The 64042-nt window shown below is 41.2% G+C and overlaps 1 protein-coding gene across 2 annotated transcripts; it reads left to right on the top strand.

The window, feature by feature from the left end:
• Window positions 1–32260: 32260 nt before the first annotated feature.
• On the top strand, window positions 32261–63141 carry LOC135505548 (snRNA-activating protein complex subunit 1-like). Of its 2 annotated transcripts, XM_064924615.1 has the most exons (11): window positions 32261–32461; window positions 32536–32674; window positions 40378–40537; window positions 41253–41393; window positions 44603–44707; window positions 48046–48189; window positions 48369–48425; window positions 48716–48778; window positions 49652–49793; window positions 61261–61320; window positions 62902–63141. In XM_064924615.1, the coding sequence occupies exons 1-11, from the start codon at window positions 32452–32454 to the stop codon at window positions 62937–62939; spliced, it is 1059 nt and encodes a 352-aa protein (XP_064780687.1). In that variant the 5' UTR covers window positions 32261–32451; the 3' UTR covers window positions 62940–63141. The 2 variants fall into 2 exon arrangements, with proteins under 2 accessions (XP_064780687.1, XP_064780688.1); XM_064924616.1 differs by lacking the exon at window positions 32536–32674.
• Window positions 63142–64042: the final 901 nt, after the last annotated feature.

Raw genomic sequence — 64042 nt, 5'->3', positions numbered from 1 at the left:
GAAGCTGTCATATCAATGTTTTATCCTATGTACCAACTAGCACAATGATGGTGCCACATTCCCAAGGTTTCTATCTAGTGCGTAGCAAAGGGATTGTTGTTATGACTGCAATTAGGCCTACCTCATTTAGAACATGGCCAGCTGCATATTGGCCTATACATGCCTCTGAGCAATAACTCATTGAATGTAATGTATTTATTAATATAATTTATGTATCCTGCATTCGCACTCATAGTAGACTGTCCATGCACTCAGTTATACAAAATATATACATTTATTTTTTAAAGCACAACTAATGCAAAGAAAGAAATTGATTAGGCTATTTTCTTTGTTATTATTGTTGTCTTAAATAAAACTGTCTTGATTGGTACGCATCTACTGCAGCATTGTTCAGGGTTAGATTCACCAAAATACACCAAAATTAGTATGATTTTTTTTTACACTTCTCTAGGCTGTTGTCGGTCAACCCAAACAGTTTTTATACTGTATGTGCACTCTGCAACATTTTATCATTGTGAATAATAATAATACGAGATGTATTTTTCCCTTCTTGTTTGGAGTGGTTGAAAAAAACACAGGCTCCACAGTAGTAGGCCTACTACACAAATAACAGAGGACAGGATGACATGAGATATAACAGCCACGTCTCTGAGTAGGACTAGTGATCTGCGATCACTTATGCCTTTCAGATCACCTCTCCTACTCTTTATAAGGGATCTGTTATTAATTTTTTATAAGAAATGCAGAAAACAGATTAATATTCTTTCCTTATCATAATCCAAAATAAAATGTGTTCTTCCTGACCAGCCACTAGCACATAAGTAAGCATTTCTTTTTTATTTACAATCTCAAGTTATTTTATTCTTTTACTTGAAGTGCTTTTTTTTTTTTTTTTACATCATAGACCTTTAGGAGTATTATTTTAAATTTATGTAATAATATAATATTTGGGTTTAGTATATCATATATAATGTACTTCAGACATCTGTTTTTCATAAGAATTTGCTTAAATGCAGTTTCTACCTGATTTCATTCTCCTCCAATCAAATCTCTGTTAGCAATACTTCCAGTTTGGTTGTGTTTGATAGAGCAATTAGGAACAGTGATTAGATTGGATGCGTTTTGGTTAAATAGTTTTTGTTGAATAATGCTTTACCTAGGAAAAGCAGTAGTTTTTTGGAAATTCTAAAACGCTAGTCAGAGGTTGCTGAAACAAACTAAATACCCAACTATGTATTTAAATCTGTCTGGGTCAATAAACAACAGCCTAAAAGTAAGTGAACAAACCCATTAATGGTTCTGTGTCATGAACTCTTTTTAGCACTAAAGGAAATAGGCACTGTCTTTTCATTGAACATGCATAACATTTGTAAGATGAAGGAATACATGTATTTGAAAAGACTTCCCCCTGCCATCTATACAGACTGTGTTGTCTATAGCTTTATATGTAAGATGGTGATGTTTTCAGAAAGCTCATTCCAAGATCTTAAAAGTTAGTTTGAAGGATTTATTTGAACTTGTATATCCAAATATCAGAAATGTAGACAAATGTGATGTCATTTTTAGATGTTTGCTATGATTGAAATAAAGTTATTTACTGAACATTCTGAGATCAAATATAGCGCTGGTCGTGTCCATGTTGTCTTTGTTGTAAAATATATATTTCCAATTTACACAGATTAGGGGAGGTTACAATTTTTTTTCAAGAAACTGAATATTCCTATAAGCTTGGTCAGGTACGGTAATTCATCTGTGGATGGCGTATCATGTCACCCTGGCACTGTGAGGCTTAGCCGAGGGAAGTAGGGGTGCTGCAGCATCCCCTGATAAGCACTACCAACCCAAAACATCTTCCCGCGGCCATGCTGTGAGGATCTGGCTAACCATCCTAACTGAGCTGCAGGAGAAAATAGAAACTGCTCAGGGATGTCAGCGTGGCTGTGTTTTGCATGCATTTTAACAGGCAGCCCTATTCAGAAATGTTTTCCACTAATGGGTCTTTTGACCAAACACATCAGCTCTTTTCACATCAAGTCTTTTTCAGACCTGGTCAGATGGTTCAAAAGACCAATTCATGAAAGAAATATCAGAATTGGGTTGCTTGTCTAAGGCAGCCCAATTTTTTCAATTATTAATTGGTGTTTTGACCAATCAGATAAGCTCTAAAAAAAAATATCTGACTTGGTTGCTGCAGCACCCTCAGCAACCATATGTAACAGTATAACTTTAGACCGTCCCCTCACCCATACCCGGGCGCAAACCAGGGACCCTCTGCACACATCAACAACAGTCACCCACAAAGCATCGTTACCCATCGCTCCACAAAAGCTGCGGCCCTTGCAGAGCAAGGGGAACCACTACTTCAAGGTCTCAGAGCAAGTGACGTCACAGATTGGAAACGCTATTTAGTGCGCACCACCGCTAACTAGCTAGCCGTTTCACATCCGTTACACCTACTTCCCACGGCTATGGTGGTAGAAAAAGGCTGCATCAAGTTCACAGTATCTCTCATAAGTGTTCAATTGGGTTGAGATCTGGTGACTGAGATGGCCATGTAATATGGCTTACATAAACAATTCAGTGACCACTCGTTCCCTGTGGATGGGGGCATTGTCATCATATGGGGGCATAGCTATGGTAACCAAAATAATTGCCTGCCCAGCATTTTTATACATGACCCAAAGCATGATTGGATGTTAATTGCTTAATTAACTCAGGAACCACGCCTGTGTGGAAGCACCTGCTTACAATATACTTCATCCCTCATTTACTCGTGTTTCCATTCTTTTGGCAGTTACCCGTAGCTCAGTATTTGAGCAATTTTTTTATTTAGTCGGTTTTGCTCATCTTTATTAAGGGTGTCAATAATGTTGAAACCCACTGTAAATCTTAAATGATAGTGTTTTCATGAATTTGATTATATAATCTTGAAGCCCATTCGAAAGACCTGGGAGATGACCCCGGAAGTATGACGTAGTATTATGTCACTTACACATCATGTGTGAGTTGAACAGGCTGAGCTGCAAAATACATTTTACAAGGAACGCTCACACGAGAAACCTCGGCAGTGATGTCATTTTGTGGGGTGTAATGACGCAGCTTTCCAAAAATATTATTATTCGACAGAGGGGTTTCTGAACTATCTAGAAATGTCAGGCTTTTGTATTATGACTTGTAAAAGTGGGATAGAAAACTGCAGAAAGAATATTGGTTCCATCAATGTAATTGTCTGCATAATTTCCAATCCCCCATATATTTTGGGGGTAAATACACTGCTCAAAAAAATAAAGGGAACACTAAAATAACACATCCTAGATCTGAATGAATGAAATATTCTTATTAAATACTTTTTTCTTTACATAGTTGAATGTGCTGACAACAAAATCACACAAAAATTATCAATGGAAGTCAAATGTATCAACCCATGGAGGTCTGGATTTGGAGTCCCACTCAAAATTAAAGTGGAAAACCACACTACAGGCTGATCCAACTTTGATGGAATGTCCTTAAAACAAGTCAAAATGAGGCTCAGTAGTGTGTGTGGCCTCCACGTGCCCGTATGACTTCCCTACAACGCCTGGGCATGCTCCTGGTGAGGTGGCGGATGGTCTCCTGAGGGATCTCCTCCCAGACCTGGACTAAAGCATCCGCCAACTCCTGGACAGTCTGCTTTCATCTGTGAAGAACACAGGGTGCCAGTGGCGAATTTGCCAATCTTGGTGTTCTCTGGCAAATGCTAAATGTCCTGCACGGTGTTGGGCTGTAAGCACAACCCCCACCTGTGGACGTCGGGCCCTCATACCACCCTCATGGAGTCTGTTTCTGACCGTTTGAGCAGACACATGCACATTTGTGGCCTGCTGGAGGTCATTTTGCAGGGCTCTGGCAGTGCTCCTCCTGCTCCTCCTTGCACAAAGGCGGAGGTAGCGGTCCTACTGCTGGGGTGTTGCCCTCCTACGGCCTCCTCCACGTCTCCTGATGTACTGGCCTGTCTAATGGTAGCGCCTCCATGGTCTTGACACTACGCTGACAGACACAGCAAACCTTCTTGCCACAGCTCGCATTGATGTCCCATTCTGGATGAGCTGCACAACCTGAATTGTAGACTCCGTCTCATGCTACCACTAGAGTGAAAGCACTGCCAGCATTCAAAAGTGACCAAAACATCAGCCAGGAAGCATAGGAACTGAGAAGTGGTCTGTGGTCACCACCTGCAGAACCACTCCTTTATTGGGGGTGTCTTGTTAATTGCCTATAATTTCCACCTGTTGTCTATTCCATTTGCACAACAGCATGTGACATTTATTGTCAATCAGTGTTGATTCCTAAGTGGACAGTTTGATTTCACAGAAGTGTGATTGACTTGGAGTTACATTGTGTTGTTTAAGTGTTCCCTTTTAATTTATTGACCAAGTATATATATCCATACACACATGCATACATATACACATATATACATACACATACCTATATAGACATACATACTTTTTAAAAATATACCTTTATTATTATTCCCCCCCAAATCCTACCACCAATCCCCCAAATGGAGTAAACTAATAAACACTTTGGCTTTTACCTTCAATTTATACATCTTATACACAATTTACATTCACAGACTATTTTACAATAGTTCTCTGTTTGTTTTTAGTCCTTCCTCTATTTCTGATGTCCATCTAGTTTGATTTCGATTTGTAACTGTGCTATTTCACAAAAGTTCTGAACATGCAGTGGGGCAAAAAAGTATTTAGTCAGCCACCAATTGTGCAAGTTCTCCCACTTAAAAAGATGAGGCCTGTAATTTTAATCATAGGTACACCTCAACTATGACAGACAAAATGAGAAAGAAAAAACAAACAGAAAATCACATTGTAGGATTTTTTTATGAATTTATTTGCAAATTATGGTGGAAAATAAGTATTTGGTCAATAACAAAAGTTTATCTCAATACTTTGTTATATACCCTTTGTTGGCAATGACAGAGGTCAAACGTTTTCTGTAAGTCTTCACAAGATTTCCACACACTGTTGCTGGTATTTTGGCCCATTCCGCCATGCAGAACTCCTCTAGAGCAGTGATGTTTTGGGGCTGTTGCTGGGCAACACGGACTTTCAACTCCCTCCAAAGATTTTCAATGGGGTTGAGATCTGGAGACTGGCTAGGCCACTCCAGGACCTTGAAATGATTCTTACGAAGCCATTCCTTCATTGCCAGGGCGGTGTGTTTGGGATCATTGTCATGCTGAAAGACCCAGCCACGTTTCATCTTCAATGCCCTTGCTGATGGAAGGAGGTTTTCACTCAAAATCTCACGATACATGGCCCCATTCATTCTTTCCTTTAAACGGATCAGTCGCCCTGGTCCCTTTGCAGAAAACAGCCCCAAAGCATGATGTTTCCACCCCCATGCTTCACAGTAGGTATGGTGTTCTTTGGAGGCAACTCAGCATTATTTGTCCTCCAAACACAAGGTTTCATCTGACCATATGACATTCTCCCAATCTTCTTCTGGATCATCCAAATGCTCTCTAGCAAACTTCAGACGTGCCTGGACATGTACTGGCTTAAGCAGGGGGACACGTCTGGCACTGCAGGATTTGAGTCCCTGGCGGCGTAGTGTGTTACTGATGGTAGGCTTTGTCACTTTGGTCCCAGCTCTCTGCAGGTCATTCATTCACTAGGTCCCCCCGTGTGGTTTTGGGATTTTTGCTCACTGTTCTTGTGATCATTTTGACCCCACGGGGTGAGATCTTGCGTGGAGCCCCAGATCGAGGGAGATTATTATCAGTGGTCTTGTATGTCTTCTATTTCCTAATAATTGCTCCCACAGTTGATTTCTTCAAACCAAGCTGCTTACCTATTGCAGATTCAGTCTTCCCAGCCTGGTGCAGGTCTACAATTTTTTTTCTGGTCTCCTTTGACAGCTCTTTGGTCTTGGCCATAGTGGAGTTTGGAGTGTGACTGTTTGAGGTTGTGGACAGGTGTCTTTTATACTGATAACAAGTTCAAACAGGTGCCATTAAAATAGGTAACGAGTGGAGGACAGAGGAGCCTCTTAAAGAAGAAGTTACAGGTCTGTGAGAGCCAGAAATCTTGCTTGTTTGTAGGTGACCAAATACTTATTTTCCACCATAATTTGCAAATAAATTCATTAAAAATCCTACAATGTGATTTTCTGGATTTTTTTCTCATTTTGTCTGTCATAGTTGATGTGTACCTATGATGAAAATTACAGGCCTCTCATCTTTTTAAGTGGGAGACCTTGCACAATTGGTGGCTGACTAAATACTTTTTTGCCCCACTGTATATACATTTTACAGACCCCGTATGTTCTACATGTTTTATCTTGCTATTAGTCCCACCCTTCAGCTCCATTCAACCTCTCCCATCTATCTCTCAACATCATCCATTTTGGATTTTTATTTGCCATGTATTTTTCAACTGTGCTGTGATGCTTCACAAACGACTTGAACCTTTCTATTCTCATAGCTTCTACAGATTGTAAATTAAAAATAAACATTTTTGCTAAAATAATAATTATATTATTGATTGATTGACTATGGCTTTTCAAATCACCCATTATTGCTGTCTGCAGCGTTAGTTCTAGGCAAATGTTGCAATTCTTCAGCCATTCCTGGACCTGTGACCAAAAACGAGCTACAAATGGACAATACCAAAATAAATGATCTAATGACTCTGCCTCCTCACAGCAGAATCTGCAGAGCTGGGAAGATTCTATCCCCCATATATATAACATTATATTCGTTGCAAGAATTTTGTTTTAGTAATTTAAATTAAAAAATGTGAAGTTTTGCATCCGGCGTTGTTTTGCGTATCAATTCATAATAGGGGCGGCAGGGTAGCCTAGTGGTTAGAGTGTTGGACTTGTAACTGAAAGGTTGCAAGTTCAAATCCCCGAGCTGACAAGGTACAAATCTGTCGTTCTGCCCCTGAACAGACAGTTAACCCACTGTTTCTAGGCCGTCATTGAAAATAAGAATTTGTTCTTAACTGACTTGCCTAGTTAAATAAAGGTAAAATAAAAATCAATTCATAAACCATGTGCCATGGAATGGGTACATCAAAAATCTCTTCCCAACTATTTAGCAATTTATATGGCACAGCTGTCATATTTTCAGTCTTTGTCCAGCTGAATGTGTCTGAAATCCATTATTTTGCTAGACAAGCTATGTTTACTTTTAAGAGGATATAGAGAACTTTTATTTCTGGGTCCTCTTGAGCCTTAAAGGGTCCCCTAAATTGACAGATTGCCGCTAGGCCTCTCCAAGCGGATCCTAATGAATCAAACCGGGGCTTGAATACAGAACCATATGACTTATGCCAAAAAAAAGCAGAACCTCTTGACGTCACGTTCCAGAAACTTCCGAATTTTGGCCATACTGACCAATACTGTATTAAAATAGTTATTCATTTCACGTCATATGTATGTTAATGCCAATTTAAAAAAAAGCTTATTTGTTTAAATGTTGAAACTGTCAAATTGTGTTAATATTTGAATTTAATGAACATATTTAATGAATGTTTAGAATCAAAGGTTCATGTAGCTTTGTGGGGATCTGACCAAATTCACGTAGAAATGACAGTTATTAATCAGTCATTCTGATTAAAAAGCAAGTATGATAAGCAGTATTCAGTTGTATTTTCTGTTTTTTCTATGCATCCCATTCTTAAATATTGAGGTTGAAATATTTGTGAAAATAAATTAGAACACTGTATACCAAAGGTGACATTGCAGTTAAACACCATCAATTGAGTTTTTCCATAATCTTTTAAAACTTTAATTTGAGATCTTTCTAACATTGGTGAGCTCGTTTTGCATGACCGGTCCCCCGGCTATTGCACAGATGGGAGGAATTTACACTCGATTACCAATTTAGGAGCCTGGCAGGGAACACTGAATGCCCCACCGAAACAGACGGTGAGGCCGTGGAGGGGTGGAGTTTAAAACTAAACAACAAAACGCACGTGGTGCATACAAACTTCTGAATGATCTTATTAATACTACATGCTACCTAGATATATTGTGGCAATGATGAGAATGCCAGCTCATCAAACAGGGGCAACTAAACTCAGCAAATAAAGAAACGTCCCTTTTTCAGGACCCTGTCTTTTAAAGATAATTCGTAAAAATCCAAATAACTTTACAGATCATCATTGTAAAGGGTTTAATCACTGTTTCCCATGCTTGTTCAATGAACCATAAACAATTAATGAACATGCACCTGTGGAACGGTTATTAAGACACTAACAGCTTACAGATGGTAGGCAAATAAGGTTACAGTTATGAAAACTTAGGACACTAAAGAAGCCTTTCTACTGACTCTGAAAAACACCAAAAGAAAGATGTCCAGGGTCCCTGCTCATCTGTGTGAATGTGCCTTAGGCATGCTGCAAGGGGGCATGAGGACTGCACGTGGCCAGGGCAATAAATTGCAATGTCCGTACTGTGAGACGCCTAGGACAGCGCTACAGGGAGACAGGGTGGACAGCTGATTGTCCTCGCAGTGGCAGACCACGAGTAACAACACCTGCACAGGATCAGTATATTCGAACATCACACCTGCGGGACAGGTACAGGATGGCAACAACAGCTTGAGTTACACCAGGAACGCACAATCCCTCCATCAGTGCTCAAACTGTCTGCAATAGGCTGAGAAAGACTTGACTGAGGGCTGGTAGGCCTGTTGTCTGGTGAGGACCTGCCTTACATCACCAGCAACAACATCGCCTATGGGCACAAACCCATTGTCGCTGGACCAGACAGGACTGGCAAAAAGTGCTCTTCACTGACGAGTTGCGGTTTTGTCTCACCAGGGGTGATCGTCAAATTTGCGTTTATCGTCGAAGGAATGAGCTTTACACCGAGGCCTGTACTCTGGTGCGGGATCGATTTGAAGGTGGAGGGTCTGTCATGGTCTGGGGTGGTGTGTCACAGCATCATCGGACTGAGCTTGTTGTCATTGCAGGCAATCTCAACACTGTGCGTTACAGGGAAGACATCCTCCTCTCTCATGTTGTACCCTTCCTGCAGGCTCACCATGACATGACCCTCCAGCATGACAATGCCACCAGCCATACTGCTCGTTCTGTGCATGATTTCCTGCAAGACAGGAATGTCAGTGTTCTGCCATGGCCAGCGAAGAGACCGGATCCCAATCCTATTGAGCACGTCTGGGGCCTGTTGGATCGGAGGGTGAGGGCTTGGGCCATTCCCCCAGAAACGTCCAGGAACTTGTCGGTGCCTTGGTGGAATAGTGGGGTAACATCTCACAGCAAGGACGGGCAAATCTGGTGCAGTCCATGAGGAGGCGATGTACTGCAGCTGGTGGCCACACCAGATACTGACTGTTACTTTTGATTTTGACCCCACCTTTGTTCAGAGACACATTATTCCATTTATGTTAGTCACATGTCCGTGGAACTTTTTCAACAGTTTGTCTGTTGTTGAATCTTATGTTCATACAAATATTTACTAATGTTAAGTTTACTGAAAATTTACGCAGTTAACAGTGATAGGACGTTTCTTTTTTTGCTGAGTTTGTGGAACTAATACATGCCTTTGCTGAATTATTTTTTACAGTTAGCAACCCATTAAGAGATGCCACCCTGTTTGCTTTTTGCTCATTGCCTAGGATGAAATATTCAATTAAACTGATGCGCTCTTCCGTGTTCTGCAGAACAAAGTGATGGATATGGGTTTCTGCCTTACCTGTATCAGCGACAATGAAAAGCACTGGAACGGCAGAGACAAGACTTTATTACACTGAACAAAAATATAAATGCAACATCTAAAGTGTTGGTTCCATGTTTCGTGAGCTGAAATAAAAAAATCCCATAAATGTTCCATCTGCACAAATTAGTTAACATCCCTTTTAGTGAGCATTTCTCCTATGCCAAGATAATCCATCCACAGGTGTGGCATATCAAGAGGCTGATTAAACCGCATGATCATGACACAGGTGCACCTTGTGCTGGGGACAATAAAAGGCTGCTTTAAAGTTTTGTCACACAACACAATGCCACAGATGTCTCAAGTTTTATTTATTTATTTAACCTTTAACTAGGCAAGTCAGTTAGGAACAAATTCTTATTTACAATGACGCCCTGGCAAAAGGCCAGCGGGGACAGGGGCGGGGATAAAAAATGAATAAAAACAATATAGGACAAAACACACATTACGATAAGCAAGACAACACTACATAAAGGGAGAGCTAAGAACAACATAGCAAGGCAGCAACACATGAGAACACAGCATGGTAGCAACACAACATGGTAGCAACACAACATGGTAGCAACACAACATGACAATAACATGGAAGCAACACAACATGACAGCATCATAACATGGTTCAAACATTATTGGGCACAGACAGCAGCACAAAGGGCAAGAAGGTAGAGACAACCATACATCACGCAAAGCAGCCACACCTGTCAGTAAGAGTGTTCATGATTGAGTCTTTGAATGAGAGATTGAGATAAAACTGCCCAGTTTGAGTGTTTGTTGCAGCTCGTTCCAGTCGCTAGCTGCAGCGAACTGAAAAGAGGAGCGACCCAGGGATGTGTGTGCTTTGGGGACCTTTAACAGAATGTGACTGGCAGAACGGGTGTTGTGTGTTGGGGATGAGGGCTGCAGTAGATATCTCAGATAGGGGGGAGGAAGGCCTAAGAGGGTTTTATAAATAAGCATCAACCAGTGGGTCTTGCGGCAGTGATGACCAGTTTACAGAGGAGTATAGAGTGTAGTGATGTTTTCCTATAAGGAGCATTGGTGGCAAATCTGATGGCCGAATGGTAAAGAACATCTTGCCACTCGAGAGCACCCTTACCTGCCGATCTATAAATTATGTCTCCGTAATCTAGCATGGGTAGGATGGTCATCTGAATCAGGGTTAGTTTGGCAGTTGGGGGTGAAAGAGGAGCGATTACGATTGAGGAAAAGAAGTCTCTATTTAACCTTAGCCTGCAGCTTTGATATGTGCTGAGAGAAGGACAGTGTACCATCTAGCCATACACCCAAGTACATGTATTAGGTGACTACCTCAAGCTCTAAACCCTCAGAGGTTGTAATCCCACCTGTGGGGAGAGGGGCATTCTTCTTACCAAATCACATGACCTTTGTTTTGGAGGTGTTCAGAACAAGGTTAAAGGCAGAGAAAGCTTGTTGGACACTAAGAAAGCTTTGTTGTAGAGGATTTAACACAAAATTCAGGGAGGGGCCAGCTGAGTATAAGACTATAATTTGCATATACATGGATGAGAGAGCTTCCTACTGCCTTGGCTTTGTTGTTGATGTAAATTGAGAACAGCGTAGGGCCTAGGATTGAGCCTTGGGGTACTCCCTTGGTGATAGGCAGTGACTGAGACAGCAGATTTTCTGACTTTATACACTGCACTCTTTGAGAGAGGTAGTTAGCAAACCAGGCCAAAGACCCCTCAGAGACACTAATACTCCTTAAACGACCCAAAAGAATGGAATGGTCTACTGTATCAAAAGCTTTGGCCAAGCCAATAAAAATAGCACAAGATTGCTTAGAGTCAAGGGCAATGGTGAACCTTTAAGGTTGCAGTGACACATCCATAACCTGAGCGGAAACCAGATTGCATACCAGAGAGAATACTATAGACATCAAGAAATCCAGTCAGTTTTTCCAACACTTTTGATAAACAGGGCAAAATAGAAATAGGCCTATAACAGTTAGGATCAGCTTGCTCTCCCCCTTTAAATAAAGGACGAACCGTGGCTGCCTTCCAAGCAATGGGAACCTCCCCAAAGAGGAGAGACAGGTTAAACAGGTCAGAGATAGGCAATGATATGGGCAGCAACTTTAAAGAAGAAAGGGTCTAAACCATCTGACCCAGACGTTTTTTGGGGGTCAAGTTTAAGGAGTTCCTTTAACACCTCGGACTCAGTGGCAGCCTGCAGGGAGAAGCTGTGTTGCGGGGCAGGGGAAAAAGAGGTAGGAGCATCAGGGCTAGTTGCATTAGACGGGAGATGAGGAAGTGTTGGATGGGCAAGGAGTCATGGCTGAGCCTATAGGAATCCTGATTTAATGAAGTGGTGATTAAAGAGCTCAGCCATGTGCTTCTTATCAGTAACAAACACATCATCAACATTAAGGGACATTGGCAGCTGTGAGGAGGAGGGTATATTGTCCAGGTCTTTGACTGTTTTCCAGAACTTATTGGGCTTAGACCCACAGAGAGAGAACTGTTCCTTAAATTAACTATCTTTGGCCTTCCAGATAGCCTGAGTGCACTTATTTCTCATTTGCTTGAATGAGAGCCAGTCAGCCTGAGTGTGCGTGTGCCGAGCATTTCGCCAAATGCAATTCTTGATGGGAGTGTGTTTGTTAACAATACCACTGAAAATATAAAAAAATATTGTCCAAGCGTCTTCGACAGAGGGGATCAAGGTGTTCTATACCATTTTACAGAGATCAGTTCATGAAGGAAGGATTGTTCATTAAAGTTTTTTAGCAAGCATCTATGACAAATCAGGACAGGTTGTTTCACTGAGCAGCCATTTTGAACACAGGCTGGAAAACAGAGTATCACTAAGGTCATTACAGAAAACACCAGACTGATACCTATCAGGATTATTTGTGAGGATAACATCGAGGAGAGTATCCTTCTCTGGGTGTTTGGAGTCATTCGTTGTGGGATTGGTAATAATTTGAGAAAGATTTAGGGAGTCCCATTGCTTTAGGACTTGGTCAGTTGGTTTAAGCATGTCCCAGTTTAGGTCACCTAGCAGGACAAATTCAGACTTCAGTGTAAGGGGCCAGGAGAGAGCTTAGGGCAGGTAGGGTACAAGCCGGTGCTGATGGAGGACGATAGCACCCAGCTACAGTCAACAAAGAGCTATTTGAAAGTTGAATTCTTAAAACCAACAAATCAAATTGTTTGGGGACAGACTTGGTGGAGACAACTGAGCACTGAAGGTGATCCTTGGTGAAGATTGCCACTCCCCCACCTTTGGAAGACTTTCTTGCTAAAAAAAGGTTATAACTAGAAAGGTTAACATCAGTATTCAAAACACTCTTCCTTAACCACATCTCAGTAATGACAAATACATCTGGATTGGAGCTGTGAACCCACACATTCAAATGATCAATTTTAGGTAATAAGCTTCTCGTGTTAACGTGCAGAAAACCCAGGCTTTTACAAGAGCAGAAATCAGTGAAGCAGATATCAGAGCACAAGTCAGAATTGGGGCTAGCAACAGTAGATGGGCCAGGGTGTACATGCACATTTCCAGATATCATCAGCAGTAATACAATCAAGGCATGGCAGAGGACAGGGAGAGCTCTGCTGTGTTGATTTATGACATTTGAATGTGCATTAGATGGCAACAAGATCATATTGTACAGCAATTTCATTGGTAACATGAATACAAAACCGGCGAGAGGTGGTTGGAATAGGATGGGAGGCCAAAAGTCTGTGTAACCAAGAGATTCTCGAGTGTTGGAACAAACATAGTCTGTCTCACTATTGGGTCAACAAGAAAGTTCATAGTCAACAAAGCATGCAGAAAGCATGCAGGAGTCATATGGCAAAATGCACAAGAAACATTTTTAATTTAAAACGACTTGGGGCTAGCCATTGTAAGTTCAGAGTCACTTGCCCGAGTGAAAGCTCGGGAGAGAGGTGGGGAGTGTGGTGGGGGTACCTGTGCCAGACGGGGAGACAGTCCAGGGGAGACAGTCCAGGGCAGACGGTGAACAGATCACCAGGTGGAATCCAAGCAGCAGCACAACAGGCAACGGGAGTAGGTGTCACACCCACTTGGGAGAAGCTTTTATTTCTGGAGGCAGATTTCTTGTAGAAAATGCCAGTGGATGGTCTCTGGACAGCGGGAGGGGGCTTCAAAGGCCTCTGAATTTGGATGGGGCAGGCTGCGAGAGACTCCTAGCACTTGTTGGGCCCAAAGGCCTCTACACCTCTTACTTCACACCTCAGTACTAATTTAAGGTGTATCTTGTCTGTTCAAGTCAACCTGGAAGTCTTAACTCAGCATTCGGGTCCCATAAAGTAAAATATATCATTGTAATGTACTTTATTTTTCATTTTTCTTCTTCTTGGCTTTCAAAATAACATCAGACCAAACACTACCCACTCAGTTCCAGGTTGGATGGTGTCCTCAGGAGTGTGCAGGGATGTCCATCAGAGCTGTTGTCAGAGAATTGAATGTTAATTTCTCTACCATAAGCTGCCGCCAACGTCGTTTTAGAGAATTTGGCAGTATGTCCAGCTGGCCTCACAACCGCAGACCACGTGTAACCACGCCAGCCCAGGACCTCCACATCCGGCTTCACCTGTCGGATCTTCTGAGGGAAGGTGCTGAGGAGTATTTCTGTCCAAAATAAAGCCCTTTCGTGGGGAAAAACAAATTCTGATTGGCTGGGCCTGGCTCTCCAGTCGGTGGGCTTTGCTGCCAAGTGGGTGGGCCTATGCCCTGCAAGGCTGCATCACTGCCCAGTCATGTGAACTCCATAGATTAAGGCCAAATTAATTTATTTCAATTGACTGATTTCCTTATATGAACTGCAACACAGTAAAATCTTTGAAATTGTTGCATTTATTTTTGTTCAGTATAGTTTCTTTATTATTTTTTATTTATTTCACCTTTATTTAACCAGGTAGGCCAGTTGAGAACAAGTTCTCATTTACGACTGCGACCTGGCCAAGACAAAGCGACAAAAACAACACAGAGTTACACATAAGATAAACAATCGTACAGTCAATAACACAATACAAAAATCTGTATATAGTGTGTGCAAATGAAATAAGGAGGTAAGGCAACAAATATGCCAATAGTGGCGAAGTAATTACAATTTAGCAATTTACTCTGGAGTGAGATATGTGCAGATGAGGATGTGCAAGTAGAAATACTGATGTGCAAAAGAGCAGAAAAACAAATATGGGGATGAGGTAGGTAGTTGGTTGGTTGGATGGGCTATTTACAGACGGGCTGTGTACAGCTGTAGCGATCGGGAAGCTGCCCTGACAGCAGACGCTTAAAGTTAGTGAGGGAGATATAAATCTCCAACTTTGATTGCAATTTATTCCAGTCATTGGCAGCAGAGAACTGGAAGGAAAGGCGGCCAAATGAGGTGTTGGCTTTGGGGATGACCTGTGAAATATACCTGCTGGAGCGCGTGCTATGGGTGGGTGTTGCTATGGAGACCAGTGAGTTGAGAAGGCAGAGCTTTACCTAGCAAAGACTTATAGATAACCTGGAGCCAGTGGGCTTGGCGACGAATATGTAGCGAGGAGCCAACAAGAGCATACAGGTCGAAGTAATGGGAAGTATATGGGGCTTTGGTGACAAAACGGATGGCACTGTGATAGACTGCATCCAATTTGCTGAGTAGAGTGTTGGAGGCTATTTTGTAAATTACGTTGCTGAAGTCAAGGATCGTCAGGATAGTCAGTTTTACGAGGGTATGTTTGGCAGCATGAGTGAAGGAGGCTTTGTTTGCGAAATAGGAAATCGATTCTAGATTTAACTTTGGATTGGAGATGCTTAATGTGAGTCTGGAAGGAGAGTTTACAGTCTAGCCAGACACCTAGGTATTTATATTTGTCCACATATTCTAAGTCGGAACCGTCCAGAGTAGTGATGCTAGTCGGGCGGGCGGGTGCGGGCAGCGATCAAGAGCATGTATTTCATTTTACTAGCATTTAAGAGCAGTTGGAGGCCACGGAATAAGTGTTGTATGGCGTTGAATCTCGTTTGGAGGTTTGTTAACACAGTGTCCAAAGAAGGGCCAGATGTATACAGAATGGTGTCTTTGACGTAGAGGTGGGTAAAAGAATCACCCGCAGCAAGAGGGAGATCATTGATATATACAGAGAAAAGAGTCGGCCGAGAATTTAACTCTGTGGCACCCCCATAGAGACTGCCAGAGGTCTGGACAACATGCCCTCCGATTTGACACACTGAACTCTATCTGAGAAGTAGTTAGTGAACCAGGCGAGGCAGTCATTAGAGAAACCAAGGCTGTTGAGTCTGCCGATAAGAATACTGTGATTGACAAGAGTCAAAAGCCTTGGCCAGGTCGATGAAGATGGCTGCACAGTACTGTCTTTTATCGATGGTGGTTATGATATCGTTTAGGACCTTGAGCGTGGATGAGGTGCGCCCGTGACCAGCTCGGAAACCAAATTGCATAGCGGAGAAGGTACGGTGGGATTTGAAATGGTTGGTGATTTGTTTGTTCACTTGGCTTTCAAAGACTTTAGAAAGGCAGGGCAGGATGGATATAGGTCTGTAACAGTTTGGGTCTAGAGCACATATGTCAGAGTCAAGGCCCGCGGGCCACATCCGGCCCGCGAGAAGGTTTTTTACGGCCCCTGGGATGATCTTGATTTATTATTAGAACCGGCCCGCAGACCGCAGCAAGCCGGCAGCCCGCAGATCTTTTACACGCACCAATACTACATTTCCCACAATGCAACGGTGACGCACCGAGCAGTAGGCTGCTTCATTTCAATATTTATTGGCACAGCAGTCGTCAGCATCACAGTAAAATTAACTTTCAGATACCCATCAAAAATGGCAAAACGGAAGGTGGACACTGAGAACCGGGGTTTCAAACAAGGTGGGAGTCGGAGTATATGTTCACGGAGGTAGCTGGAAAACCTGTGTGTCTTCTGTGTGGAGAAAGTGTGGCGGTACTGAAAGAGTATAATCTGAGACGACATTATGAAACGAAACACGCGGACAAAAACAAGAATATGGACATGGAACAAAGGCTACAAAAGGCAGAGGAATTAAAACAGGCCTCAAATCTCGACAGGCTCTGTTCAAAAAGCCAAATCACAAGGCCAGGCTGCTGTCAAGGCCAGTTTTATTTTGGCAGAAGAGATCGCTAAATCAGCCCGGCCATTTACGGAGGGGGATTTCATCAAAAACTGCATGATTAAAGTTTGTGACGAAGTTTGCCCAGAAAAAGGCAACTCTTTTTAAATGTGAGTCTGAGCAGAAACACCATTGCCGAGAGAGTAGACCAGTTGTCCATCAATCTAAAAGAGCAGCTTGTGAAAAAGGGAAAAGATTTCATTGCATATTCCTTGGCTGTGGATGAGAGCACCGACATTTCTGACATTGCCCAGTTGTCAATTTTCATCCGCAGAGGAGTTTTTGGCTTTACGTCCTATGCATGGCACAACTACGGGGCATGATTTGTATGAAGAGGTGTCAAGATGTGTAAATGAGATGGAGCTGCCTTGGGAAAAACTCGTGGGTTTGACAACCGAGCACCTGCGATGTGTGGACACAGGAGCGGACTGGTGGCGAAGATACGGGAAAAGATGCAAGAGGAAAACGCGACAGGTGAGCTGACAGCTTATCATTGTATCATACACCAGGAAGCGTTGTGCGGTAAAGCCTTGAAAATGGAGCATGTAATGAGCATCATCACGCGCACAGTTAACTTTATCAGAGCCAAAGGTTTGAATCACCGCCAGTTCAAGGCATTTCTGACGGAGTTAGAAACGGAGCATGGTGATTTGCCTTATCACACAGAGGTGCGATGGCTAAGCCAGGGAAAGGTGCTTCAAAGATGTTTCGAGGAGGAGATTTGTCTGTTCTTGGACAGCAAAGGGAAAGACACAACACAACTCCGAGACGAAATGTTTCTGTGTGAAATGGCTTTTCTGTGTGACATTACGAGTCATCTGAATGCAATGAACTTGCAGCGGCAGGGTCGGGATCATGTCATCTCTGATATGTAAGTACAGTGAAGGCATTTAAAACCAAACTGACTCTGTGGGAGACGCAGATGCGGAAAGAAAATTTGAGCCACTTTCCCAGCTGCCAGACCATGAAAGAGAAGCTCTCTACCAGTGCGTTCCCGAGCGCACAGTTGGCTGATAAAATAGGTATGCTTGCCGCTGACTTTCGACGCCGATTTGCTGACTTTGAAGCACAAAAAAGCAGGTTGGAACTGCTCGGTCCCATTTGCTGTTGACGTGGAAAGCTCACCACCAAACCTCCAAATGGAGTTGATTGACCTCCAATGCAATGATGCACTGAGGGCAAAAAATGCGGCAGTGGGTGCTGCGGAGTTCGCCCGTGACACAATGCCCCAGCTGCGCATCCAGGCTGCTCAAACGTTGTCTATGTTTGGCAGCACATACCTGTGTGAACAACTTTTTTCTTTGATGAACCTGAACAAAACATCACACAGAAGTCGACTTACTGCTGAACACCTCCACTCAATTCTGAGGATTTCCTCAGCTCAGAGCCTTACCCGAACATTGATGAACTTGTGGAAAAGATGGGACACCACCAAGTATCACCCTCAACCTCAAACAAGTGAACATTACTGTGCAATCACATATTTAGAGTTTTTACTCAGTTCAAGTTTAAAAGTTAAAGTTTAATATTTGTTTTCACTGCATGTTACTTCTCCTTAAACAAAGTGTTGTTTTTGATTAATAGATTTTTGCACTTTATTTTATTGTATTTCAATCCAATTATATTTTAAAAATATTTCAGTTGAGTGGATGATAGAAAATTGCTATTATTGTTTTTTTCTTTGAAGTAAATTTAGCCCACTTTTGGCTAAAATAGAAAATATAGGCTACTGATGGTGCCTTGAATACCGGTTTCTTTCATTTAATGTTCATGTTATGGGGATTTTTATATAAAGGAAATTTGTCTTTTGTGTCTGTTGAAAATTAAAGATTACTGACAGAGCCATAAGAAAATATTGCTTTATTTATCTGATCATATTGGAATATATTTGTTAGGTTTTCAGTAGGTTCAATTAGGTTCACTAGACTATATGCGTCATTTAAAAAATTTTCAATGAACATTCGAACAGTCCGGCCCTCGGCTTGTAGCTAAATTTTTTATTTGGCCCTCCGTCCATTTGACTTTGACACCCCTGGTCTAGAGTGTCTCCCCCTTTGAAGAGGGGGATGACCGCAGCCGCTTTCCAATCTTTAGGAATCTCAGACGATAAGAAAGAGGTTGAACAGACTAGTAATAGGGGTTGCAACAATGGCGGCGGATAATTTTAGGAAGAGAGGGTCCAGATTGTCTAGCCCAGCTGATTTATAGGATTCCAGATTTTGCAGCTCTTACAGAACATCAGCTGTCTGGATTTGGGTGAAGGAGAAGCGGTGGGGGAAATTTGCAGGATGCAAATTTCTGTTTGAAAAAGCTAGCCTTAGCTTTCCTAACTGACTGTGTGTATTGGTTCCTGGCTTCCCTGAAAAGTTGCATATCGTGGGGACTATTCAAAGCTTGTGCAGTACTCCACAGGGTGTTTTTGTGCTGGTCAAGGGCAGTCAAGTCTGGAGTGAATCAAGGGTTGTATCTATTCTTAGTTCTACATTTTTGTGAAAGGGGTGTCGTGTCTTTACTATCATTAAAGTGAAGACATAGTTTTACATTTACATTTACATTTAAGTCATTTGGCAGACGCTCGCAGAAGTGCTTTAGGGAACGTTTGACAGTAATGAGGGGTGGTCGTTTGACCGCAGACCCATAACGGATACATAATGGAGGCAGTGTTCTCTGAGATCCTGGTTGAAAACAGCAGAGGTCTATTTAGAGGGCAAGTTGGTCAGGATGATATCTCTGCGGGTGCCCGTGTTTACGGATTTGGGGTTATACCTGGTAGGTTCCTTGATCATTTGTTTGAGATTGAGGGAATCTAGCTTAGATTGTAGGATGGCCGGGGTGTTAAGAATATCCCAATTTAGGTCACCTAGCAGTACGAATTCAGACGATAGATGGGGGGTGATCAATTCACATATGGTGTCCAGGGCACAGCTGGGAGCTGAGGGGGGTCTAGGACAAACGGCAACAGTGAGGGACTTATTTCTGGAGAGATGGATCTTTAAAAGTAGAAGCTCAAACTGTTTGGGCATAGACCTGGATGTTATGACAGAACTCTGCAGGTTATCTCTACAGTAGATTGCAATTCCGCCCCCTTTAGCAGTTCTGTCTTGACGGAAAATGTTATAATTGGAGATGGACATTTCAGATTTTTTTGTGGCATTCCTAAACCAGGATTCAGACACGGCAAGGACATCAGGGTTGGCGGAGTGTGCTGAAGCAGTGAATAAAGCAAACTTAGGGAGGAGGCTTCTGATGTTAACATGCATGAACCCAAGGCTTTTACAGTTGCAGAAGTCAACAAATGAGAGCACCTGGGGACACACAGGGCCTGGGTTAACCTCTACATCACCAGAGGAACAAAGGAGGAGTAGGATGAGGGTACAGCTAAAGGCTATAAGAACTGGTCATCTAGTACTTTGGGAACAGAGTATAAAAGGAGCAGATTTCTGGGCATGGTAGGATAGATTCAGTGCATAGTGTACAGACAAGGGTATGGTAGGGTGCGATTACAGTGGGGATAAACCTAGACATTGAGTGACGATGAGAGAGGTTGCATCTCAGTTAAGCTCAGTGCGGTCTCTGCATGTGTGGGGGGTGGGACAAGGGGGCTATCTAAGGCATGTTGAGCAGGACTCGGGGCTCCACAGTCAAATTGAACAATGAGAGCTGCCCTAAACAACAGTATACAAGTCATATTGACATTAGAGAAAGGCATAAAGCAATCACAGGTGTTGATTGGGAGAGCTAAGACAACAACTGGTGAGACAACAACGGGTAAACAGCTAGGACAACAACGGGAAATGCTGATGAATGGGCAGAGAGGGTTCGTTTGCTACACACAGGGCCTGAGTTCGAGGTTGGGGCAGACAGATTAACAAAATGAAGTACCGTGTTAATGAACAGTCCAGCAGGCATCAGCTGTGTAGCCGAGTGATCATAGGGTCCAATGGGCAGCAATAGATGAAACAGGGAGCCGTTCGGTAGTCGATTACTACGCTAGTCGAGTGGGAGACACGGCATTCAGGAAGCTAGCAGGCCGGGGCTAGCAGATGGATCATCAACATCCACGATGCTGAGGCCGGTTGAGAGCACGTTGCCTGAGTTACGTCAGCAGACCTGCAGACCAGTCGTGATGGATCGGCGGGGCTTCGTGTCGACAAAGGGTCCAGGCCAATTGGTAAGAGAGCTATTGTTATTGGTGTAGTTATTTTGCTACCCGGGAGATGGGCCTAGCTCGAGGCTAGCTCGAGGCTGACTGGTGAATGCTTCTGGACAAGGATGTTAGCCACTCGGTAGCAACTAGCTAGCTGCGAAGATCCGGTGTAATGTTCCAGAGCTTGCGGCAGGAATCCTATGATGTAATGGAAAGAAGCAGTCCGATAAGTTCAGGGCTGGTATCGCGCTGTGCAGACTGGCAGGTACTACCCGGGCTAAAGCGGCTGGGCTATTGTCACGAGAATTCTCAATCCCAATGATGATAACTAAACAATTATTTGAGCTTTGACCAATCCCCAAGGTTTAATACCCTGGGTTTAATAATAATTAGGCAAAGACTCAGATTCTGCAAAAGGTTCGTAAGCTTTATTCAGAAAATGTTCTCAAGTCAACCAAAAATTTAACAGTCTTTATAACCCCCTCTACACACACACACACACACACACACACACACACACACACACACACACACACACACACACACACACACACACACACACACACACACACACACACACACACACACACACAGAGACACACAGACAGGTTTATCACTTTTCTACCAGCCTTGGCAATTTCTCGCTGTTCCTGTCCTCCCCAGATAAGAGGGACATTGGAAGGAGCCTCTTTCCTGTTGTCCTTTGTTCTCTCAACTCTCACAACACTACATAGCAACACAATGGTCTGGTCACACATATTATGGAATTATGACTACTGGCACATTTCATACAACTTAATTGAACAATCCGAAATTCCTTTTTATTACCCAAGAGAGGATGGCTTTCACTTTCGCAGTGATAAATTCATGAACTTCTTTGAGGAAAAGATCATGATTATTAGAAAGCAAATTACAGACTCCTCTTTAAATCTGCGTATTCCTTCAAAGCTCAGTTGTCCTGAGTCTGCACAACTCTGCCAGCACCTAGGATCAAGAGAGACGCTCAAGTGTTTTAGTACTACATCTCTTGACACAATGATGAAAATAATCATGGCCTCTAAACCTTCAAGCTGCGTACTGGACCCTATTTCAACTAAACTACTGAAAGAGCTGCTTCCTGTGCTTGGCCCTCCTATGTTGAACATAATAAACGGCTCTCTATCCACCGGATGTGTACCAAACTCACTAAAAGTGCAGTAATAAAGCCTCTCTTGAAAAAACCAAACCTTGACCCAGAAAATATAAAAAACTATCGGCCTATATCGAATCTTCCATTCCTCTCAAAATTTTTAGAAAAGGCTGTTGCGCAGCAACTCACTGCCTTCCTGAAGACAAACAATGTATACGAAATGCTTCAGTCTGGTTTTAGACCCCATCATAGCACTGAGATTGCACTTGTGAAGGTGGTAAATTACCTTTTAATGGCATCAGACCGAGGCTCTGCATCTGTCCTTGTGCTCCTAGACCTTAGTGCTGCTTTTGATACCATCGATCCACCACATTCTTTTGGAGAGATTGGATACCCAAATTGGTCTACACGGAAAAGTTCTGGCCTGGTTTAGATCTTATCTATCGGAAAGATATCAGTTTGTCTCTGTGAATGGTTTGTCCTCTGACAAATCAACTGTAAATTTCGGTGTTCCTCAAGGTTCCGTTTTAGGACCACTATTGTTTTCACTATACATTTTACCTCTTGGGGATGTCATTCGAAAACATAATGTTAACTTTCACTGCTATGCGGATGACACACAGCTGTACATTTCAATGAAACATTGTGAAGCCCCAAAATTGCCATTGCTCGAAGGATGTGTTTCAGACATAAGGAAGTGGATGGCTGCAAACGTTCTACTTTTAAACTCGGACAAAACAGAGATGCTTGTTCTAGGAACAAAGAGAAACAAAGAGATCTTCTGTTGAATCTGACGTCATAGCGTTTGATGGTTTTTGCGATTGCACATAAAGAAACGTTAAAATGTATTTTAGTTTTCCGCATTGACTGACCTTCATGTCTTAAAGTAATGATGGACTGTCATTTCTGTTCTTGCCATAATATGGACTTGGTATTTTACTAAATAGGGCTATCTTCTGTATATCACCCCTACCTTGTCAAAACACAACTGATTGGCTCAAACGCATTAAGAAGGAAAGAAATTCCACAAATGAACTTTTAACAAGGCACACCTGTTAATTGAAATGCATTCCAGGTGACTACCTCATGAAGCTGGTTGAGAGAATGCCAAGATTGTGCAAAGCTGTCATCAAGGCAAAGGGTGGCTACTTTGAAGAATCTCAAGTATAAAATATGTTTTGATTTGTTTAACACTTTCTTGGTTACTACATAATTCCATATGTGTTATTTCATCGTTTTCATGTCTTCACTATTATTGTACAATGTAGAAAATAGTACAAATAAATAAAAACCCTTGAATGAGTAGATGTGCCCAAACTTTTAAGTGACACTGTACATTTTGTTCCGGCTTGGGTTGTCAGAGAAACATCAAACTAAATCCAAATTATTCAAACCAGACCATCAATGGAACTGACACAAGCCAATACCACTATACATAAAGTTTCGGCTTTACAAAGTGTCAGGATTTGGCCAGGGTTGTTCCGGTTTTTGGTCACTAGATGCCCCCATTGTGCTTTTTGACCTTTTGTTTTCCCTTGATCCCCATTATTATTTGCACCTGTGCCTCGTTTGTATTTAAACCCTTAGTTTTCCTCAGTTCTTCGCTCTGTGTTTGTATGTTAGCACCCAGCCCTAGTATTCTGTGAACGCTTGTTGATCCCGGTGGACTCACTTGTGGAATTCTGTTTTTTTTGTTGTTCTTGTTTATTTATTTTTGAGTATCTTTTGATGCTTTTTATGCTATACCTACCACCTTGTGGATTTACCTTTTTGTCTTGGAGGATTACCTTTGTTCTTGTGGAACAAGAAAAAAGCCTTGGGTTCATGCATGTTCCTGAAGGACTTTCCTTTTTACTTTAATAAATACACTGTCTCAAGTGTCTGTGTCTGCCTCATCTTCTGGGTTCTGCCGACTATTCGTGGCTCAGTTGGTTAAGTGACTGTTTCTCACTCTGGAGACCCAGGTTCGTAACCGGGTCCTGACACAAAGGATGTTACAGAATTATCTGCCGGTGACTCTTAGATAAACACCATTGAATATCCCTCTCTCAGAGAAAATATGTAACTGGCCCTTCACATCTCTGGCCCTAATCAAACCGATTGGTTGCTTGTGACCAGGTTGCCAGGTGCCTTATCACACTGTGGAATCAGCCTATCACAGGCAGTCATCTTGGGTACCAGATCCCCAATTCCTGCCACCCCCTCTCAGTCTTCTTCAAGCAGTTACAGAGAGAGCATCAAGCCCCTACACCTCTTCCCTGCCCAACACAACTGGACTCATTCACATATCTTGACATGTGGAATGGTGTCCGTGTATAAAGTAAGTTGAAGGAGGGAAATCGTATTTGTGTATAATACTGCTGGTTCTTCTGTACAATATTAGCTTTTAATTCTATACAGTTATTTGCCATTTGTTTCTACTCTTTTCTGGAAGGTTCTGCATCTGTGCATTCTTTCCCTGGTGTAATAATTTGGTATGTGAATATTCGTTGCCTATATTGTCTCCTGTTACAGAACCACTACCATTCCACTTTCCATGTCTGCCAGTGTATGTCAATAATGTATCCCTGTGTGTAACTCTGAAGTTGAATCATTCCTCATGTCCTCTGAACAGGCTAGCGTGTCACAGTCCAGCAAAAATATGGAGAGCCAGGTCGCACTCTTTCAAATGGTGTGAAATTACTGGGCAAAATCGTGTGCAATTATAGGTCCCCTTGGCAGTCCAGTGCCCTGATCATTGTCTTGTTTCAAGGTATTTATGGAGACAATACTGCAAAAATAACACCTCAACCCTGAAGACCTCCACCTGGCTGCCACAAGCTCGCTCAGAACAAGCTGCAGAAGTCATGATTCATTTGGAGTAGAAAATGCTGTATTCCCACATGCTTCAAGTTGCACTGGACCAGGGTTTCTGTAATGAGATTGTTTGTTTGGTTGATGTGAGGAGTGTGAATGATGTTTGCTGTACTAATGATTCTGATGTGCTGTTTGAAACAAGTCATGCAATTGAAACCAAGTGCCCAAATGATGGTCTAAATGCAAACTCTTAACCCAGCCATATACAGATACTGTAAGTACGGGGTAGGTCATTGTTTCATCCATGCTGGTAGGAGGGGAAGTTTCCCCTGTCCTCTCTCCATCTGTCATGACCCGGTATGTTGCTACCCACCTTTGTGGGACTTTTATAGTTCATGAATTGATGTGCACATATTACATTTACATTTAAGATGTGCACATATGAATTACATGTTGTGTCTGCTACATACTGTATTTGAATAGCTGTTCTTGTAAAATGTTAAACTACTGTATGAATCTGTTGCTTTGAGGTTCTGATGCTGTAAAACGAATTGTCCATTTCTTTCTGTGGACTATGGAAGAAGAGACATTTGTCTTTTCAAATGTAACCAGCACAAACATGTAGTTCCACCAATATCTCATCTTTCACTAATTATGTTACATATGGATAGAAATATAGTTTCAGATGATCATCAAATCAAAATCCAAATGTATTTGTCACATGCTTCGTAAACAACAGGTGTAAACTAACAGTGAAATGCTTACGGACCCTTCCCAGCAATGCAGAATGCAATAAAGACATTCAAATAATAATAGAAATTTTGAGAAAAGGCCTCCCGGGTGGCGAAGTGGTTAAGGGCCCTGTACTACAGCGCCAGCTGTGCCACCAGAGACTCTGGGTGGCACAGCTGACTAGGTAAGAGGATAGATAATAGACAGTAACAGCAGCATACTGTATGTGATGTGTGTGTGTGTATATAGAGTCAAAAAGAGTAAAAGGTCAATGCAGATAGTCCGGGTAGCTATTTGGTTAATTATTTGGTTGTCTTATGTCATGGGGGTAGAAGCTGTTCAGGAGCCTTTTGGACCGGTACCAATTGCCATGCAGTAGCAGAGAGAACAGTCTATGACTTGGGTGGCTGGAGTCAATTTTTATGGCCTTCCTCTGGCACCACCTGGTGTAGAGGTCATGAATGGCAGAGAGTTCAACCCCAGTGATGTACTGGGACGTACACACTACCCTCTGTAGCGCCTTGCGGTCGGATGCTTGAGGTGGATGTCTGCTTAACCTTTTTTAATTGGGAGCATCTTGACTGGCTGCATCACCGCTTGGTATGGCAGTAGCAGTAGCCATACCAAGCAGTGATGCAGCCAGTCAAGATACTCTCAATGATGCTGCTGTTTAAATTTTTGAGGATCTGAGGGCCCATGGCAAATATTTTCAGCCTCCTGAGGGGGAAGAGGTGTTGTCGTGCCCTCTTCATGACTGTGTTGGTGTGTTTGGACCATGATAAGTCCTTAGCAATGTGGACACGGAGGAACTTCAAGCTCTCAACCTGCTCCACCATAGCCCTGTTGATGTGAATGGGGATTTGTTTGGTTTATTCTAAATATGTCTTAAGTCCCGCTGGGGAACTAATGGGACTTTTCTGTTTTTTTATATGTTGGCCACTCGGGGAGATGCATTGTTCTTCTTGTGCGTTAGGCTACCAGGAAAATGGAATGTGGGGATTGAGGGGTTGACCAGGATCCTTCACTGGTATCCTGGAGATGGTTGTAGACACAACATGGACAATAGCTCCAGCCACCTCTCCCAGTCATCCACCTCTTCCAGTTCAGCATAAAGGTAGTGATTTATTAAAAAATATTGAAAAATACATTTTGAAATGTTTGAGAAACTGCCCTGTCAGTGGATTATAAAATGAAGTATTGACATTCAACATTAATTGAAGAGGGGTGAAATTTCCCCAGACCCATCATGCAACTGTATACCTAAACTAATGTTGTGGACTGTGATGCGCATTGTCAAACGTCACACTGGTGTCCACTTCCTTTTCCACAAAGCTTTGAAAATTAGCAATGCGAGTGTACAGCCTAATGCAGATTTAATGCAGCCTACTGTTTGAGAAATTGAGATTCAGTAGATACGGTTGATAAATGGTTTACAGAACTAAAACTTAGAAGGTTGACGTTTTCTAGGAAGGAGACAAGGTTTTCCGGAAGATAAGAGGGTAAAGCCATGACAATAGGATTAATCATGACATTTTTAAAATATTCTCTGCATTCTGTTGTCCTCTTCTTGATGTCTAACCTTCCTGTTTCTCCAGTTAAAGTATCTGTTTCTTCTTGAAGTGTCTTTCCCGTATGTTTTTAGAATATTTTTACACTTGTTTTGATGTTTGAAAAAGTTATTGCGAACGAGATTTAAATGCATTTTTATATGATTTGATTACTTCTATCAAATCAACACTTTACTTTTTTTATGTTAATCAAAGGTTGCAAAAGTACACCAGATGTTATTAGAACAATTTGCACTAGCAAATTAACACTTGACTTTATCTGTCCAGTCCCTAACAAAAAAACATTTGCTCGTGAAAGATCCTTCGTAGTAGTCAGAGAGGAATGGAATTTGTTGTCAACCTTTAAATAGGCTAACATGGAATGTCTGTTGAATGTCTGATATCAAACCTAATTTACCTTGGTATGTTCAGATGAGAGACAGGTTTGACCAATTTGGTGTACTTAATTTCCTTGGCTTCGTGAACTGCAAAAAAAAATGAAATAATGTCCAGCATGACCTGACGTAGACTGTCCCCGAGGCGACAAAGTTACTGTGGCTGGTTCTCAATATACCAGCCTCAACAGCATCCGTTGAGAGGTCTTTTTCTACGCTGAAATAGATAAGAACATCCAGTCAAAACCGGACTGTTCAAGGGCGACTCTCATCCTTTGCTATCATCTTCATTGAGACCAAGAGACTTTTATAACTGAGGCCCAACCGGGAGGAGTTTTTTACAGTTCAGTCACAGATGTCTTTACACAGAAGGATAGATAGATGGACTTTATTTACAAGTAAATGTAAGTGCAAATGTTTATTTACAGTAGCGCAGTCTACTATTATTACATTACATCTACTATTGTGTCAGTTTACAGTGCCTTCAGAAAGTATTCATACCCCTTGACTTATTCCACATTTTGTTGAGGTACAATCTTGTTTATTTTTTCAGTTTATTTTTTATCAACAACAAAAAACAATCTAGTCCTTGCCGATGACAAGCATACCAATAACATGATGCACCATGCTTGAAAATATGCTTGAAAATACTCCATGCTTGAAAATACTCAGTGATGTGTTGGATTTGCCCCAAACAAAACGCTTTGTATTCAGGACATAAAGTGAATTTCTTTGCCACATTTTTTGTAGTTTTACTTTAGTGCCTTATTGCAAACAGGATGCATGTTTTGGAATATTTTTTATTCTATACAGGCTTCCTTCTTTTCACTCTGTCATTTAGGTTAGTATTGTGGAGGAGGTACATTTCTGGCAAGCCTGCCAGAACAGCGTTACTCCAAGCAGTTTAGTCACCTCATCTTGCTCAGTTTCCAAATTATTTAATATTAGATTTAGTTGTTTGATGGTTGGTTGTGGTTGTTTGATGGTTATCTTTGTGATGGTGTCATACTGATAAACAGTGTGAGTGAGTGAGTGAGTGAGTGAGTGAGTGAGTGAGTGAGTGAGTGAGTGAGTGAGTGAGTGAGTGAGTGAGTGAGTGAGTGAGTGAGAGTGTGAGTGTGAGTGTGAGTGTGAGTGTGAGTGTGAGTGTGAGTGTGAGTGTGAGTGTGAGTGTGAGTGTGAGAGTGAGAGTGAGTGTGAGTGTGAGGTAAGAGTGAGAGAGAGAGAGGGGGACCGGGACCGGGGGTGAGGATGGGAAAGGGATTTGTATCCCAAATCAATGGTGGGAAAGGGATGTGAGTGACCCCTCACTTTCACATCGTATGACAATGCCATGCTGCCTTGATAGTGTACTGTATATTTTTGTGATTGAAAATCAAATAATTTTGCTCTGTATAATTTCTGCTCTGTATGTAATTTGTGTCTCTTTAAGCTGTTTTGAATAGTTGTTTGTGGTAACACAGGGCACCATTGAAAAAGAGACCCTAGTCTCAATTAGGATTCTCTATATAAATAGTGATTAAATCAAATGAATACAAATGTTTTAATGTTTCCTTTCAAATGTATGAAACAACGTTTTTGTATCAGAATATTCATAAACATTGTGATTGGAGGACAACTGTGAGTGTTATCAGATCAAATCCTCTCTTCTCCTCAAGCTCATTAATTATAAAATTTGCCAAAAGTCTCGCATTGGCCCGGGTATCCCGTGAACCAGACCGAATTTGATCTAAATCGAGACAGCTTGAACGGATTCCCTCAAACCGGCTGATTGTCATGATTAGGCAATAAGGACCAACTTTTCCTCTGCTGGAGATGGCAGATCGTATTTTCCCTCAGGTGGCTGAGAGGAAAAAGGCAGAAATTCTGGTTGGAACTGTGCATCAGGAGATGATGAGAGCATAGACTCGGGTGAAGGAAGGATGGCGCAGGCAGATGTGGAATATGAATCAGATGGCAGCAGAAGTAAGGAAAAAGTCAAAGTTGGGATGGGAAAGAGAGCACCTAGTGTTAAAAAAAGACATCACATTTGGTGGATATCCAGTTTCTGGGAGAATTGAAGTATTTCTGGAGTGGTTAATGCATGGAGGATGAATCGTTGGGCCAATGGCAGGAAAGAAAATAACTTGTCTATTATTGTGTCCCTCCTGACCCGAGTGAAGCTGGGGTATGTGCACTTTCCTGTAAGAGAATTTTACTTCCAGGCCGTTGCAGTTTAAACGGTATAGAATGTTTGGACATGAAGAAAGTGTCTGCAGGCGGAGGAATCCGAGATGTGGAAGTTGTAGAAAAGAAGGTCATGGTGAAAGTTATGAGGAAGATGTGAAGTGTCGCAACCGTTGTGAAAAGCATGTAGCTACATCTTCGGAGTGCCGGACGAGGGTGAAAGAGAATGAGTTTGCCAATGTCAGGGCCGTCCAGAGAATTTCATGTGCAGAGGCCTTCATATTAGAGACCTTCAATGCAGGCTGCGGAGTTGGCTTCCCACCAGCAGGATCCACGGATGTTACATGTAAAGAAGGTGCACTTTGTGATTTGTATGGCAATGGTGATCAGTGGCATGGCTAAAGTGGAGGGAAAGTCCAGGAAGACTACATTATTTTGAATGTGGCAGAGCAGTCCCTGGGACTAAAAGATATCTCATGGAAGGTGTTACACGAGGTGCTGTCACGAGCAGTCCTACCCTCTCAGAGCCTCAGGAAGGAGCAGTGGAAGATGGAGGAAATGAGGGAATAGGTTTTGTTAAGATATTTTGCTGTGTTTTAGGTTATGCGGATTAGCCACCCCCTCCTTTTTTTGGACCTCTGTACAGTTGGTGGCGGTAATGCACCATAGATATTGGATGCCAACCGCCGTTAAACTCCACCGAAGATGAAGAAGATTAGGCAGTATAATGATTTCACACTACAGAGTAGAAGCTTTACTGAAGTAGAGCAGTGGTCCCTCAGGTGGGGCTTCAAGTTTTCAGTTGAGAAAGCACACGGTTTTTCTAGAAGGAAGGTTGGGGAGGAAATATACTTGAAGTTTTATGGCGGTAATCTGGAGCCGGTGGGAGTGTTTAGATTTCTGGGGGTCTGGTTTGACACTCGAATGACATGGGCAGAGCATATTAACAGATCAGTTGTCAAAGGAAAGAAAATATTGAATGTGATGCGTTGCTTGTCAGGAATGGAGTGGGGGCAGATAGAATGCCATTGAAAATGATATATAGCGCTATTAAGGTCATCAATGGATTATGAATAGATTTGTTATCCAGGCCCAAGCCCTAAGAATCTGTTGTGGAGCACTTAGTACCTCTCCGGTGGCAGCGAAGCAGGTGGAGTTGGGAGAGATGCCGTTAAAGTTAAGAAGACAACAGCTAACCTTGACATATTGGGTTAATCTACAAGGACATAAGGTTACACATCCTACATAAAAGGTGCTCCTGGAGTGCTGGGAACATCAACAAAATCTGAATACAAGCTTTGAGTGGATAGGCAATTGCATGGTGAGAGAGATGGGGTTGTTTGGGAGGGAGTTTAGCCCCTCTGTGGTTCTTCCTGCTATCCCACCTTGGTTTCTCCCTCAGACAGTGATAGATCTAGGGTTGCTTGAGAGGGTAAGAGATGTTGAGGAAGTGAGGAGATTCAGTTGTAAGTGAACATTTAAGAACACAATACTAGGCTTTCTTGAATATTTTCACAGATGGATCTAAGGACCCTAAAACAGGGAGCAGCTTTTAGTGTTCCTGAGTTTAAGGTGGCAGTGACAAAAAGAACAATGGATAATTTATCTGTTTACACAAAGGAGTTGTTGGTCATACTATTGGCTCCAGAGTGGGTGGAGGAGGTGAGGCCAGACAGGGTAGTCATCTGCTCTGACACCTGTACAGCACTGATGAGCTTAAATTCATGTGTGTCTCAGAGCAGACAGGATGTATTGTATGAGGTTTTGCAGTGTTTGTATAGGGTGAAACAGATGGGGGTATTTGTGATGTTCCTCTGGGTACCAGCTCATGTGGGAGTAGAGGGGAATGAGGAAGTGGATATTATTGCCAAGCAGGCTCTTAAACATCCTAATGTTGAGATGGAATTGTCAATCAGTAAAGCAGAAGCCAAGGGATTCATAAGAACAGTGGTTAAAAATAAGTGTCAAGAGATGAGGAACAGGAAGAGTATGGGAAGACACCTGTATAAGATCCAGGACAAGGTGGTGGCAGGGAGGTCCTCGGGCCGATTGAGACAGGAGGAAAGTGTAGTCACAAGGCTGAGACTTGGACACACAAGGCTACATAGTACATCGAAAGTGGTGGGGAAACGTTCGAATGGGAGGTGTGATAATTGTCAGGAGGAGATGGAGACTGTGGAACATGTTCTATTTCAATGACAGAAATATATGAGAGAAAGGGAGCGATTGTTATTAGATTTGAGGAGTAATGGGGTTGAAGAACCAGGATTAAATGAACTCTTGGGGAAATCTTCGGGAGATGTAGTGTTTAATAATGTATTTTGTTTCCTTCGGGAGACGAGATTATTGGGTAGGATTTAGACCGTCACTGTCTCTGGTCCACACTCTAGTCAGGTTGGTGGCAGTAATGCACCTTAAAGTTGGTTGCCAACTGCCATATAAACTCCACAGAAGAAGAAGAGGAACGTATTAGGCTGACGCACAGTCCATACAGAAGCTGGCGGCATGCACCCATAACATTTGTTTGCAGACCACAGTAATATCGAATAAGAAGTTTAGGCACGGACGGCAAGAAGTTGTGTTGAAAAGGTCGCATGTTGAGCTCAGAGAGGCACGTCAACTTCACTGAAAAGGGTAGCCAATCACCATACTTCTGAAATGCCGAATGGTAAGTAGGACTGCAGCACCACACTAGTGAGTTTATCTGTATTTGGTGTTGCGTTTAAATATATCATTAATCAGGTAAAGCGAAGGATCGTTTTCTGAAGCCACTTGTAGCAGACTACGAGGAACTGCTGGGTCGTTTCCAACAGACGGAATCCGTGCGGTTTGAGGAATTTACTGCTATTTGGAGAAACATGGGCTTCTCAAGTGTATTTTAGTAAGTCCCGTTTCTCTTCATCAGTCGTCTCTTTAAGATTACATACCGGCCTACCTAGTGTCGACAATTTGTTGCCAAATATGCATTTGCCATAATGCGCTCTTTTTTTATATGCAAATTATTATTAGACCACTCTGCCAACCTGTGCCCGGTTTTCCGATAACGATGGAATGTAGGCTTACTGGTGTTTTAACGATGCGTCTTTCCTACGGCTGAATATTTAACACGAGTGTCCCAAAACGCCACGCAGAGAACAACGCTAAGTGCGTCGTCGGAATGTTTGTCGATACTGATCGGATGGAAATAAGGGCAGCACTGCTCTCGGGGCAGCGTTCTCAGTTTAAAATCGGAATTATTTCACAATACTGACGACGGATGAGCTCCAAGTGAGAGTTTACAATCTGCGGCTGCAAGTATTGAAGTGGCTTAATGTATTGCAATACTCAATCAAAATGCACCAAATCAGCGATTTGGCACGTCATTCCGCAACATTTTAGCCTTACGCATCATGAAATGTATTTGACAAATTAGGCAGTAGGCTACAAAGAACAAAATATATTCAATTTATTGAACATGAAATAGGCGTATTTTCTACTCTATTTATATTTCAATGCAGTCATCTTGGTTTTAATTAAGTTTATTTTATATCCCGCTTGTATTAATTGCAAAGACATTAGCAACTTTTGCTGTAGTACACTTTGTTCAGCAGTTGCAGAGACGGATAAACCATGTGATTCTAGGTTTTGCAGAGATCTTCTGTGTATAAAGTGACGCGGGAGGGCAAAAAAGCATATACTGAAGCATGTAGCTTCGAGTGGTCAGAGGCAGACGTTAGGGGTGCTTGTTAGATTACGAGCGTTTTCAAGTGCTACTTTAACGATGGTTTTGAGAAACAACTCGAGGTTAAACGATGCTCCTACGAAGGTTCTAAAGATGAATTTCTCCTTAAAATGCTTTTTGGAAACTGGGCCACGGTCACGTTCCAGTGTTTGACAAAACACATTTACTTGAACAGTGCAGATGCAAAGTTTGGTAATGGCTCAAATCGTAGTTCTTTAACCAACATTTGCACTGTTTGTCAAGAAAATGTGTTTTTGTAGATATTGGTAGAAGTACTCCTTGTGCCAGGCAGGTAACATCACTGGGGAAGCAGCCAATGTGATAAATGTGTTTGCTCAATAAATCCTGTTAATTCATTAAAAAAAAAAACAGAAATATACAAACAAGTACATAAACCTAACATGCAGGGGTATTACATATCAAGATTCATTTTTATGGTGCTTATTTGTTTTTACATTTACTGATCATTTCAAAAATAATATTTCAATTATTTCAATCTTAAATCATGTGAAGAGGGATTTGTTCTCTGCACACTTCATTTTATGGACAGAATCTACCATGAAAGATAAACAAATTAACAATGAGTTAAATCAGGGTCCATATCACTTGGATGAAAATAAAACATAATATCAGAGTCTTTCAAATTAACATTAATAGATTTTATTTTGGGGGAAAAACAACTCACACAAATCTTCTGACATAGGAACAGTTCCAAAATAAATAGTCGAGTCTCTGGGTCACAACCACAAAATACATATTTGCTATCAATAGCTATTTAAAATGTGAATAATAAAGGTCTTTACAGGGTAGATTCTATGAATGAGTTTGTATGATACTTCTTTCACCTTATTAGATATACAATATTTTCCAGACAACAACGAAACTTTGTTCCAGTTCACTTGTCCTAGGGCTGCACTCCAAGTGTATTTTAGCAGAGGGAATTGTAACATATTGACAGTTTCCTTATGTACATGTTATTACATTTGTAGTTTAAAATGTCAATTCCTTCTAATTGTATTGAGGCTACAAAATCCTCAACACTTGAACTTGGAGTATTGTTATTTTCTCCTAAAAGTAGAATAGCATCTTTTGGGATAGCTCTAACAACCATTTGATACTCCTCAGGAGTGAATGTAACATTGTGTTCTAATACATTCTGGATAATCATATCGTTGTGCATCATTAACAATAATTGTTTAACCCAAATCATGTTGTCAAACCAGTTATGGAAAAACAGACATGTTTTTGTATTTTATGTGTCTATTATTCCAGATTGTATACCTAATGTGGGGAAAAATTGTTTGTACATGAGGTTCCAAGTTAGAAGTACTTGTTTATGGAAGTTTGCAAGCTTAATAGGGATTTTACCCAAATCAAAGATGCATTTGATTTTCAGAATTCTAGACCACCAATCTGTTGTAATATTAAATTAGGGATGATATTCCAAATGCAATCCGTATTTCTTAAAAAGTTTTGTATCCATTTTAATCTTAAATATTATATTAGAGGTTTTAATATCCAGAGCATTCAACCCTCCCTCACCTTGGGTGCTACATATTACCACTTTTCTCAAATAATGAGCTTTATTCCTCCGTATAATAAACCTCAGTATGAAGTTAACTAATTTAGAATCAACCATTTTAGTTCCTGACAGAGGAACATCCAAGGCAAGGGAGGTATAAACTCATCTGGACAGACCTTCAAATTGTGATAAAAGTACACGTCCAGATTAAGAAAGATCTCTTAATAACCAGGAGTTAAATCTCTTTCCAATTTTCTCTACAATAGGAGATAAATTTAAGTTGTCCCTTTCTTTCTGATCTTTGCGAACTGTAATACCAAGATATGTGATCACATCTTTTACGGGGATATTACATACTGAGTTTAAGTCACATCTTTTCAAAGCAAATAATTCACATTTCCTAATATTCAGAGATAAACCTGATACATGTGAGAAGGCATTAATACGCTCAATAGCTTTCTTGACTTCATTATGATCTTTCCCAAAAAATGGTGGTGTCAACCAATTGTGAACATTTTATCTCTTTGTCTTGTATCTGAGTACCCCTATAACTATTCTTATTTATATGAAGTGCCATAACTTGTGTGATCAATACAAATAAGGAAGGAGATATTGGGCATCCTTGTAAAAGTCTACAAATAAAATAACTATCTTCCATAATGTGCTCATTGTAGTCTATCTAGTCGAGTATTATTACATATGTCTGCCCTTCATTAAACCAGACTGGGTATCATCAATGATTTGGTCAAGACCTTTAAGTCTTTCTGCAAAGATGGATGCAAGTATTTTTCCATCATTGATGTGATTGGCCTCCAATTTTCTAACATCATAGAATCTTTGTTTGGGTATTACAGAAATTAGGCCTTGTGTCATAACAGCAGGACCCCTAAATCAATTGCATCCTTAAAAACATTAAATATAAATTGAATAATATCCTCGGGAAAATATTTAGAGAATTCACTGATAATACCATCATTCCCTGGAGATTTGTTCTCTTAACTTACTGATAATTTTTTAAAATTCATTAATAGAAATAGTTTCAAGACTTTTGGAAGTCTTCATCTATGAAGTTTGCGTAGTCTTTGACAGTCTAGAAGTTTGAGTCTAGAAAAGCAGATATGTCACTAGTAGGGCAGACATTACTGGTATAAAGGTTACCATAGAATTCTGAAACGTATTTTGAAATATCTTTGGGGTTTTCATTTTCTTTTCCATGTATATTGAGCTTATGAATAGATGTAAATTCAGATTTTTTTTTTCTTTCTAAATTTTAAAAGTATTGTTTTTTTTCACCTTCCTCCAACCATCTCCCTCTTAATCTTACAAATGCCCCTTTTGCTCTCTCTTCATACATTCGGTCCATTTCCTGACCTTGATGAAGAAGGAAAGGGACATTTATTCTCTTTACAACTGTAAAGAGAACTGACACTTTCCTTCTTCATCAAGGTCCCCCATAGATATTAGAGAGAGTATTTCCTTAAGTTTCTTCCCTCAAACTTTTAAGTTCAGCAATTTCTTTACCTCTCTTCATGGTATCCATCTTGAAATGATCATCTTCCAATAGTCTACTATTGAGTTTCCAATAACTCCGATTTGTTGTAATTTCAGATCCATTAATATTTAAAGATAAGATTATAACTTCATGATCAGTAAGAACTGATAGTTCAATTGATACCTTGACTACAGAATTCTCTAATGAATTAGAATCAATCAGAAGTCAATTCTTGACTGTCTGGACATGTCCTTGTTACTCCAAGTGAGTTCCTTTTTTATCAGGATATTTAGATCTCCAAATATCTACTAATCCAAGACATATGTTATTAAACTCAGGATTAACAATGGTGTGTGTGTGTGTCTGTCAATCATCACATTAGATACAGAATTCAAATCTCCACCTAAGAATTTTGATATCCTGAAATACACCTATTAATCTCTTCAAATTCTTGAAATAACATCCAGTTTTTTTTTTTTTTGATGCAGAAATATTCCCTAATGAAAATATTTCACTGTTGGTTAATTTTAACAGTAAATTTCAATGTCTAGAGCGGTGAGTCTTACTACTGATGACCTTCCCTTTAAATGCACCTCTTAACCACTCTGCAGGTGTAACAGTTTTGTTGCCATATGATAACCAGATATCATTACCCCATTTTTTTTAAATATTTTTTTTTTTCTCCAAAAATATAGATCGGAAGAACGAGCATGAGTCTCTTCTAAAAAGTATAAGTCTGCATTAAACCGTTTTCAATACAGGAAAATCGCCTTACCCTTGAGTAAATTACGAATACCCCTGACATTGATTGACCAAAGAGGTAAAGACAAACTTCAACCAATAACCTTGTTATGCTAATATAAGCTTTTCCTAAGGATATGTAACTAAATAGATTTCCATCCCATTGTTAACCTCTCCAACAAAAACAACAACAAATATTGGTCATAAAGTTACCAGTGTTCTTACTCCCACAAGGGGGAGACATTGTGTAGACTTTACAATAAGCAGTTATTCACCTGTAGTTCGTGTTTAGTTTACCAGTTCTCAGGTCAGCCTTTTCTCATTCAAGTGTTTGTGTACATTTTTTATAATAAAAGGCTGCTTTTCACCTGGCAATCAGTTTTTTTGAGTTGCAGCCATCATCGGCCACAGTTTCTCTCTGGTCACTGTCTGCTGAGGTCAGATCCTCCGTGAACCTCCATTTTTGCTTGATGAGGAATTCACAATTCTTCGCTCGCCTCCAAAGATCCCGTGTAAATCTGTTGGTGAACCGGATGATGGTTGTCCTCAGTCTCTTGTCTTGATCCTTGAGTCTTCCCAAACGATGGACGATATCTTCATTTTCCTGAAGTTTGGCTTTTGATTTGGGAATGACAGCTCCACAGATGTCAACAGCTCTGCATTTGATGTCCTCACCTGGCATTGCAATTTATTGCTCAGTCCTCATGCCTCCTTGCAGCATGCCTAAGGCACGTTCACGCAGATGAGCAGGGACCCTTTTTTTATGTCTTCCCCAGAGTCAGTAGAAAGGCCTCTCTTTAGTGTCCTAAGCTTTCATAACTGTGATCATAGTGTCCTAACCTTTGCAACTGGTGAGTATGCAGGCAATCGAAGAACTGGGACATTTTCAGCATCTGGGAATTGTGTACAGATCCTTGTGACATGGGGCTGTGCATTTTCATGCTGAAACATGACGTGATGGTGAAAGATGAATATCATGACAGTGGTCCTCGTCACGGTGTCTCTGTGCATTCAAATTGCCATTAATAAAATGCAATTGTTCATTGTCCGTAGTTTGTCTTCCCATACCAAATCCCCACCACCACCATGGGGCACTGTTCACAACGTTGACATCAGAAAACTCTAAAAATGACGTTACACAGCATATCACTTAACAAAACCAACATTCAAATACCGTTATAGAAGTTAAAGTAAAAACCCAAACCACTCCGTGCATCAATACCTATATATAGTAAACTATCAAGACACCCAGTCACTACAAAGATACAGGCGTCCTTCCTAACTCAGTTGCCGGAGAGGAAAGAAACCCCTCAGGGATTACAGTATGGTCATAGGAGAAATTGAGGATGCATTAACGTTGTAGTTACTCCACAATACTTACCTGAATGAAAGAGTAAAAAGCCTGTACAGAATAAAACATTTTTTTGCAATAAGGCACTAAAATTGCAAAAAATGTGTCAAAGAAATGAACATTGTCTTGAATACAAAGTGTTATGTTTGCGGCCAAGAGTACCACTCTTCATATTTTCAAACGTGGTGGCTTCAGTGTTCTCTTATGATAAAAAGGAACAGAATAGAGCTAAACACAGGCGAAAACCTGTTTCAGTCCTCTTTCCAACAGACAAAACGTCACCTTGTAAGCAGGACAATAACCTAAAACACAAGGCTAAAAATATGAGTTGCTTACCAAGATGACATTGAATGTTTCCTGAGTGGCCTAGTTACGTTTGATTTTTAAATCGACTTAAGTCTATGGAAATACATAAATGGCTGTCTAGCACTGATAAACAACCAACTTGGTTGACAGACCATTTTAATTTTAAGGAATGTGCATGTATTGGACAGGTGGGCAAAGCTCTTTGAGACATGCGTTGAAAAACTCAGTAGTAATCACTGCCAAAGGTGACTCTAGCATGTTATTTACTCGAGAGTGTTAATACTGTTAAATTTTCAATAAACTTTTTTTCACTATGGGGTTTTGTTTGAAGATGGGGTTGGGGTTTTGCTTGTAGATAGGTGAGGGAAAAGTATCTTGAATCCATTTTGAAATCAGGCTGTAACACAATGTTAAGGGATATTAATACTTTCTGAATGTGCTGTAAGCCTATATTTCAATCATATTGTAATCCATTTCTGGTTAATTTGATTTCTAATTTGCTAATTGTAGGCTAGTGTCTAATTTTAGCATTCATGGTGTGTAACGTGTTCAATGATGTGCCATATCTGTGGTTTAGTCTGTTATAGTGTAGGCTCGGGCCTAAGCTGATCTGTCAGTGTGGAACAATTATATGGAATGTGGCTGTTTTGGTAGGATTTGGATAGAGAAAGCCTTACGAGAGCAGCGCTGTCGTTTTCTTGTGATCCTATCAGTGCTGACACACACCCCAACTACGCACTTAGTGAAAGTTATCCCTATGTAGTGTTTTGGGAAATGCATGTGAATTCTTCGGTCGTTGTAGGAACAATGCATTGTTAATACACTCAAACCTAATCGCTATTGGGAAAAGGGGGCTTTGGATGTTGCCCCACATGCTTGACTACAAGTTCAGTTCTTCTTTCTAGTCAACTGCCATATGCCAACATGTTTTTTTATAATTTTTTATTTTTATCGATTTGCTCAATGGAATAATTAGTATTACAGTGACACATTCCATCCCTGGAATGAGCTATGTTTTGAAAACATTTAACTTTGTTCACTGCGACGTAAACAGATATTCGTATGTGGCTGTTTTAACTAACGGGAAGTACTGAACCTCTAGTCTGGTAACTGTACACATACTGTGTATAGAGTTACCATCTGTGGATACCATAGTATTTGCGTTAAGTCATACTGAAATGACTGTACCTGTTTAGCAGCATGTCACACATTGGAAGGTATATCTGTAATAATTGGTAGAAAGTTCTGATTTAAAAAAGGCATTTCCCGAGCACCCAAGAGAGCATTAAATCAAGTTGTTCCAATAATCTAAAATCCATTCCATGTTGTGTTCTTGCTTATTGCATACACACTGGTCTCACACCTATTTTGTCCTAGCTAATCATTACCAGTGCTACTGTTGTAACTCTTAACTCTTCTTAACTTTCCCTCTGATCTCCATTTCATTTTAGCGGTTCACTTGCTGGTAATGAGATGAGGGAATTCTGCCACCTAACCCTGACCATGGCCTTCAACTACTTCTTACCCCCATATAGCTTCCAGATCAGAGTGGGGGGTCTGTACCTTCTCTATGGCCTATACCACACACAGCTCGCTTCACCTAAAGAGAAGGTGCTGAAAGACACTTTAACTGTCATTATTCAATCCCATTTATTCCAATAGTGTTTTCTTTTTTTTTTTCTTTAACAATTGACTTGATATACTTTTCCACTTCCTAAACTAATATGCTGAACTGAACAATGTCTGTGGAGAATCTCAATTGTATACTCCTCGCCGCCTCCTGAGTAGAAGGTCACAGGGGATGCACCTTTTGGCTTTCTCATTCAATGGGTTTTGAGGAGGATGTGAGGAGTATGCAATTGAGATTCTCCCATAGTGTGCAACAACTTGCAGACAGCCCTAGTCTCGGAATGTCTGAGTTTCCCATACAATGACTGTAAATCTTCCAGATCCAAGTGGTCACTGTCAATCCATTTGAAATGTCACATTTGTAGAACTTTCCAATAAGTTACATCTGATACATATGGGTGAAAGTTGTTTCTCACTAGCGCAGGAGAAAATATATGCATGTTCCTGACAGTAAATAACCCCCCGACGATAGCTCATGAAGTAGATCCGTATGAATTTGCTGTTATCATTGTGTTTGGGTTATGTCCCCAAAATGACTCAAGTATCCCACTTGGGCGATCTGTTCTTGATTCTTGTGATTCTTGGATGATAAGTTGAATGATATGTATCCAACGTGTTGGGTGCTTTGTTAGATGTATTAGGGGGATGAAGTCAAGTTGAGTAAGTGTTGTTTTGTTGTTGTTTTTTCCCCTCCCAGATCAGAATTGCCCTAAAGGACTGGGAGCAAATTCAGAAGTTTTACCAGGATTCGGTGAATTCGCAGCACTATGATGCAGTTTACATTATCAGGAAGCTAATAGCTGAGAATGCTGTCCTTTACACCGCCATGCCTCAGATGGTAAGGCACTCCCAAATTACATATTGTAATTTTAAAGTATCCCTTAAGGTATTTTGTAATGTTACATACTTGGCAAAAGATAATCTAGAAATCCATTTAATGTCTACATATCTTCCAAAGTTTATTAAACAATGTAGGAGTACAAAATGGCAGTGCAGTAGCTTAAACAGTGCCCCCTGTCAGTCATCTGACGTTTGTTTACATCATTGGTCAAAACGAGATGTTAACAAAATACAACTAGTTGATTCACCTCACAACAGCAGTCTGGTCAATGTTGCTATCTGACAGACACGAATAACAGTGATGTCAGCCCATCTATCTTCATAGGAAAAGAGTAATTAGTGTCAAGTTTTTGGCCAACTGATGACATTGCAAGCTTTAAAATGTTTGTTTTTCATTCAAATGTCATGTGGGTCAGTGTTTCTGCACAATCTTGTACATATATTTAAATCATTTCAACAAATATATTTATTTTCATTATAGCAGGGCTTTCTGAACAGTGACCTAATCAGCTTGAGTGAATTGAATTCAAATTGATTTTGTTGCATTCTTGTTGGGGGTGAATTTACCTGACACTAAAATTAATTGACCTGAAATTAGAATTTCCTTGATCTAACTCAGTGAGAGGGAATTTAATTAAAGTAAAGTTGTTGAATTGACCCTGACCCCAACTTGAATCAGTCTGATTTGATTAGTATTACTCTAATTCAAATCCATTTTTGATGATTAAATTATTTACAAAATAATGTTTAAGCATGGAGCATCAGCTGCGCGAGCAACACTCAACATTCCAGAGTGCCAAAGAAGCCCAGAACATGTCTGCTGCAGAGAGACAAGACAAAGCCATAACAACCAGTTTTGATGAGTTAGTGTTGACATTTTGTTGATTCACCATTAACTAAGTTTATTAGATGGAAAACAAGCTATTTTATTTATTTTATTTCACCTTTATTTAACCAGGTAGGCTAGTTGAGAACAAGTTCTCATTTGCAACTGTGACCTGGCCAAGATAAAGCATAGCAGTGTGAACAGACAACACAGTTACACATGGAGTAAACAATTAAGTCAATAACACAGTAGAAAAAAAGGGGAGTCTATATACATTGTGTGCAAAAGGCATGAGGAGGTAGGCGAAAAATTACAATTTTGCAGATTAACACTGGGGTGATAAATTATCAGATGGTCATGTACAGGTAGAGATATTGGTGTGCAAAAGAGCAGAAAAGTAAATAAATAAAAACAGTATGGGGATGAGGTAGGTGAAAATGGGTGGGCTATTTACCAATAGACTATGTACAGCTGCAGCGATCGGTTGGCTGCTCAGATAGCAAATGTTTGAAGTTGGTGAGGGAGATAAAAGTCTCCAACTTCAGGGATTTTTGCAATTCGTTCCAGTCACAGGCAGCAGAGTATTGGAACGAAAGGCGGCCAAATGAGGTGTTGGCTTTAGGGATGATCAGTGAGATGCACCTGCTGGAGCGCGTGCTACGGATGGGTGTTGCCATCGTGACCAGTGAACTGAGATAAGGCGGAGCTTTACCTAGCATGGACTTGTAGATGACCTGGAGCTAGTGGGTCTGGCGACGAATATGTAGCAAGGGCCAGCCGACTAGAGCATACAAGTCGCAGTGGTGGGTGGTATAAGGTGCTTTAGTGACAAAACGGATGGCACTGTGATAAACTGCATCCAGTTAGCTGAGTAGAGTGTTGGAAGCAATTTTGTAGATGACGTGGCCGAAGTCGAGGATCGGTAGGATAGTCAGTTTTACTAGGGTAAGTTTGGCTGCGTGAGTGAAGGAGGCTTTGATGCGGAATAGAAAGCCGACTCTTGATTTGATTTGATTGGAGATGTTTGATATGAGTCTGGAAGGAGAGTTTACAGTCTAGCCAGACACCTAGGTACTTATAGATGTCCACATATTCAAGGTCGGAACCATCCAGGGTGGTGATGCTAGTCGGTGAGAATAGAGTGAGAAATTCTGACGATTTGTCGCAGGTGCAGCACGGTTTGAGATCATGGCTAGACGGCGGAACATTGATTTTTTTTTTTACATTAAGCCTAGTTGTATTTTTCAGCTCATCTCCACATTTTGGTAGGCTATTTCCTATGTGTTAGTCAATAATTGGATATGTGCAACTTCTCTTTGTCATTACTTGATGCCCTAAAAGAATAAATAAAGCCTTGCCCACCAGAATGTCATAAATCGGATGGATCTGAATGCATCTGGTGGAAAAAGTCCCCAATAGTCATACTTGTGAAGTGAAGAAACCTTTAATAGAAAATGACTCAAGTAAGTCTAAAATATTTGGTTTCAAATATACTTGAGTATCAAAAGTAAAAGCATCAATCATTTAAAATTCCTTATTTAGCTAACCAGATGGTGCCATTTTCTTTTTCCTACAAATTTTACGGATAGCCAAAGGCACACCAACGTTCCTACGTAATTTACAAACAAACCATGTGTTTAGTGAGTCCGCCAGATCAGAGGCAGTAGGGATGTTCTGTTGATTAGTGTGTGAATTGGACCACTTACCTGTCCTGCTAAGCATTCAAAATGTAATGAGTATTTTTGGTTGTCAAGGAAAATGTATGGAGTAAAAAGTAAAAAAAAATTATTTAGGAATGTAGTGAAGTAAAAGTAGTCAAATATATAAAGTACAGATACATTTAAAATACTACTTAAGTAGTTTTGGGGGTAAGTCCTTTACGCCACTGGAATGCTTTAATTTCTGCTTCTCTCACGGAGTGAGAACGTTTAAGGAAGCGGGGTGAGAATGCAGTAACTCAAACAGATGAAAGATTTCTCATGCAAAATGTCTTAATGACATCAGTTTGACCGGTTTTAAGAAAATTAAATTCTGTGAAAAAGATCCAACGATTTCAGTTTGTCTTGACTGCATTTCCAATTTGTGGTTGAAATACTGGTAGCTTTTATATTGCTGAAAAACAGTTTATACACTGTCCCTAAAAGCCCATTTCTGTACCCATGCGGAGGGCACCTTATAGCTCCACATTGATAGGATTGGTTGATGTTAAGTGGGGGCGGGAGGTCCTGTATAAACACAACAGCTCTGCGCCATGCAGCGCAATGTTATTTGGTGTATCATTTTAGTATAAGAAAACAAAAAAGTTTAGGAGAGCACATTGCACTTTTAATTGATTTAGATGGAATTGACCCTATTCCTCGGTTCACTGTGTCCACCTGTAGTTGACCTTCCGTGTGAAGAAGAAGCCCCAGCATCACAAGGTGTGTGAGGAGTTCCGTGACCGACCAGAAAGGGTCAAGGACCTCATCTCTACAGATATGCTGCAAGTATGGCTTTTCCTCTATTAAAAACTTTGCTACAGTAAAATCGGTTCCATGTCACACTGGGGAATCGGCACATTTTCCATGCTGAATCTGTACATCTCCCACTCAATGTGTGAATAGGCTTTTTGAACATCAGTAGGCTATAATGCAGGCATGGGGGTGTGCGTCTAAAGCCTGTCTCATACCATCCAGTCAAAATGTGGTCGGGCTGTTTTTTTGCATATAGATTGAACAAAACATATAAACATGCAACATTTTTTTGTTTACCGAGTTAGTTCATAAGGAAATCAGTCAATTTTAAATAAATAAGATTCCTTAAAAACAGTGGGGTGAGGATCAGAAAACTCCGTATCTGGTGTGTCCACCAATTTCCTCCTTCCTGTGGAATGTTGTCCCACTCCTCTACAATGGCTGTGTGAAGTTGCTGGATATTGGCGGGAACTGGAACAAGCTGTCCTGCTAGAAAAGGTTGGAGACAAAATGGGGGATGTAAATGCTGCTTTAAAAGTTGATAAAGTGTAATCCCATTTAGGAGAAAAAAGCATTCAAACATTTTGCTGCGATTTTCACACTGCTCTACATTAAAGTATTCTTTTCCCAACAATTAAACAAATTACCTAAATGGATTCTCTGAACATTCTCACCAAGTTCCCTCATTGGGCAAACCATTAACAGTATTAGATTAGTTATTCTATAATAAAAATGTCACATTTAACAGCTCCAGTGCTGCTCCTTGTTTTTGCCCATTTAGTATCTTTCACAGCCTCTTAAGCCTGAGCTCGACCATCTCTTACAGAATTCACATAGGAATATGTGACTGTGGTCAAGAGTTCAACATTAAAATACTTTATCAACATCAAGTGCTAAAGGTAGCCTACAATTAGGAAACAATTCAAACACATAAAGGCTTGGGTAGAATAAACTACTTACAGTACATTTGTAAAGTACAGACCCCCTAGACTTTGCACATTTGTTACGTTACAACCTTAATCTAAAATTGATTTAAAAAATGTATTGAATCCATCTACACACAAACCCATTTACACACAAACTTCCTTGACCAAAGCCCTACTCCCCCGATTGCTCAGTATTCCCAGGCGGCCAGCTCTAGGAAGTGTCTTGGTGGTTCCAAACTTCTTCCATTTAAGAGTGATGGCCACTGTGTTCTTGGTGACCTTAAATACTGCAGATATTTTTTGGTACCCTACCCCAGATCTGTGCCTTGACACAATCCTGTCTTGGAGCGCTATAGACAATTCATTCCACCTCGTGGCTTGGTTTTTGCTCTGACATGCACTGTCAACTGTGGGACCTTATATAGACAGCTGTGTGCCTTTCCAAATAATGTCCAATCAATTGAATTTACCACAGGTGGACTCCAAGTATTAGAAACATCTCAAGGATGATCAATGGAAACAGGATGCACCTGAGCTCAATTTCGAGTATCATAGCAAAGGGTCTAAATACCTATGTTAAGGTATTTTTAAAACACATTTTCAAACATACAGTGGGGCAAAAATGTATTTAGTCAGCCACCAATTGTGCAAGTTCTCCCACTTAAATTACAGGCCTCATCTTTTTATCATAGCTACACTTCAACGATGACAGACAAAATGAAAAGGAAAAAAATCCAGAAAATCACATTATAGGATTTTTAATGAATGTGTTTGCAAATTATGGTGGAAAATAAGTATTTGGTCCATAACAAAAGTTGATCTCAATACTTCGTTATATACCCTGTGTTGGCAATGACAGGTCAAACATTTTCTTTAAGTCTTCACAAGGTTTTCACACACTGTTGCTGGTATTTTGGCCCATTCCTCCATGCAGATCTCCTCTAGAGCAGTGTTTTGGGGCTGTTGCTGGGCAACACTGACTTTCAACTCCCTCCAAAGATTTACTATGGGGTTGAGATCTGGAGACTGGCTAGGCCATTCCAGGACCTTGAAATGCTTCTTACGAAGCCACTCCTTCGTTGCCCGGGCAGTGTGTTTGGGATCATTGTCATGCTGAAAGACGTTTCATCTTCAATGCCCTTGCTGATGGAAGGAGGTTTTCACTCAAATTCTTTCCTTTACACGGATCAGTTGTCCTGGTCCCTTTGCAGAAAAACAGCCCCAAAGCATGATGTTTCCACCCCCATGCTTCACAGTAGGTATGGTGTTCTTTGAATGCAACTTAGCATTATTTGTCCTCCAAACACGACGAATTGAGTTTTTACCTAAGTTATATTTTGGTTTCATCTGACCATACGACATTCTCCCAATCTTCTGGATCATCCAAATGCTCTTTAGCAAACTTCAGACGGGCCTGGACATGTACTGGCTTAAGCAGGGGGACACATCTGGCACTGCAGGATTTGAGTCCCTGGCGGTGTGGTGTGTTACTGATGGTAGGCTTTGTTACTTTGGTCCCAGCTCTCTGCAGGTCATTCACTAGGTGAGATCTTGCGTGGATCCCCAGATCGAGGGAGATTATCAGTGGTCTTCCATTTCCTAATAATTGCTCCCACAGTTGATTTCTTCAAACCAAGCTGCTTACCTATTGCAGATTCAGTCTTCCCAGCCTGGTGCAGGTCTGCAATTTTGTTTCTGGTGTCCTTTGACAGCTCTTTGGTCTTGGCCATAGTGGAGTTTGGAGTGTGACTGTTTGAGGTTGTGGAGAGGTGTCTTTTATACTGATAACGAGTTCAAACAGGTGCCATTAATACAGGTAACGAATGGAGGACAGAGGAGCCTCTTAAAGAAGAAGTTACAGGTCTGTGAGAGCCAGAAATCTTGCTTGTTTGTAGGTGACCAAATACTTATTTTCCACCATAATTTGCAAATAAATTCATTAAAAATCATACAATGTGATTTTTCTGGATTTTTTTTTCTCATTTTGTCTGTAATAGTTGAAGTGTACCTATGATGAAAATTACAGGCCTCATCTTTTTAAGTGGGAGAACTTGCACAATTGGTGGCTGACTAAATACTTTTTTGCCCCACTGTATGAACCTGTTTTTGCATCATTGTGATTTAAAAAAAAAATGTATTTAACCTTTTAACTAGGCAAGTCATTTCAGAACAAATTCTTATTTACGATGACGGTGTACCATAGATTGAGGGAAAACATTTATTTAATCCTTTTAGAATAAGGCTGTAATGTAACAATGCGTGAAAAGGCAAGGTCTGAATACTTTCCCAATGCACTGTACGTTACTGCAAAACTTGTTGCAATGGTTTTATGTAGGTATTTCGTTTTATGTAACAGTTTGTCACACTGAATGACCCTCTGGATTAATTTAGCATATCGGACTGTTCGGTTGTCTGGCAAGTGTGTTTTGTTTGCATTGCACGTAGGAGGTGGCTAACATTCAGAGTCACCATGAGAGGCTGAAGGCGTCCGTCTTGGAGAGGTCATCCATTGCGGCGACCCAACAGGACCTGCCGGCCCGCTTGCACAGCTGTGTGCTTGAGTTCGTCCACTGGCAGGACAGGCATGAGGTGAGCCTCTATTCTTATAGCGCAGCGAGAAAGCATATTTCAATGCAGCAGTGTTTTAATTTTCACTGTTTTGCACTATAAACATTTTTGTTGACAATTCATAAAATGTAAATTTCTACTCTGAAATATGAGACCAGAAACTGGGTGTGATTTTAAACTTGGCTTTTTGTTATGTTTAGAACCATGGAGATGCAGACCACTTGGTTTATGCTGAGGAAAAAGCCCAGCAGGTCGAGGTAGGCTTTAGCGTAGTTAGCTTTTTTGTTGTTGTACTGTAATGAAATAACGCTATGACTATTTGGGAACTTGGCATAGACCGTTAAATGCTAGAAAGCCTTCTGCACTGCTTGTTTTGCTACTGTCTAACATTACTAGAATATAGTACATTGACTGACAAACTACAAAACCCTTCGGGAGTGTACAATGGTTTTACGTCAACACTGGTGAGTACCACCATTGGCCAGATAATGACATTGCAAGCATTGAAGGTCTTATCCTTTCCTGAATAAGCTCTCTTTTTGTCCAGTCTTCCAATAGGGCTCAGCTTCTGGCATCCATCAAGACAAAATCATACGGGTGTCTTGCAGAGGTGTGCTGAACAAGAAGTGAATTTTTTTTTCACACTTCACTTTAAGTGCCACTGTTAAGTGTCTAATGCACATCTGTCAAACTCCAGTCTTTGAGGGCAGTGTCTACGGCCTTTTTCTCCTCCCTTGTACTTTATTAATCAATAAAGGTAATTGATTAGTTTAGAACTCTGCTCACCTGGTTGTTTGGGTCTTAATTGGACATTAACTGAAAGAAAATAACAAACCAGCAGATATACATCCCTCCAGGAATTGAGTTTGACACTGCTTGTCCAATACATAGTTTATTTCAAACACCACTTTATAATGGCTATGCATGTGTTTTATTAATAGAAAATGATGGGCAACATTTTCCTCTTGCTAAAAGGTGCACAATCTGAGCAATGACTTGTTTGGTATTTTCCACTGACCTGTAGGTGTCTGCACAGATCTTGGCCATGTTGGACATCAAATACTGAACACCTTGAAAAACATCAGGCGTTTCTATTGTTTATCCCCATAATGCACCACACATTGAATGTCGTTGATCACTGCTGGAGAACCAACTTAAATATATCTGATCAAACGTTCCCCTTGCCAACTTTCCCACAACAGAGGTGAAGCAACGGGAAGGTGTATTGGGGAGTAGGCCAATTAGCCTTTGTTCATGAATTTAGTGATTGGCATGGCAACACTTACAAAACTGTGGCTTTTGATAATGGAGTTATGGACAAGGAAAATGTTGCCCTACATGTGGTATATTTTTTTGCTTGTCTGCGTCATATGCATCTGGTTTATCAATTCTGAATTCATTGCGTTACTGGCTAGTGGATATACTCTGTCTTATTCAATGGAATACTTTTGAACTGATTGATCATTTTTATGTTTATCCACAGGCCTCGAAGTCACGGCGGCATCGCCAGGTGGAGATGGACACATCCATTTCTGGAACAGGCTACATTAAAGAGGCTCCCAAATATCACAAAAGTAGGGCGCCATCACTCAAGGCCCGAACCAACAAGAACCTCTGTGGGGAAGGTCAGTCAGTATACCTCTTGTTTGATGAGAACTTTTTGGAGGAGTTTCTCAAGTCAACAGTAATGTGTATAATCTTTTCTAGCCACAAAGCAAGAGAACACCTTCAGACCTGTCAGACTGAGGTTCTGTTCCGGCTGCACCACTAACAGGCAGCTAGACAAGTGGTCACACCAGGATGGATTCCGCTTAGTCTATTTTAATTCCACTTGCATGAATTACTCTTAAGGGCATGTTCAGACTCCTAGGCACCTGAACCATGGGGTAAACTTGGCATCTGCCACACCACTTATTCAAGTCAGTTAAGAACAAATTGTTATTTACAATGACTGACGACGCTGGGCCTATTGAGCGCCAACCTATGGGATTCCCAATCACGGCCCATTGTGATACAGCTTGGAATCAAACCAGGGTCTGTAGTGACGCCTCTAAGCAACTGCATCTCAGTGCTAGACTGCGGGCGCCACTCGGGAGCCTCAAATCATTGCACCGTGATTAATTATTTTGTGGCTTGGGTCTAAAATGATTTGAGCCTTGTGGAGGTCCCTGACCATAAAGATCTCACACATGCCTTTCTGTTTGACTCCAAGTATCTTGCTTGCTGTGGTGATAATCCTTCTCAGCATATATCTGGTATTGCCAAACCAACAAATAAGACAAAGTTAAGATACTCTCAATGAAAGATTTCTAAAACCGAGTTAGTGTAGTACAGTGACTGTCTTTGTAGATCAGGTCTGTACATTTTACTCCACTGAAGCTTATTGTCCAAGAGGACACCCAGATATTTGTTTTCTTCTACAATCTCTGTTCTGACCACTGATGTTGCAGAGGTAGGTGTTGTACACTCTCTGAAGTCTATGCACATCTCTTTGCTCTTGAGGACCAAGTGTGATTTGTCACACCACTCTACAAAGGTCATTTAGGACCGGGCCATGGTGTTCCTCGTCGTCATGCAACAGGCTGATCAAGGCAGTGTCATCAGCGAACTTAACGAGGTGTCGGTCAGGATGGGAACTAGAACAACTATTGGTGTACAGGAGTGTGGACAAAACACATCCCTGAGGAGAGCCTGTGTTGGTGGTGTGTTTGTCTGAAATGTGGGGACCTACTTTGACCTGCTGTGGCTAATGAAGTCCAACAGCCACAAAACCAGACCCCCATCAAAGGAGAAGTCCCTTAGGAGTCTCTGTGCCAGAATGTAAGGCTGGATTGTGTGTAAGGCTGAAGAAAAGCCAATCGAACTCTGACATGGGATTTGGCACCTTCTAGATGTCTATAGACTGTGTTGAGAGTAAGAATTGATCATCAACTCCTCTGCTGGGCAAAGTCTTGAGGAGAAAACATTAGCAATGTTCTAGCCCTCATGTCTCCCAAGGTCAGCATTGTTTTCCCCCTTGCCTATGTGGGGCACACTAGCCATGGATTTAATCTGTTGAGTTTCCTGAGGAGTGGGTCCTCTCCACCCTTTGTTTATATGCCTCCTTGTCCACCAGTATCTGTCATTTGAGCTCACATTGTACATCTCTTCAAGCCTGTCAATTACCCTCAGTAGAAACTGTCTTCCTATTAAGTAGTGATTTTTGATACCAAAGGCTTATTGCGAGAACTCAAACTAGTCACCTTTTGGTGAAATTCGGCGTTTTAAAGCCAAAAAATGTGACCTCATCGGATCTACACTAATCACGTAGAAGTTTTTGGCGGGCTATGGATGACTGCTGGCTGGATGCAAACGAGTGATTTGCATTTGGAGCAATACTGGCGGTATCCAAGGCTCAGCCAATCGTTCACATAACAGAATGCAGCACGTGACTGAAGAGAAGAGACAGCCAATGTGCTAGTTACAGCATCAGCGTGTGCTCTGCAAAGAGCAGGAGAGTGGAAAGGCAGTTTGCCAGTTAATTTACAGCCGCTTGTCCCCTGAACGATAATGAAGGGGTAGGTGAGAAGCCTGACCACGGAGACGGGGGTGAGAAGGTGATGAAGTATACTTCATGAGCTGTAACCGAAAAACAACTGGCATTTGGAAAGTTTGAGCTGAGTGAGAAAGTGTGATGGAACAATTATTGTTAGCATTAAATATCTTGCTAGCATTCTCCCTTGGCTAGCCAGAAAAATGTTGAGCAAAATCAGCCAACTAAACTGATCAAATAATTGATTTCATGGTGTGGAAAATGAGCTGGCTAATAAAATCAGACAGCCAATGTTAGCTAGCTAATGTTACAACATCAGATAAGCAAATGTTAATAACCTAACCAATTCACTATGGTATTAACTGGTAACGTTGCTGTTCCTCAAGTTATAACTCGTTAGTTTGGACACTGGCAATCTGTGTGAAATGTTAATAACAAGCTAGTGAACTAACAGTAATATTTTCCCTCTACCTTATGTGGTTAATTTTCAGAATGAGAGAATGTTTTTTTAAAAAAATAATAATAATATTTCACCTTTATTTAATCGGGTAGGCTAGTTGAGAACAAGTTCTCATTTACAACTGCGACCTGGCCAAAATAAAGCACAGCAGGTCGAAACATACAACAGTTACACATGGAATAAACAAACATATACAGTAGAACAAAAGAAAACCGTCATTACAGTGAGTGCAAATGATGTAAGAAAGGGGAGATAAGGCAATAAATAGGCCATGGTGGCAAAGTAATTACAATATACCAATTAGACACTGGAATGGTAGATGTGCAGAAGATGAATGTGCAAGTAGAGATACTGGGGTGCAAAGGAGCAAGATAAATAAATAAATAAATAAATACAGTATGGGGATGAGGTAGTTGGATGGGCTGTTTACAGATGTGAGCAGCTCTGACAGCTGGTGCTTAAAGCTAGTGAGGGGGATATGGGTCTCCAGCTTCAGTGATCTTTGCAGTTTGTTCCAGTCATTGGCAGCGGAGAACTGAGAGGAAAGGCGGCCAAGGGAGGAATTGGCTTTGGGGGTGACCAGTGAGATATACCTGCTGGAGTGCGTGCTACGGGTGGATGCTGCTATGGTGACCAGTGAGCTGAGATAAGGCGGGGCTTTACATAACAGACTTGTAGATGACCTGGAGCCAGTGGGTTTGGCGACGAGTATGAAGCGATGGCCAGCCGACGAGAGCGTACAGGTCGTAGTGGTGGGTAATATGGGGCGTTGTTGACAAAACGGATGGCACTGTGATAGACTGCATCTAATTTGTTGAGTAGAGTGTTGGAGGCATTGCTTGTTAAACAAGTGTAGCTGGAGCTGGGCCTGACTTAAACAGGATGCCACTATAAAGGTTAAAGGAACAACACACGCTTTCCCACTTTTTCAATTCAGTGGATTAAAAGGGGTATGCCAGGTGTACGCTCTGCCTGAAAGGTCAATTATGCCAACAAAGTTTATCATGCTCTGCTGGCACATTGTGGAACAGATGTCCACATTCAGAAAGTGTACAATGTAATAATATGCAGTGTAGCCCAAAGATATTGCTTTTGTTGAAATTGACAGTAAGACGTGTGAGGGGGATTATTGCATTTTACTTGATGAACTCAATTTTTGCACAAATGTAGCCTTGTCTACTATAGAGGTCACTATAATAGAGCAAAAAAAAATGCCTGTTTCATATTTCTACAAAATATATTTTTTTCCCCAAGTGCAATATTTGTGTGTGTGTGTGTGTGGTCACAAGTGTTCTATTATAAAGGCTGTCATGGCTAACTGCAATATTAGTGTATTGTTTTTTCCCTCAAGACTTGAGTGTGAGTTGCAGTAAAGTCTCGGCAACAAATAACATTGGCTTGCTTTCTTTACATTTCTTAGCTGTGAGTTAGGTTCACATTAACCACTTTCTTTTACAGAGACTGATCATGTTGATAATTTTCTTTGTTTAATTAGTTAATCTGCATTTCCTCCTAGCAGGGATTTTTTTTGCATGTTTCAGTGAAGAAAAAAGGTGTCACCTTTTTTGGGCCCTCAACAGTTTGCATCCCTGTTATTGTTAGGGAAGATTTTACAGGTTTTAGTAGGCACAACTGACTCAACACAGAATTTTACAACATGTGACGTCATTAAGATCAGAGCTGTTGTCCTCGTACCTCCCACAGAGTACAGTCAAAACATCATGGGAGATGAGTGATACTATTGTTCCATACTTGGACAGTTTCTCCAGTAGGTTGGCAAGAGGTAGACATTGTGGTTCAATGTCCCCAGGGGAGGTCTGGTGGTCGCAGAGAAAGCACTTGGTATTGTCCGATAGCACAAATCGAGTCTTATTTTTCCTAGTGTGACATTTCACATATTAGTGGTACATGCAAAGTACAGTTTTTAAAATCCCCTAAAATAAATGTCGGTGCGTCGGGTGAGATGGATTCCAGTTTCTGTGACTGGTTATTGATCAGCAAGGTGGCGGATAAGGGAAGATTGTTTAAATCTTTCTGATTCCCCCACGTTTGGGTTTGTAATCCACTCGCAGACAATCAGGGATTAGATGGGCCATTGGAATATCCATCGTGTTTGAATTGCATTGTAGTAGGAACTCTCTGCTGTATTGGATTCCGCTGCCAGTGGCGTTTTCATCATTTAGTCCGTTATTGTACATACCTGCTACAATCAACAAGATCAGTCCAGCACACCACTGTAAAGCTGTTGTTGAGAGATTGTTTACGAATTAAAAACCTAAAACGCCACACCCACTGTGGGATGCAACAGAGCCGTGCCCCCCTGTCACTCTACAAGGTGGTTGAAAGAGTTACACAGGTGCTGGCCCATGTTGACTCCAATGCTTTCAACTGTTGTCAAGTTGACTGGATGTCCTTTGGGTGGTGGACCATTCTTGATACACACAGGAAACTGTTGAGTGTGAAAAACCCAGGAGCATTGCAGTTGTTGACACACTCAAACCAGTGTGCCTGGCACCTACTACCATACCCCGTTCAAATGTACTTTTATTTTGCCCATTCACCCTCTGAACTTGTACACAAACACAATCCATGTCTCAATTGTCTTGTTTCATACGCTTAATCTACACTGATTTGAAGTGAATATAACAAGTGACAGCTTGCACCTGTTCAGTCTGTCATGAAAACAGCAGGTGTTCCTAATGTTTTGTAGACTATGCATATGGCCGATTATAAGGGGTGTTATTGCATGACTCAGAGTGCCTGGATACAGCCATGAGCGGTGGTATATTGTCCATAAACCACAGTGGGTCCTTTTTGTTATTAACTGCTTACCACCATAATTAGAACAAGTCATACCCCTTTCTGATATACCGTGACCCAAACTACCCGGTTTGATATTATGGATATACAGTACCTTTCAAAAGTTTGGACACCTGTTTTCTTAATCACATTTTATTGCTCACATGGTTAGCAGATGTTATTGCTAGTGTAGCAAAATGCTTGTTCTCGTTCTGACAGTGCAGCGATATCTAACAATTCCACAAATACCTAATACGCACAAATCTAAAGGGATGGAATATAAATATATGGATGAGCAATGTCAGAGTGGCTTAGACTAAGATGCAATAGTATAGAATACAGCATATACATATGAGATGAGTAATGCAAGATATGTAAACATTATTAAAGTGGCCAATGATTAAGTCTATGTAGGCTGCAGCCTCTGCTAGTCATGTCTAACAGTTTGATGGCCTTGAGAGAGAAGCTGTTCTTCAGTCTCTTGGTCCCAGCTTTTTTGGTCTCCTAAACTATGTTCTTATCTCGCTCTTGGTACCACTCCGGACCAACACCATTACCTCACCCAATGGCATATATCAAATACACCCCCTCCTGGACAAGATCAGAGCCAGTGACTGGCACACAGACATGTGGAGCCAAGAGAGAATTTGTTCCCCCTCAATCATCCCTTCACATGGTTCAAAAGATACGTTTACACATGACACATTCAGAGATGACTAACCAGACCTCTCCCCTCTCTGGGCCCAAGTAACTTTCCCACATAAGCATGCTATAAAATGAATAAAACATCTTATCAATGTTACCTAAAGAATTCTGATTCTGCCACGACAATATCCCAAGAGCCATGTTTCTGTGAAACAGAGTGTACAATCCTTGTCTCTCTGGAAAGCAACCCTTGTTCTGATCTCGTAAACTTTATCTAGGGACTGGATGTTAGCGAGTAATATACTCTGAAGCGGCTGGTGATGTGTGCCTCCTAAGTCTGACTAGGAGACCGCCTCCGGCTTCCTCTTCTCCGGCGGTGTTTTGGGTCGGCCTCGAATCAGTTCAAAGCCCTGGGTGGCGCAAACGAAGGATCCGCTTCAGGGTATCCTATTACTGGTCGTAGTGCTGGTAAGTTGACGCTGCTCTGAGATCCAATAGTTCTTCATGGCTGTAGAAGCGACGCAGTTTGTGCCATTTTCCTTGTAGTGTTGTAGAATAATAGTGAATACAACAAAACTATGATTTTTTAAAATTATTTAACCTTTATTTAAGTAGGCAAGTCAGTTAAGAACAAATTCTTATTTACAATGACAGCCTAGTGGGTTAACTACCTTGTCAGCTTGGGGATTTCGATCTAGCAACCTTTGGGTTACTGGCCCAACGCTCTAACCAAAAAAATGTAGTAACCAAAAAATGTTAAACAAATCCAAATATATTTGACATTCTTCAAAGTAGCCACCCTTTGCCTTGACAGCTTTGCACACTCTTGGCATTCTCTCAACCAGCTTCATGAGTAATGCTTTAACAATCTTGAAGGAGCTCCCACACACATGCTGAGCACTTGTTAGCTGCTTTTCATTGACTCTGTTTGGGATGAGTTGGGCCGCAATCTCAATTGGGTTGAGGTCGGATGATTGTGGAGGCCAGGTCATCTGATGCAGCATTCCATCACTCTCCTTTATGGTCAAATAGCCCTTACACAGCTTGGAGATGTGTTTTGGGTCATTGTCCTGTGGAAAAACAAATGATTGTCCCACGAAGTGTAAACCAGATGGAATGGCCTATCGCTGCAGAATGCCGTGTTAGCCATGCTGGTTAAGTGTGCCTTGAATTCTAAATAAATCACTGTTAGAAGGAATTAAATTCCTATATGTTTATTACCCAATTCAATTAATACTCAGCCCATTTCTAAGGATTGTAAGATACTTATTTGCATAAAATGGGCAAGACCAGTCTCAAAATCAAGCAATGGCGTTTATTCTCGAAAGTACTGAACATGATACAATTTACAACAGGTTATAAACTGAAAATGACGTCATAGATTTTAAACTGTCCCGTCCTTCCTCCACTCCGATACAATGGCAGTATAGTTCACAAGCCTTCCTACATCGTCCCCCACCGGTTTAGGTAATTTACGACCAAGCCAAGGTCTCCCTGTGTAGATAAGCATTCTAGCCAGTCTGACGGAACAGACAGTCTTTGTTCTAATTCTTGAATATAATTACACACATTATATTCAGTACTAGGATTAAAATAAAAATTCCTACATCTATACAGTATTCTGATTTAGTCAGTCCTGATTGAAATGTATACATAATTTAGTCATTATTGATAAAAATCCCTGAACAATCACCAACTGTGTCACCAGCAAAGCACCCCCACACCATCGCACTTCCTCCTCCATGCTTCACCATGGGAACTACACATGTGGAGATCATCTGTTCACCTACTCTGCGTCTCAAAGATACAGCGGTTGGAATCACAAATCTCCAATTTGGACTCATCAGACCAAAGGGCAGATTTCCACCGGTGTAATGTCCATTCCGCGTGTTTCTTGGGTCAAGCAAGTCTATTAGTGTCGTGTTTTCTTTCCAGCAATTCATCAATGAAGGCCTGGTTCATGCAGTCTCCTGAACAGTTGATGTCTTACTTGAACTCAGTGAAGCATTTATTTGGGCTGCAATCTGAGGTACACTAAACTCTAATGAACTTATCCTCTGCAGCAGAGAACTCTGGGTCTTCCTTTACTGTGGCTGTCCTCATGAGAGCTAGTTTCATCACGGCGCTTGATGGTTTTTGCGACTACACATAAAGAAATATTCAGAGTTCTTAATGTTTTGCATTGACTGTCCATGTCTTAAAGTTACGATGGACTGTCATTTCCCTTTGCTTATTTGAGCTGTTCTTGCCATAATATGGACTTGGTCTTTTACCAAATAGGGCTATCTTCTGTATACCACCCCTACCTTGTCAAAACACAACTGATTGGCTCAAACGCATTAAGAAGGAAAGAAATTCCACAAATGAACTTTCAACAAGGCACACCTGTTAATTGAAATGCATTCCAGGTGACTACCTCATGAAGCTGGTTGAGAGAATGACAAGATTGTGCAAAGCTGTCATCAAGGCAAAGGGTGGCTACTTTGAAGAATCTAAAATGTGTCATGACACCTGCAATGACAACAAGCTCAGTACGATGATGCTGTGACACACCGCGCCAGACCCTCCACCTCCAAATCAATCCTGCTCCAGAGTACAGGCCTCGGTGTCATGCTCATTCCTTCAAAGATAAATGTGAATCCGACCATCACCAGTCCTGTCTGGTCCAGCGACGGTGGGTTCATGCCCATAGGCGACGGTGATGTCTGGTGAGGACCTACCTTACAACAGGCCTACAAGCCCTCAGTCCTGCCTCTCTCAGCCTATTGCGGACAGTCTGAGCACTGATAGGTGGATTGTGCGTTCCTGGTGTAACTCGGGCAGTTATTGTTGCCATCCTGTACCTGTCTCGCAGGTGTGATGTTTGGATGTACCGATCCTGTGCAGGTGTCGTTACACGTGGTCTGCCACTTCGAGGATGATCAGCTGACCGTCCTGTAGCGCTGTATTAGGCGTCTCACAGTACAGACATTGCAATTTATTGCCCTGGACACATCTGCAGTCCTCATGCCTCCTTGCAGCATGCCTAAGGCACGTTCACGCAGATGAGCAGGGACCCTGGGCATCTTTCTTTTGGTGTTTATCAGAGTCCGTTGAAAGGCCTCTTCAGTGTCCTAAGTGTTCATAACTGTGACCTTAATTGCCTACTGTCTGTAAGCTGTTGGTGTCTTAACGACCTTTCCACAGGTGCATGTTCATTAATTGTTTATGGTTCATTGAACAAGCATGGGAAACCCTTTACAATGAAGATCTGTGAAGTTATTTGGATTTTTACGAATTCTTTGAAAGACAGGGTCCTGAAAAAGGGACGTATCTTTTTTTGCTGAGTTTAGTATGAAATTGATTCGGGAGAATGTTTTGTACCTGTTTGAATAGAAAGTGTTCTGAGCTCGCCAGGCGTCAATGCGGTTGTAATCAGATAGTATATGTTGGTTGCCTTTGGATTGTTGGTCTTATTAGATTTGTCCAGATTGGCATTCATGTCTGTCCCAATAACCAGTTGGTGTTCAGTTAATTCCAACAATTATGCTGTTGAGAGGATCATATCAATTAGAGCATACACATTAATAAAGGCAATTTATTTCCATTATGGATCCATTTTTAGGAAAGTGATTATGCTTTCCTGGTCTTTGCCTTTACCAAGGATAGGGAATTTGAGTATGTATTATTGCGATTCCACGATTAGTTTTGTTTGTACAAGTGGTTCTCTATTCGGTCTCTTTGGCGCAGGTGTGTTTCTTGGAGCATTGCTATATCAATATGGTTTCTTGCGAGAATGTTAAGACCGCTTGAACATAGATAGGAATATTAAGGCCTTTGAAAATAAGTAAACAATTTACAAATAATTTGGCAGACTTGATGAGTAAGGGTGGGTAATGACAAATAAAATGTAAAACTTCCAGATGGGAATAGCTGGTGTTGCCATTGTTTTTCTAAAATGAAAGTAGTAGCAGCAGTAGCTTCTTTTGGTTAGGCAGTGACCAATGGGTGGGTTTCCCTGTGGGCCATGCTTTTTATTTTACATCAACACTAAAGATGCTAAACAAAATAAGTAAACAATTTACAAATAATTTGGCAGACTTGATGAGTAAGGGTGGGTAATGACAAATAAAATGTAAAACATAGATATGACACATGCAAGCCTAATCCCTTAATATTCAAAAAAAGGTGTAGCAGTAGGATCCATGGATTAATTGACATGGTGTCATCACTGTTTAGATGTTCTGGAACATAGGCAATATAATTACAAGTTCAATGCTCAGCAATATTGTTCCTTGTACCCAAACATGAGGGGTGTACTCATTTGTCTTATGCTGAGGACAGCATCATAGCAATAGGCTATGCTGCCATACTGACTGTACATGGAACCCCATGACTGGCTCATTCAGGTGTGCTATCCATCTGTCAGCTTGTCCAGTTGTGTATTGGGTTTTATGTGCTTCTCAATGAAGTCTTGACCATCTTTTGGCTGTGCAAATAGTGTTTTGTGTTCTGGAAGGTTAATGAGTTTAGCTGGGTGGATGAAGCCGCATCTCAGGCTTAGCTTTCGTAGCTGTAATCTCACTTTGTTGTAGGTCTCCCTCGGTTTTAGCAGTTTGTCACTTAGGTCTGGGTAGATGCTGATCCTCTCACCTGTATAGGTCAGAGCCCCGGATTCCGCTGCATGGTGAACAATTCGCTGCTTGACTTCCAAGCTGTGGATCCCTACAATCATACAACGAGAGCCGTTGTCGAGTTGATCCGTGTGGCGCACAATGTTAATGAGTGGCATGGGACCCAGCTTCTCCTGCCCGAACAGAAGGAAGGAAGTTGTGTTGCCCACTTCCACTCTAGTTTCAAGTCCTGTGACCCCGCACATTACATTTACGAGAATGATTTAAGTGATTCCATTTTCTCTTTTAGGAGATTGATTATCCCTTCCAACTTAGCTGGCGCTGTTTCTAGGTCATGGAGTCTTCTCCAGATTGTCCACTTTGGTTGAATAGGTATCTATTTTAGCAGTGAACACTGCCATTGATTTCAGTTATCGTTTTTTATTGTAAGTCAAGGGCAGAGGCAATCTTCTCACCAACAATCTCTCGTATACTAGTGGCCTGCTATTTCTGTTGCCTGGTATTGAGAGCTGCCATGTTTCCACAGTTGAATTGTGGATGGACAAATTCTAGCTGCTGGGGCGTAATAGACTAGTTATTTCTTGTCGCACAATGCATGTCCCCACACCTTTAATATGATATTTAGTCAATTCATGGTAATTTGCCAAAGAAAGCCACAAAGGCCATGTGTTTCAGTGTATGCCAGCTGACTTTTGAGGGATAGATGAATGTGTACTGTGTTGATGCATTTGACCTGTCTGTCCAGGCTTGTAAGTCACTTGATTGATACAGATGAGGCTGGTGGGAAGAGCTATAGGATTACGGGCTCATAGTATTGGCTATAATGGAATACATGGAGTCAAGTGGTTTCCCATATGTTTGATACGGTTCCATTCCAGCCATTCCGATGAGCCTGTCCTCCTGTAGCGCCTCCAACCAGCCTCCTCTGATAATGTTTATTCATATTTATCTCAAGCCAAATTATGCTCTTTATTTCACTGATTAACTCTGGTCATCACCAACCTTACAATAGCTTCTTGTTCTGCTGTGTCCCTTTCCATTAGGAGATGAACAGAAGATCCAATATTGGCTCCTTAGTGCTGCAGAGGAGGACAAGACTGCATGTAAGAACAGGCCAATGCCACTTACCAGTGAATAGGGGATTATTTCAATGTAGATCCATACAAAAACACTTTTAGTCCATTTTATTGTGTTCTTCAAAGTAGTTGCCTCCCACACAGTTACCTGAAAGCCAAGTAGGGGGTGGGGGGGCAGGAAACAACTAAGTGTAAGTCTGGATTTACACTTAACCAAGCGTTCTCCTTAGCAATATGTCATTGATACTTGTATAAAGTTATAAATTCTGGCATACATCAAAATATCACAATTCACATGTCAGGCTATTTGTATTTTTTATTTTTGGGTTGTGTATTGAAAATGAAAGTTTGAGGGGTCAATGACATCCAATTAATTAATAGCACTGGTGATCTCCCAAAAAAGGAAAAAAACCCTGACAGAATTTGGTGTAAAAGGTGTAAAAACTGCTACGAGGGACAAATGTGGCGTGTTTTGGAATATTTATTTCTCGTACAGAATAAAATAGGTTGACTTTTGTACTATGGGGGATAGTAGACTGACTTTTGTTGTTCGTTAGGCCTACTCATCTTGTTGGCTGACAAAGTAAATGTGGATTGTTCTTCCAATATCTTCAATATGCACTTTGGAATTGGATAAGGATGCATGCAGTTCCGTGTCTGTCATCACTAGTAGCCTGTGAGAAAGACCCGATCACTTTGACGGAGAGCCGTGAGAGTTGATTCGGAGCGCACAGCACTCAGGGAGAAGGGTACAACGGCCGCTGACCGCAAACGGCATGGATTTTCTTTTTTGGGGGTGGGGGGGGGGGGTGCATTACGGCCACACAAAGGGGATGCCACCGTGGAATTCTAGGCATTATCAAGTGCTTGTCAAATTGTGAATGAGTAACTGATGTAATGTGTTCAGCCTGCACAAAAAAAACAAAGCAGAGCTCATGTCTTTCCAGCAACTTTTTTTCCAATCATTTGTGTCATATCATGCAGCCTTACAATGTATTCAAAATCAAAACAAAGCCCAGCATTTGTAGAACTAAAGATAATTTAGAGGTATTATTATTAATCTAAGCAAAAAGTAAATTCCTATTTCTTTGTTAACCACTCAACACACAGTCCTTGAGCACATTCCCTCAAATCATTTGGAGAAAATATCCTTTCCATTTTATTCAGCTTTGTTCAATTGTATTATTCATTCTACAAAATAATGCCCCGGAATTCTAAGCAAATCCATTCTGCTAAATTAACTAGTGTATCCCACAGCCGTATGGCATAGCCAGATCAGGGCCTAACACATTTAAACGTAGATGTTCCAAAGGTCTGCATCAGTCAGTGGCTTGTAGGCTATGCGTGGAAGCCAGGAGATGGTAAATGTTAATTAACAGTCAATTACTGTGAGCCCGACAGTTATTTGCTTGACAATCACTGGCTGACACAAATACATGAGCGCCACAGCCCTATCCCCAGCCGAGTCACACCAAAGAAATGTTTTATATTGTTATGGTATATTGTCTCATTATTTGTGCATTTTAATGGACCCCAATGTAATGACACTCAAACCTGCTGTTTCCATTCTCCTAAATTGCTTTGACTCTCTCTTACATTTTGTTTCAGTGAAAAGACAGAAGCGAAAGCACAGTTTCCGGTGGTGAAGAGAATGCGGAGGATTTGGGCTAGAACTGCTGCACTTTTGGAGAGGCTAATACATTAGAACACTAAATATCCACATAATGAATATATTCATTAAGTTGTCTGAGGGCTTGAGACAGTTAATTACTGTGCATATAACAGGACATGTAATTAATAGAGCACTTTTGTTTTTGTGTACAAATAAATGTGGCACCAAATTTGCATCATTCTATGTATTTCCATGCGTGGATCTGTAATCCTTTGTCCTTCTGACAATAGTACTGCACTGGGTATGGCCCATCCTGTGAGGTTCCCTCGTCCCCTTGTTTTTAGTCGGTCACCCTACCTGCAAAATACTTTTGATCTTGGGTGGTGTTTTTACCCCAAGTTCCCCTACAATTGACCCATGTTACATTTAGCTCCACTTTCCCCTATTACTTACAGTGAATTGCGGCGCATTGAAGCCCTTAAGTCTTAATGGATCTGTTACTCTAAGTAACACAATATATAAAAAAATCCATCTGTCAGTTTCAGATGGAGAACTGTTTTTTTGCATTGGTAGCGTCCCAATCCACCGCATACGCCTATGTCGGCCTTCCGCATCTGCGTTGAAAGGGGGCTGAGGTACAGCAGGGTTTGTCAGACCATGAGACATCCCGAAAATTGGTCTTCTCAAGAAAATGTCTCTGTAGCGTCTGAATGGTTTGGCCTACAACGGGGAATGGGGACTTTAGTGAAGCAAATCTGTGAAAAATGCTACTGAATTTGAATAAACACATCAACTGCACTACTAGCTCATCAAGAATTCTTGACCATTGCTACTCCCCCTTCCAGGATGGCTGCAAGGCCCTCCACTGCCCTCCCTTCAACAAATCAGATCACGCCTCCATTCTGCTCCTCCCTTGCTTTAGGCAGAAACTTAAACGGGAAGTACCCGTGGTAAGGACTGTTCAAACTTGGTCTGACCAATTAGAATCTCTGCTTGATTTTCTTGATTGTGAGTACTAGAATGTGTTCCAGGTTGCCTCAGAATAACATTGACGTATACACTGGCTCTGAGTGAGTTTATCGGGAAGTGCATCGAGGATGTTCCCACTGACGATTACAACTTATCCAAACTAAAAAA

This window comes from Oncorhynchus masou, chromosome 19 (genome assembly GCF_036934945.1).
Source record: "Oncorhynchus masou masou isolate Uvic2021 chromosome 19, UVic_Omas_1.1, whole genome shotgun sequence".
Taxonomy (NCBI): domain Eukaryota; kingdom Metazoa; phylum Chordata; class Actinopteri; order Salmoniformes; family Salmonidae; genus Oncorhynchus; species Oncorhynchus masou.
This window is presented reverse-complemented; position numbering and strand designations above follow the sequence as displayed.

What these genes read in the sequence shown, in the direction of transcription:
- LOC135505548 (XM_064924615.1), top strand. An exon ending in TCGCTTCACCTAAAGAGAAG is followed by an intron (nt 40,538 to 41,252) that starts GTGCTGAAAGAC and finishes TTCCCCTCCCAG; the next exon opens with ATCAGAATTGCCCTAAAGGA. An exon ending in AGAGGAGGACAAGACTGCAT is followed by an intron (nt 61,321 to 62,901) that starts GTAAGAACAGGC and finishes ATTTTGTTTCAG; the next exon opens with TGAAAAGACAGAAGCGAAAG.